The sequence below is a fragment of the Culex quinquefasciatus genome, chromosome 2 (genome assembly GCF_015732765.1).
Source record: "Culex quinquefasciatus strain JHB chromosome 2, VPISU_Cqui_1.0_pri_paternal, whole genome shotgun sequence".
In the NCBI taxonomy this organism is placed as follows: Eukaryota; Metazoa; Arthropoda; class Insecta; order Diptera; family Culicidae; genus Culex; species Culex quinquefasciatus.
This window is the reverse complement of record NC_051862.1, coordinates 114,526,548-114,597,918: the sequence shown is the minus strand read 5'-3', so window position 1 is coordinate 114,597,918 and position 71,371 is coordinate 114,526,548. Positions and strand designations below refer to the sequence as shown.

The following is a 71,371-nucleotide window of genomic DNA, read 5'->3' as shown; positions in this document are numbered from 1 at the left end:
TGTGAATTGGGCCAGGCAATCCACGACTCCCTCATCCAGTCCATAAAATATATGAAGGCCCTGTGATTTTATTTTTTTAGATGAGGTTAGTATTTTTTTGGGGGGTTGTTAGGCGTTCGATATATATAATAATATGAGTTAAACGAATATAGTGAAGCACAGTGGTCCAGATCGCAAACTTAAGTGGAAAATGGATTTTCCGAAAAATGATGAAGTTTTGGAGCTTTGGTGTCTTCAGAAGAGTTGTTGCAAATGGAAAGGGGCAACTTTTGGTTTGGTTGAAAATTAGGGTGGTTCACGATTAGAGTGATTTTGAAAATCTAACTTTACAGGAATATTTTTGGGAATTTGTCTCCATGTAAAATTATCATTCAAACCCAAATTATGACCAAAAATCGATTTTTCGATATTTTGGCTCAATTCTGAGGGCAGATTCAGATTCAGCGGACAAAATTACATGGAAAACATATATTTGAACAATTTTAGAATTTCGTTAGGGTGGTACCATATGATTTTCCATTGAAAATTAGACTTTTTGTTGTCAAACGAACGGTGTCACGTTTTAGTTTGACACCCCTTTTACACGGAGTTCACACACACTACTAAACGTTTGTTGTGATAGTGTGCGTGAGCGCCGTGTAAAAAGTGACAGTTCGTCACCTTTTAGTTTGACTTTGACCAACCAACGGGGTACAAACTAAAAAAGTGTCAAACGAAAAAGTGACCAACCACCGGGGGTTGAGTGTATCTCGAGTTTAAAGAAAAACACCCCTGAGATTGTTTCAGCGTTTGTAGTGCTGGATCTTCTCTTCCAAATGCAACCTGGTGCTTAAAATTTGGCTTGCGCCTTTTCGATATATTTAAGTTTTAAATTTGCATCTGTTTTACCTTAAAATGGCTGTAACATTTGATCCTTAAGTCCAAATTGACATGTCAAAAAATAAAAATGTTCGTTTTTGCGAATGAGCGAGCGCTCACGGAAGGAGTGCTCGCTCCAGCTGGAGCGTGAGTTTTTATCAGGTAGCTCGTGCTCGCTCACGCTCACCGGAGCGTTTTGCGCTCACATGATGGCCTATCTACAATCACTTAGCTTAGAACATCTAAGTAAAGTAGTTACTTAGGAAAGTCTGCAACTTACGTTCGTCATCCACAATCAACTTAGAAAACTTGCTGGGCTGATATACGTTGCTATGCAGTTGTTTGTTTACCTTTGATATGGAAACGTCAACTTACCGTAGATTTTGAAATTTTCCAAACCATACGTCAAGTTTCTAATTTTATTCCTTTTCATTGTAGAAGATCAGATTCATTTCCATTGATTCAAACTCTTAAGCTAAGTGAAATTTTCTAAGTTAAGTGATTGTAGATAGGCCATGAGCTGGTGAGCCAAAGTAGGTAGTTGTTTTCCCTGTTGAAGCATCTGCCTGTTTGAAACGAAGTTTGTAGAACTATCTCAGTACAGGCAGCAAAAAAAAAAAAACAAGAAAGTGGTCAAACAAACAAAAGTAAGCAATGAAATGGATTTAGTCAGCGAACCGAAATATACGCTCTATTTTAAATTAAAGATCAGCCAAATGGCAGAATGATTCACTCTTGAGTGAGCTAATAAAGAGCTTCATTCTTAATGTACTGATATATACAAAAAAAAATGAATTAATTTATAATTTTTTTTAATGTTTTTTGAATCCGGACCCAACGCGGTTTTAAAAACACTAAAAATAATGTGTTAATGGACCTTTTAAAAATACAACCAATAAGCTTTATCAAAGTTATAATCATCCCTTATATTCGGAACAATTTAGAGAATGTACATACTCAAAAATCATTTATTGAATCTGTAATCGAGGTATTTTCAAAGGCTTGGTAGTAAAAGTGTTAAAAATAATTTACTTGGGAGAAGAGGAGCCACTCTTTATGTGGTAAAACAAAACAATGACAATTCATATTATTTCATTCAAATGGGTTACTAGCAATTTGGAAGTTTTTTTTGTAAAAAAGGAAATGTTTCAACAATTTTACCCTATTTCCTGGAATGAGAAAGATAAAGATTAATTTTATAAAAAAAAATGATCAGTTGTTTCCAAGCACTGAGAAAATATTGGTCGCAGCAACCGGTGCGCGAGGTTGAACTTTTTTTCCGCTCCGCGTCATTTTCCCAATTTTGGAATAGTCTTAAAAAATGTGTTAAAGTCGTCGGGAAGTGAAGCAGTCTCACATTCGACATGGATGGATCGTGGTGCTGGAGGAGGACGGTTCAATCAGGACTGGTGCTTGTTCCAGGGTGTCCGTCGAAAATTCCCGAAAGACCAGGGTGGCGATGGTTCGACCGGGAAATAGACAACAACCGGAAGCATGCGGGCTCTGACCCGAATTGAGAAGGTGGCGAGCGCAGTTAGCGAGGCGGTCCTCGGTCACAGCGTGAACGGTCCCCGTCAAGGTAAAAATTCCGCGAGAGAATCGGAGCCGTGGAGCACGGATTAGTGCGCCGGCACCGTTTTACGTGGAACGCAGCCGCGTGGCAAGTTTCCTAAGAGGTGGAAAAGAAGGACGACGGAGCAGACTACGGTGATGGCGGTGGCAAGCGGAACAGCCAAGAATCTGGGGTCTGACGATCGGGACCCCACCTGGCTGTGTCTTTTGAAGATTTGCTGTTCATTGGTGAGAGCTTTCCATCATTATTTGTTATTTAACTATATTCCCCTTTATTATAATAAAATATTATAAATTCAATAACCCTCCTACCCCATTCTCACTTTCCCATTCTCCAATCCCAATTTCCCCAATCCCAATTTCCCCAATCCCAATTTCCTCAACCCCAATTTTCCAATTTCCACTTCTCCCCTAAAATATAAATAATTGCCAATTTACACTAACACACCACACCCAACTTATTCGGAGCGTTTGGTACGGTATGTCCACGCATCCTTCCTCCCCTGTTGACTCTGTGAAATGTGGTCCGTTCACAGAATCTGTCTCTGCGGTTAATGCAACGCAGTAGGCCTGGCCGCTTTAATTTTTGCTATACATTATCGAGGTAACTCGAATGTACTGCAATTATTAATATTGACAAGAAAGAACTTGGGGCGTAATCTAACCACAAGTTCTTCCAGGATGCTTTCTTCGGACTGGCTGCGTTTGTGTTCGATTAGATTAGATTAGATTAGATCAGTTGTTTCCAAGCACTGAATGATTTATCAAACGGAATCGCTTTTTTTAATTGTTGCTCATTTTGACCCGCACGCTGGAAAGTTAGTCAACAAAAAACATTAACTTTATCAAAAACGAAAAACGATTCAATTTGCGATACTTCCAAAGTGAGCGCTCCGTGAGCAAAAAATGAGCGCGAGCGCGAGCCTTGGGCAAGCGTGAGCTGAAAAAATCGGAGCAAACGTGAGCGCGGGCAAACGTGAGCTAGCTCGCGCAGCGCTCCTCCTCACAAATGAGCGAAAAGTGAGCGCTCACGTGGCAGAGCATACACTCAAGCTCAGAAACATTCTTTAAAGTAATAAAATTTTAATTATTGATGTTCCTGGATGAATTTCAACTATTCTATGATTCTATGATGATTTTATGTTGATAATGCAATCGATGCCTCTCCACGTGGTCGTCGTTTGATATGTGGCGTCGTGGTTTACACAAAGCCATCATAGCATACTAAGGAAATGCGATGCTTTTGAAGGGTGGAGACACCGGACGTCGATCCAATGCGCACCTTGGGGACAGAATGGACAACCCTAATTCCTTCTGGAATGTGTTCATTGGACCATCCCCTACACACCTGTCTTTATTCCGAGTGAATCCATGTTGTCCCCTGACCTGTAGGATCGATTGAACGAAAAGCACAAAAATCCCATAGTAAATTCCATGTAAATTTTAACTCGTTGGGGACAGGCCAATTCTCAACAAAATGGGCTAATATTTGGCATGAGAGTCCCTATGGGTATCCTCTACAAGGGGAACCTCGGTTTGCCGTGATCTGAGAACTTTTATTTTGGTTGAAACACCCTAGTATATATTATCGCGGGCGTCAATAATTAGAGTTCACGCGCGCTGAAATGGCCGCAGAAAAATCTCCGCATGACAGCCGCAGAACAAATTTTCGGTTGTTGTCAAAGGTTGCCTTGAGTTTTTGGCAGAGTTTCCGGGAAGTTTTCAAAACAAACCAAGTTGACAGCCAAATCAACGCTGAATTTTGGTTCAATTCTACTTTTTTTGCACTGCGGCTGTCAAGCGTCCATAAATTCTTGTCAGTCGGAAAAAAGGCCAAACTTGATTTTATCGTGAAATAAGCAATATACATATAATCCACAAAAAAATAACCCGGCCATTCGAACGGAAAGGTTACTAAGTTCGATCAATCTAATCTATATATTGTTTTCTATCTTACAATCTATTTCCGGGAAAATGAAAAAGAACACTCATAATCGATTTGAGATTTTTTTTTCGAAAGAATAAACGAAAAAATGTGGGAAAAAATTCGTTGGGGCTACAGGCCGGTAGCCTGATGGCCAGCTATAAGCTACCGAATAACATTGGCAATATGGCGTCGTTAGTTTACCAACATTAGATTGTTTTTAGACGAATCAGAAAAATCTTTTTTGTAAAATTTTCTATAACCGTTGTGCATTAATTTTAAAGTCATACATAATAAGCAAAATGTCGTTAAATTCTAGAACAGAAAAACATATTATTTTTTTCAATTTAAACCGCTTTCATCGCGATTCTAAGCAAGATTACGCAACAAATCATCGAGCCTTTAGTTTATCTTTAGTTTCTAAACCAGTTTGCTTTAGATTGTTGTTTAAATTATGAGATTTAACATAAATTAAGATAAGTTGCAAAATTTAGAACTTCAGCCATGTGCAACAATTTCCATTTCACCCGTGCGGGAAACCGATAATGGGGCAATTCATGTGTTGAAGACTGTCAAAATTCCAAAACGTCACGCTAATCTTCGGTTCACCGCTTTTGTTCCTGTTTGACGTTTCGAGGCGAGGCCCTGGGGTACACGTTAATAGGGAAAGCTTTTGTGTTCTTCTTATTTTTTTTCTTCATAAAATTATTTTTATTAGGTCCTTTTCGGTACTGGGACCTGGTTAGGACCGAGTCGGCTTTTGTAATTACATTTGACTTAATAATTACAGAGGATCTTGCGTGTAAATGTTAGTGGGAGGGGAGCCGATTACCCGCGGCCTACTCGGGGTTAGTAGGGAAGGGATTGATGTTAAAGACAAGGCGTGGGAAAGGAAGGGGGATTGTGTTGAGGCTCTGCTGGCCTTTGCTTTTGTCCTCAGCCGCAACTCGGTGTCCAGCTGCTGGGGCGTTCTTGCTTTGCTTCCGGTGCAAACCAGAAACGACGGCTTTGTGTGAAGGCGAGTTATACTAACTGAAGGAAAACTAACTGAAGGAAGGTGGTCTTCCTCGGGCCCTGAGGGTATCTTTCAACTTAATTCTGTGAACATGGTGAACTGGACACGCCCATACGAGATGGTCGATGTCCTGATAACCCTGCCCACAGTCGCAAAGGTTCGTATCACTCATGTTGATACGGTAAAGATGAGCCTTGGACGAGTCATGGTTCGACATAAAGCGGGATATCGTTCTGATGAATCCACGCGTCAAGTCCATTACCTTGAACCAGGCTTTTCTTTGCACCTTGGGTCGTATGGAATACATCCAACGTCCCTTGGTGTCGTCGTCCCATTGTTTTTGCCAAACCAGAAGCGCACGCTGCCTTGGAAAACCGTAGCATTCTTGTAGGCTAATTGGCCTTTCAAAAATGTCACCACTCTCAGCACCCTTCTTGGCTAGTAAGTCCGCTTTCTCATTACCCGGAATCGAGCAATGAGCGCGGACCCATACCACCGTGATGCTGAAGGACTGAGCCGCCAGGTTGTTTAAAGTCTTGCGTATTTCCGTGAGGAAAAACGTGGACTCCCTGGTCGGCTTCAGAGACCGGATAGCCTCAACAGAGCTAAAGCTATCGGTGAAGATGAAGTAGTGGTCAGGTGGCATGGTCTCGATAATTCGCAGTGCGCAGTAAACCGCTGCTAACTCTGCGACGTAAACCGAACTCGGGTCCTTCAGCTTGAAGAACAGCTGATAAGATTCATGATAAACACCGAAGCCCGTACAGCCGTCAAGCTTGGAGCCATCGGTGAAGAATCTGTTTAAAATTTCAGCGATGACCTATACATGTCTGGGTACCAAAAGTTGCGTCTTTTAATTACAAAAATTGGTAAATTACAAAATTACAAAATAATTACAAAAAAATGGTACCCAAACATGTATAGGTCATCGCTGAAATTTTAAAGTTATCGCAGTTTTAGTGAAAAAAAGTGATATTTTGCCGATTTCGTCATTTTCCGGAATCCGATAAAAATATTTCCAGACATAGGCTCTTTGGTCCAGACACCGTCAAAACGGCATTTTAAAGTTTCATATGCACTTTTCATATGTTAGGCTAGATTTTCCAAACTTTTTACTATTTTTCATTGAAAGGCCAACTTATCACCTTTCATCAGTTCCATATTAGCGTGTAAGACAGTTGAAATCGGTTGAAATGGCGAGGAGTTATGATTTTTCGAAAAAAGTGGTTTTTGCGAAAATCGACGAAAATGGCCATTTTTCAGACCACCCTAACATGGCATAGTTCACCCTGATGGCCAAACAAAAAAATACGGGTCTAATTATTTCGGCCAGGGAACCCCCAGAAAAATTTTGAACCCGATCCGAGCACTTTTGTTTTTTTTCCATGCTGTTTTCGTGGGGAATTGCTGTATACATGGATGAACTAAGGCGTGAGCCTTGTGCCAAACCCATGTAACTTATCCGGGTGATTGCCAGATCACCTTGCACAAAGTGCATGTGTTTTTCTGACAACAGGTTGATGAGGAAGTTGCACATCGTCGGATTGAGACCGCTCCGCCGCAGCTTTACTCCCAACACCTCAATGGAGACTGAATCGAATGCACCCTTGATGTCTAGAAAGACATAAGCCATTTGCTGTTTTTTACCACGGGCTATGTCGATTCCTGTGGCCAGCAAGGCTAAACAGTCGCTTGTTCCCTTGCCTCTCCGGAAGCCATACTGCGTGTATGACAGCAAGTGCTCTCGTTCCATCCATGGTTCGAGGCGGTCGAGGATCATCTTCTCTAGCAACTTGCGTAGACACGACAGCAAGCTGATTGGACGATACGAGTTGTGGTCGGACGTCGGCTTACCGGGCTTTTGAATGGCAACCACCCGGACCTGTCGCCATTCGTGTAGAATTATTTTCTGCTCCACCAACGTGTTGAACAGTTTCAACAGACGCTGCTTGGCGACGTCCGGAAGATTCTTCAGCAAGCTGAACTTGATCTTGTCCGGACCAGGAGCAGTGTTGTTGCCCGTCAATAGAGCTATGGAGAGCTCTACCATCGAGAAGGGAGGATTAGAATCGCTCCCATCAACAACGTCGAATGATGGTTGTGTCGGCACCGAGTCCGGACACACCTTCTTGGCGAAATCCAATATCCACTTGTCCGATTTTTCCACACTTTCGTTCGGAATGGAACCTCTACGCATGGCCCTCGCAACGCGCCACAGAGTGCTGTTGTGTTCTTCTTACAGACCTTGAGTTTACAGACCCATGTCTTAAAGAATTGATTTTAAAAATAATCAAACTGTGTTGTTAATCCTTTCGTGAACAATATTTAAGGTAATGAATCAAAAACTACAACGATAATTTTTGTGCACCCAATTTTACTTAACCGCTTAGTAAGTTTTTTTCAGCATGAAGTTTTCCTTACCTTATTTCGGTTCGTTAAAAGAAACTTGTGACGTTATCTCGGCAAAAGTGGAAAAATACAATATATTTGCAAATACAAGAGTATAAGCATCGAATTGACCTTGCATTTTGGATCATAAGACGTGTGAAAATTATTGAAAAAAATGTTATGTTAAATAAATTCATCAGAAAATAGAAGGTACGTGTTCTCGTTGCTAAATGTTTATAAACAATCCTAATCAGTTCCATATTAGCAACAAATTTCCCAATAAACGCTGAAAGGCTTTCCCAAAAATTGATCATATTACTTAAATTTGTGACGAAGGTTGTGTCTAGCTTCAACGAGGCAACCAAAACTACACCCAAAACTGGCAGCGCTAGTACGAGAGAATGATGGTCTCGAGTCGAGAGAATAGTGGTACCATTCACGGACGCAGAGAACACAGCTCGAGATGGGCGATAGAACTATTCTCTCGAGGTTCATTTGCAAAAAAAGTTCATCCGTCAAACAAAAAACCAAAAGTGTCGACTACGGGAATCGAACCAGAGACCTTTGATAAACCAATCCAATGACTAAGCTGCCTCGGCCACCACAGCTTGGTGACCAAGGAGAAGTCAGAAGTCGATGTATGACACTTGTTGGAGATTTATTGATTCAACTAACGAATGAACTCATTTGTTATGATGGTGTGAGTTGGTACCATTATTCTATCGATTTTGGCACTGAGCCCTCAATAAATTTTGAGAGAACGATTATCTCGACTCTGAATTTTGGATGTAGTTGTGCAACAAGATAGATTAGTAATAACTGCATGTGGGGCAAAAAAATGCTGTTCGATCGTTCGAAAGCAATTTCAGAAAAGGAACAGGTTTCTGTTTCACGCGACTTACCAATGCTAGGTCGCACGATGCAAACAGGCAGCTGGGGATAGCTATCTCTCACCAGGCACTCCGTTAGACGCTTCGAGTAGGTGTAGGTATTGGGATGCGGTTTCATCAAGTTCGGTGTTATCTGATTCAATGTTTCTTCGTCCATCCATTCTACGGTTCGCATCAAATCGTAGGGATTGTGGTGAAAATCGTATACTCGTTCGTTCAAAACTTCCTGCAATAAAAACAGCAAACATGTGAAGCCCAAATATTGCACAATTTCACGCTTCCATTTTTACCTTGTCGCAATAGCAAAACGCTGTTGACAAATGCAGTAATACTTGCAGTTTTTCCATTTGTTTGCACAAATCTAACATGCGCTTAGTGCCAACAGTATTCATTTCGATCGCATCCTTCAGCTTAGCCTCTAGCTTGAGTGTTGCGGCACAGTGGAATACAATCTCAGTCTCGTTAATAAGCTTGCTCAAATCTTCATTTGAAATTCCCAGCCCATCGAAAGTTACATCACCTTGAATAGGAACCAGTTTCTTGAACACTTCTGGCTTTTGATCTCGAATGCGTTGGAAGACCTACAATAACATTTGGGTCAATGATCTCGAAAGGGTGCATCGATTGTAAATGCATTGATGTATCAAATAATGTTATGCCTGATACATATCAGTACCATCATCAGGGTGACATTGTGTCTGGGAGTTGAGATTGGGTCATTTGCGTGTAATAACAACATCGTTTTTCCGACACAGAATGTTTTGATTCCTTTTTGATTTTGTATGGGAATAATTTATTTAATTTTGATATTAAAAAATCCACAAACTGGTCTAAAACGTGATTTTCAGGCAAAAACTCGTTTTAGACCAGTTTTGAACACGCTGTATCTTTTTTAAGGAACAAGTTAGCACCATACTCAGGGTTTGTTCGAATATTACTTGAATCACAACATTACTCACCGGCAGTTTGAACCATTCTTCAATTCTTGTTTGTGGAGTTTTACCGCGTTTTGGACGGATGAGAATGTATATCACGCGCACATCTGAGCACGCGAAAAGAATTTTTTCCAACAATACCTGTAAGAAAACATTGCATATTGTAAAATTACTGTACACATATCTGATATCTGGCATAATTTATTACCTTCCCCATAAATCCTGAACCACCTGTGACGAAGATGGACTTTCCGGAGTACCATTTTTGGATTGGCGTTTTGGACATTGTTGAGCTGAACAAATATAATTATATTAAAAAAATAAATGTAATAGCTTCAGTATAAATACAGTCCAGACTCGATTATCTGAAGTATCGATTATCCGACGCATATTTTTATTTCCTGTGCAGTGAACTATTACATCGTATTACCTGCTATTCGAGTTTAATTAAATAATGGTAAATAACAGAGACGATGGATAAACAACTGTTTAACGCAAGAGTGGTCACCGTACCGATGGGTATAATCGTTAGCATTAGCGTGCACAGGGTGGGGCAACATGGGGCAACTGCCCCACCATCCTCAGAAATTTGTTCTAAATTTGGTCAGGGGGTGTCCACAAATAACGTACTTTTCAAAACGTCCATATTATTGCCCCATCTTCCTCAAAGAGCTAGGCACGCTAGTGATCGTTAGTTATGGTCATTAGGGTGATACCAATTGGATCATATGTGTACTACATTGAGTGGTATTGAAATTTTAGTTGGTTAATTTCACCTGGCATGGAACTTTTTACTCAGAAACATCATTTAGCTGCTCAGAGCGAGTTGTAGCGCTATAACCACGGCAAATAGTATTCAGGGCATTAGTGGAAATACAATGTCCCATTCAATAGGTCCCGGAGTACCAAAACATCTTAGCATGGTGTTCCCAACGAAGAAGCAAATCACGGAGGGTATAATGGTGTGTCCCCACGCTTCTTCCTCCCCTGTCGATTCAGAATCGGGTTGTTGTATGAACACTTCGAGCTCAAACTCAACCCACTTCCAACGAATCATGTCTCTGCGATACGGCTTTACGCAGTAGGCCTGGCCGCTTTAACGTTTGTGATGTTTCAATGCATTTCGACACAATGGCGCACGACAAATGTTAATAAACGACAAAAAGTGTGCTAAGCGTAATCTAACCTAAGGCAATCTCCAGGATTCCCTTCGAAAGATTGGATGGATTAAATTAGGAACAATTTTCTGAACATTTTTGATTTTTTTTAAAGCAAAATAACATTAACTTTGTCAAACCCAAAATTTGCGGTGTAGGCTTGTTTTAAACGACTTTGTTTGGAGTCGTTTTTAGAGTCGAAGTTGTAGGCTTAAATTTGCAATTCGCAATTTTCAGTGTAAGATCGGGGCTTGACCGATCTTATGCACTAGGTTCCCGACGAACACGCACTGCCCTTACACCTACATCTCACTCTTGCTTTGAGTCAGTACGAGCAACACGCTAGAACACGCTTTGAGTGTTCGTCGAAGAGAGAGTGTTATAGGCTTAAAACCAAAATATTAATTTATTGAACACTATAAATTCACGAGTAGGATATTTGTCTCTGTTTTGGGCTTACTAAGCAGAGCGCACTTTTAATTTGATGTATTCTCAAAGGATGCTATTGGCAGCCTTGTTTGTTTTACATGAATAAGTTGTTTTTTAATGCTTATGCTCGTAAATTATCAACATTTTGATTAAAATACCTTATATCGCTGTAAAAGCACAACAAACTAAAAAACTTTTTGCCCCTATTTTGGGGATATTGCTCCTAGCATACGACCTTCTTTGTGCATATTTTCGGCCTACTTTCTAATTGGTTGAAATCTCGAAGCGCGTGGTGAACTTTTCTGACGAACGGTTCAGCCCCATCTCGTATAGTTCAGTCCCAAAAAGTGAGTTACCAAACAAGCTTAATCGTTGTGCGGTTTCAAGCCAAAAATCATCATTAGAATGATTGATTTAACGAGTTACAGTTAAATTACGTGCATAAATGGAATGAGCATAATTTATTTCATTAATAATCAAATTTTTGTTGCGCCGTACCCGTACTACGCGAGTAAGGACATTGAGATGTGAAAGCCACGCACACACTGTCACAGTTTGTAGAATTGCCAAATGGACTGTAAATACAGCCATCGTCTCCGAAATTAAGGGGTTACATACATGTATTTCTATACTGAGCAGTGCGTGGCCGAATGGCTAAGCTTTCCGCTTTGTAAGCGGATGATTCTGAGTTCGATTCCCATCTGCTCCAACCTTCCATCGGATGAGGATGTAAAATGTCGGTCCCGGCCTTGGTTGTTAGGCCGTTAAGTCATTCCAGGTGTAGGAGTCGTCTCCATGCCATAAGTACAAACAACACACCAAACCAAGCCTACTCCGGTGGAATCGCTGGCGGCGGTTGGACTCGCAATCCAAAGGTCGTCAGTTCAAACACTGGGGTGGAAGGTTCCTTGGAGTAGAAAGAGGTTTGGGTGCTCTCCTTATTCAAGCCTTCGGACTCCTAGTTTCGAGCAGAAACTTGCAATAGAGACCACAAAAGACACGGGGGTCGTAAATGTGGATGGTTTGATACATGTATATCGGCAAAAAGTCAGAGGTTAGTATGAGCACACACTTATTTTTTTTTATTTTTTTCTCAGGGCATTAAAAAACAGGTAGACAAAATATTTTAATCTAAACTATGATCGCGGAAATGGATTCTACGTCCAATTTCCTTCAAAATTGAGTCTAAGACCGACCCTCTAAGATTTGTGGTTCCTGAGTTATCGTCGTTTGAAGATAGAGGTTTCGCTCAAAAATCGCCAAAAAGTCAATTTTTTGGGAGGGTACAAAAATGGAGGGGATGGTCCGATTTGGATGAAATTCGGGATTTTTGCATGTTTTGATAGTCTCAACAGCTCTGCCAAATATGAGCAGAATCGGAAATGGTAATTTTCTAAGTTGCATTTTTTCTTGCACACCTCAGGTGGAATGACCCAGTAATATCAAAATCGATTTTCCAGCACAGCAATTTTTCAGTTACTTTTGGGGTCCTAAACAACTCCCCAAAGTTTGGGAACGATTGGTTTAGTCCTCGCTTTGCGCAAAGCGATTCAATTTTCACCTACTAACAAAACAAATTTGAAGATATTTGGTTGCATCATTGCCGATATATAGCAATTTCACGTTAGCAGTTTCAAAAAACGGGTGCCACGATATCTCAATACTGTCTTTTTTTAAATTAAATATGTCTTTATTGAACTTTCTTATAATAATTACATTTCATTTACATTCTAAGTGGTATGGCTAAATGCTCTTCATCTTTGTTGTATTTTTCGTTTTATTATTACTGTTCACATTCATTCATTTATTTCAAATTGTTTTACATTATTGCATTTAATCGAATACATTTGGGTAAAAAAAAGAAAAAAATCACTTTAACAACTAATCCTAACTTAAAACTAAAATAAAAATTCTTTGAATTATTAAAATCATTAGAACGAGTAAACTATGAACTGTATTTTAAGATGAATGCTCCAAGCGTTCTTACTTGTTCCTGGCGAGTTTTGCACCCACGCAGTGTTGTTGTCATCTCGATGAAAATGTTCAGAAGTTCTTGTGGTGAAAACAGGTTACTACTGTCTTCACCTGTTGATGCTGGTTGGTTTTCCCTCAGTTGCTGACTGAAGCCAGGAGGTGTTGTGTTCTCTGCAACTTTTTGCCGCTGAATCAACGGCAATGGCTGCAGATTTGGAACCACTCGAACAGATCCCGCTCCAGGTGACGCCAAAGCAGGAAAATCCACGTCCGTGAAAGTTGGTGGTGTTTTGCGACGATTTGGTTGGTGCCTCGTCGTCGCTTGCTGCCGAATTTTTACAAACTCAGCTCGTTTTGGGCAGCTTCGATTCTTAGTAGAATGGTCGCCGCCGCAATTGAAGCATTTAGCTTCGATGTTCTCGTTGATTGTTTCGCAAGCTTGAGTTTTGTGCTCACCTCCGCAGGTTGCACAACGACTCTTGATGAAACAGTTCCTTCCACCATGTCCAAACTGCAAACAGTTCGAACACTGTGTCACGTCACGGTGCACTGGACGATAACGTTCCCAAGATACGATGATTTTGAAAATTGCCCGAACTGCTTTCAGCTCAGACGGCGTTGTCGATCCTTTCTCGAAATGAACCAGGTACAGTTGATCACGATACTTGATGTCCTTGTTGTGTCTCGTCATCTTGAAGACTTCGATCACGTTTAACTTAAGAGTTTTGAACTCTTCTTTCAGCACACTCACATCCATGTCATACAGGCCTCCGAGGACCTGTATCATGGGGCGTTTACCTCGATCATCATGGCTGTAGTATTCACTCTTTGTGTTGTTCAGGAAATCCCGAACGTAGTTGTAATCCTTTCTGGTAGGTAGCAGAATTTTGAGTCCATCAGCACACAAGCGAATGGAAGCTCGTAAAGCACCAGATTTGATAAGCCACTTTCGCACCGAGTCCGATGACAATGTTTTCACAAAAATGGGTGGCAACTTTTCCCGTCGTTCAAATTCTTCCTTCTCGCTCACGTCCACAGGGAGGGTAGCGAACTGGTTTCCAGACGAATTTTGAGCGTCCTTGCCCAAACTGCCCGGCTTTGCAGGTAGCGCTTCGGCATTCTTTAGCTTCTTCAAATCTGCCGATCCTGCTGGTGAGGACCGCCTCTTTTTCTTGCCGTGAGGCATTTTTGCACTTTTCAGCACTTTTTTGGTGTGTGAGGGACGCACGTCTGACTCGCTGCTCTGTCAACCACAGACTCTCAATACTGTCTTGACCAAATCGGCTCAAAATTTTTGTGAAGACTCGTTTAACCGATTCCGAGTGCATGACGAAACCCGATTTTCAGGAAGTTTATTTAAAAAAAAGATAAACATATTTTTGTGTTATTCGTTAAAAAACCCCGTTAGTTTTTGATTTTTGTATTTTTTTAAAAAGCAAATTTTAAAAATTGGGCTTCGTCATGCACACCTCAATTTTCAGCCAATTTGGTCCATCCCATCTCGAGATATCGTGGCACCCGTAAATCAACTCGGGGTTTAGAGAAAAACGCCAACAAAATTTGACAGCCCGCTTCGCGCATAGCAAAATTTTTAAGCTTAAATTCGACGTCGTCGTGCTATCTTGTCGCACCCGCCATTTTGACGTTCCGAGAAAAACGCGTTTTAATGTTTGACCTTGAATATTCAAAAACGAGAGCACGCAATGTAAACAATAACAAACACTTTTTGTTTGGCTCACCATTCTGTGCATTGTCCCAAAGTTTGGTTGAAGTTGGTTGCTGGAGTTCCGAGTTATAATTACAAATGTTTACTGTAGTCTAGCTTGTACGTGCGACAAACGCATCCTGACTTTCCTGGCCTGAAATCCCTTTGGCCTTTTGTCGCACTTACATCAATTTTCATGGAGTGACAAGATAGCACGACAAGATTGAAACTACTTTCATATGTAAAGTGACAAAAATGCACGGAGTTTTTTCGGTTTTTGTTGAATATCTCAGGATTGAAATAGAATTTTGAGGATCTGTGAAGGTCAAAAGGTGAGGCATTGTGAGCTGCACAAAATGGCGTTCTTAACTCAATTTGGCCCAAAATGCACGTACGACAAGTTAGCACGATGGCGACGAAATGGTCTATTACTCAGTATAATCATGAAATATCTTCATGAAACTTTCAGGAGTGATTAATTATCATCTTTTAAGTGGATTTAACAAATATTCTGTAATATAAAATTTTGTGATTTTCTACAGGTATGTAACTTTGATCAATTATATAATTGTTCGATGGCATTTCAGTGATTGTTTTTTGAAACGGGATAATGCTAACCGCCAATAAAAACCTATTGCTGGTGGTTTGAGATTCGAGGGAAGGCTCTCATTCGTGTACCGAGTGATGAAAACCGTGACGCTGAGTGTCAAGAAGCGGTAAGCAAAAGTGGTGAAAATTTTGGACCACTCGTCAACTTCTTCGTGGAAAATTCTCGCTTACTTTTTCAAAAGGTCCTATATACATAGGTAACCCATGGCGCATTGGTTGTTTTGAAAAAGTAATCTAGAATTAATAGTTGCCCATTAACTAGTAATTTTCCACGAAAAAGTTGACGAGTGATATGTTTATTCCGTTTTTTCCTATTTAAAAGGAAATAGTGAATTAATTTGCCAATCAAACTGAAGCTAATAACAGCAAGTATCATTCCCAAGTGGCAGTTCCCTGCAAATTGGTGGAATGCAAAATTTCGTCAAATTAAGTTTGGTAGGCTGCAGTGACTTGCAATAGAGACCACAAAAGACCCGGGGTCGTTAATGTGGATGGTTTGATTTTGATTTTTGAGGCTCAATATAGGTACTAAGTCCAAAATAGGGACGAATACCCTAGTCCTTGCTTTTGAAATAAGCCGAGCAAAACCTTAAGATTTTAAGTGAATTGAAGATGTCCTAATAATTATTTATTTTCGGCGAATTTCGACAGGTATTGGTCATAATGGTAACCGCGCTCTTGCCTCATGAAACCACAATTGGCGCGTTTAAGTAGTTTGGCTATCCTCAATTACGTTCGTCATCTTTCATAACAAGCCAAACTTGTGCAACCACTTCAACTTATCCGAAAGGCAAAAGAAGAGAGTGCCCGCATGTGGAGCCACTGCATCTCGCCGTTACATTTGATAGTTTTTTTTGGCTCACTCTGTTCTTCTTATTGACCTTCTTCGCATAGACCGCGGTTGTTCATACGTTCAATTACTTTAGTTCAAGTTTGTTTGACTGGCCATGGCAAACCTTGTCAACCAATGGGTTGATTGGGTCCGTACTAAAGATTTAGTTAAGTTGTATTTTAAGAAATTTAGAAAAAATAGAAAGCCTAGCGGGCTTTCTATGTTTGGTAAGATCGTAACTGAGTCCGCTTAATGTTGAGCGAACTACAATTTGTCTCTTTGTGTAATGTGATTTTTGTGGTGTACAATGATGAAATGGTAAATTTTCAGCCTCAAAATCCTCTTAAAACGTCTTCTCCATTACTGTTCTTATGAAATCAGAAGTCAAGGTTGCTTTGCATTGAAATGAGAAAATAATGAATATGATGGGAGCTTTCGAATCGCTCCGCTGAAGCAAGAGTTTTTTTTTTCTTTTGTGTTTAACCTTGAACATGGCTGCATGCAAGCATTTAAACGAATGCTGGCGTGTTGTGCGTAAAGCAACCAACTCTCAGACCCCAGATCATAGATTCAATAAACTACGAAGCCTAACTTCTCCCCTGCCAGATGCGCACGTGGCTGTTGAATGTCCCCCAAACTATGTTTGTAAACCGTTATGAGTCAAATCCTAGATGGTTTTGGTACTTGTCCAGTCACCAACTTTTATTGCAACATTCGTTGCTTTTCATTGCAGTGCTTGGTTTTTAACGAGTTTTAACTACGAAAATAACGCTCAGCAATGCCTCGTTAATGTGTAGGTTACGGGTGAGTACGGAGATTTGATCAAATAGGGATCATCTGTATTATGCAATCTCAGTCAATTTAAAGATAGTTGAAGATCTTTCATACAACTACACAGTAAAAAATCCGATGGTAAAATCGCATGCAAAAGCATGCACATCACCTTCGTCAAAATAAACACTTAATATTACACATTGCATGTACAATTTTTGCAAACACAAAAAAAAAAGTTGCAACCGACGGGATTCAAATCCAGCACCAACAGTAAGGACTGGCGCCTTAGCCCACTCGGCCATCAGACCGATGAAAAGCTGGAAGGATAAACGCATATATGAGCTTCACATTTCGGTCAAGTAGGTTTCCCATACTGATGGGCTACATATTTCAGAGTGTAAAATCACATAAAATTTCATAAAATAATGCAATATTTATTTTACACCCAGGCCTTTTACACGCAGCTGAATTACTACTTTTTTAGCTGTGTACACCCAAAGGAAACATATATCTCAAAATCTGCAACATTGGATTTGCTGCAGATAATGTCATATTTTCTAACATTTTTTGCAGCAAGCTCGTAGATCATAGGGACGTGGCGTTACATCGTGCTGCCATTTGGTTTTTTTAAGCGCAAGAGTGGAAAAGTGCTGAATCATCGTTTAAAAATAGACAGCGTCCTATCTCACCCAGCAAAATAAAGTCGATAAAGTAGTCGACTCCAAAGAGAAGCATATGTTGGTGCTCTTTCACTCACTTTTCATCAAGCGTCCATGGCGCGGTGGTAGCGTGTCGGTCCAACAACCAAGAAGTTGAAGGTTCAATTCTCGTTCTGCTAAGTGTTTTTTTTTGTGAAATACAACCAAAAAGCCGTCGGTAATGTCGATAATTGTCGGTAACGGGCAAAAATGTCATACTCCTATATCGCAAAAAATGCATGAGGACAGATTTCATGCAGATTCTGATATACTTTCATGCCGCCATGCATCACAATCATGCGATTGCTAGTTGGGTGTAGTATATTTTTCGTGTAAAAATGACTGATAAATTAGTATATGGGTATATGGGTAATCTCCGCCGACTCACACGAAACCGGAAAAGTAGCCCGGATCCCTCTTCGATTTGCATGAAACTTTGTTCTAAGTCAAGGGTGCTCAACCTTTTGGCCCTGCGGGCCATATCTGTTTTTGTTGAAGCAGTTGTGGGCCGGAATTAATGTTTGATAAAAGTTGAAAAAATCATTTTTTTTCCTTTAAATTATTTTTATCGATTCTTTTAAAGTAACCAAATATAGATTATAAGATTGTATGAAAGACAAAAACAGAGATAACCGTCAAAAACAAATTTAGTTTTTTTACATTGTTTTTTTTTCAAAATTGTTTTTGTCGATTGCAATTAGATACTCAGATATTTAGAAAAACATCAAATATCATTGGTCGTTGCAAGTTTTTTGATTTCAATTTTTCAATACATCAATGTATTTTGAAAAAAAATCAATGAGGCATGATGAAATTTATTAAAACAAAATTTGGATCCAAATCTTGTTTAGAAAAACTACTTTTTGCGTTGTTGTGCACCTTCATTCAAATATTTTACAAAATATTTTAAAATGATATTATACGCACACAAATTTCAAAAATTGTGAAAAATACATATGATCAATTTTCTACCAAAACCGGAAATTATTTGTATTTTTTGATTTGGCTCAAACTTTGTGGGGGCCTTCCCTATGACCAAATATGCTATTTTGTGTCATTGGTTCACCCATACAAGTCTCCATACAATTTTGGCAGCTGTCCATACAAAAATGGTATGTAAATATTCAAACAGCTGTAACTTTTGAGTAAATTTTCTGATCAATTTGGTGTCTTCGGCAAAGTTGTAGGTATTGTTGAGGACTTTTGAGAAAAAAATATGTACACGGAAAAAAAATTGCAGATTTTTTTATCAATTTTTTTTTTCACTAAAACTCAATTTTCCAAAATAAGTTTTTTTTTATTTTCGAGATTTTTTTATATGTTTTTGGGGAAAAAATATGGAAAAAAAAATCCGCAACTTTTGAGCCATAGAGAAACATGGTCAAAAAATCTGCCGCCGAGTTATGAATTTTTGAAAAAATAGTGATTTTTGGAAAAAATGAAGTTTTATGCAAAAACAAGTTTGACATTGCTTTTTAATGCAAAATTGAATTTGCAATCGAAAAGTACTTTACAGATTTTTTTAAAGGGCTCCGTTTTCAAGATATAGCTACCGAAAGTTTGATTTTAGCGAAATATTTGCAGTTTTTCAATTTTTAAAAATAGTGACCATGAGTGACCATTTCTAAAAATATTTTTTTGAAAAGTTCAGAAAATTTGCTATAAAATTGTCTAAGAGACATTGAAGATTGGACCTCGGGCTGCTGAGATAGAGCCGCTTTAAGAAAAAGAAACACGAAAATTGAAGTTTTCTAAATCTCACTAAAACAACCCACCTTTTTCTAATGACGATATCTCAGCAATTAATGGTCCGATTTTCAATGATATCATATGAAACATTCGTAAAATTTTCCGATCTTTTCGAAAAAAATATTTTGAAATTTTTTAAATCAAGACTAACATTTTAGAAGGGCCGAATATTGAATATTACGCCCATTTAAAATGCAAGTCTTGATTTAAAAAATTTCAAAATAATTTTTTCGAAAAGATCGGAAAATTTCACGAATGTTTCATGCATTAACATTGAAAATCGGACCATTAATTTTCAGCAACCAGAGGTCCAATCTTCAATGTCTCTTAGACAATTTTATAGCAAATTTTCAGAACTTTTCAAAAAAAAATATTTTTAGAAATGGTCACTCATGGTCACTATTTTTAAAAATTGAAAAACTGCAAATATTTCGCTAAAATCAAACTTTCGGTGGCTATATCTTGAAAACGGAGCCCTTTATCAAAAAATCTGTAAAAAACTTTTCAATTGCAAATTCAATTTTGCATTAAAAAGTAATGTCAAACTTGTTCTTGCATAAAACTTAGATTTTTTCCAAAAATCACTATTTTTTCAAAAATTCATAACTCGGCGGCAGATTTTTTGGCCATGTTTCTCTATGGCTCAAAAGTTGCGGATTGTTTTTTCCATATTTTTTCCCCAAAAACATATAAAAAATACGTATTTTTGGAAATCGAGTTTTAGTGAAAAAAAAAATTGATTAAAAAATCTGCAAAAAATTTTTCCGTGTACATATTTTTTTCTCAAAAGTCCTCAACAATACCTACAACTTTGCCGAAGACACCAAATTGATCAGAAAATTTACTCAAAAGTTACAGCTGTTTGAATATTTACATACCATTTTTGTATGGACAGCTGCCAAAATTGTATGGAGACTTGTATGGGTGAACCAATGACACAAAATAGCATATTTGGTCATAGGGAAGGCCCCCACAAAGTTTGAGCCAAATCAAAAAATACAAATAAAATCCATTTTCGGGTTTGGTAGAGAATTGCTCAACTATTGAAGTTAATTTTTTTTTCTCCATAATTTCTTGACTCATTTTGAGACATTTTTAAATATTTCAAAAATATTTGCAGTGATCTTTATTTTCAGTATGGTTAATTCTCCTTTTCAAGATTTTTTTGAACAAATCTTTATCACTGAAAAGTTGTTCTTAACAAATTCATTATTTTTGGCTAACTCATTTGATAAAAAAAATCAATTTGAATTAATTTCCTCAGAAAAGAATAACTTGAGTAAACACAACACACACACAACTTCAATAAATTCAAATTAAGTGTCTGTTTGCTCATTTTTAGACAAGAATAAAATTCAAACATAAAAAATGTTTGAATTTCAAACAAAAAATGGAAAAAATTAAACATTAAATCCAAAATACGTCGATTTGGCAACATTTTATTGCAAAAGCAAAAAAAAACAAGTAAATGTTCGTAATTAGATGTTTGGAACAATATGCGCAATTTTGAAGTGAAACTTATGTATATGTATTTTTTATTTGAAATTCATTAATTTATTGAATATTTGCCTTAAGGGCCGGTCAAAGAAATATATTGAAAAGCCTTCGCGGGCCGGATGAAATGACTCTAGGGCCTGTTCTAAGTTGTAGCTTTTGTCCCTTATCACGAAATCGAGCTCCATTTTTCGATATCTCGTGACGAAGGAGCGACCCTCATTCGACATTCGAAAACAACGACCAACTTTTTCAAACTTTTTTTTCGTAAGTTCACGATAACTCGTGAACCATCACAAGCAAACCCCTTATGTTTACAAATCATTTTTTGTAATTGTCTGCTCTAAAGCTTTGTAGATCAATGTTACACTCTAAAAAAATATCCTGCCAAGTTAGAAAAAACACGAAATTGTATAATGATAATTTTTGTTTCATATGAAAAAAATACCCTTTTAAACATTAAATTTCCCATAAAATGACATGTTCCAATATTTTTTACAGTCGAGTAACGGACTATTTTTGTATTTTTTTACATTTTTTCGGAATTCTGAGTACGCTTTCGAAATGGGCGTCCAACTTTACATAAACTCCCTGTGGCACCAAATTCCCAAACTATCCATATTTCAGGCTGCAAATTATTGAAAAACACGCACTTTTTTCGAAAGATCAAAAATGGAAGGGGTTGTACCGCCTTGCCGTCACGAGATATCAAAAATATTAGCTCGCTTCGCTTTGTAAGCGAATGGTCCTGAGTTAGATTCCCATCTGCTCTCAACGAAAAAGTTTTAAGGGGCAGTATTTGTAGATGTTGCTCGGTTTATTCTAGAGGTCGTATCGAGGTGCTCCGATTTGGATGAAACTTTCAGAAAAGTGTCTAATTAAAAGTGGGGATAAGGCACTCAAAATGCAATTCCACTCACTAAAGTGCCTAATAGAAAGTGTGGACACGAGAATCTGAGAACCCAGCGATTTTTAAAGTGCCTAATAGAAAGTGTGGACACGAGAATCTGAGAACCCAGCGATTTTCTGTCAAAAAATTGATCACCTCCAAGATCTTACACATAAGGTGCTTACAATCTCTCCTTCGTCCATAGAATATAACAATAAACATAAAGAGTTCTGTGATTAAAATATCAATCAAAGTGGAACGAAAACCAAGATTTGACTGAAGTTACAAGCGACTTAAATTGCAGCTAAAACACGTAAATAACATTCCAAAAGGGCCAAGCTCAAAAACATCACTGTTTGCACTAAAGGTATATGCTTGCAACGTCGTGTAATTAGTAGGCCATGTTTGTAAATTCTGAGATATTTTAAAAACTAACACTTTTTTCTCACCAAAACTAAAATATCTCGGCTCCGGAGTGTCGAAATTGCATTTTCTCAGAGGGAAAAGTTTTCGCCATAAAATTGCCTACAAGCTGCTTGCATTGGTTATACTGGGAAAATGGGCCACCCCCCCAAATTAAATAAGAATTTCTGGAAGAAGCCAAAAACTTAAATTTTGTCACAAAATTGACCTATCGCATGAAGAAAATACACACCAAACAGTTTTTGTATTGATTACATGCGATTTTAGACAATTTGTTCAAAAAGTGACTTTTTTCAGTAAATCGAAGAGAGGGTGCGTGAAAGTATTTTATTATTTTTTCTTGTCTAAGAAAACATAGTTTTAAACATCATAATCTATCATTTAAGAAGTGAGTACCTAGAATTCTTCGACATGACTTCATAATGGGTCAAGCTAATATATATACAAAAATTCGCCGGTTTGGTTTGAACGCGAATCAGTTCAAAATGGTCGGCTCTTTGTTGCGTTGGGTTCATATACTGAAGGTTTATACACTTATAAGTTGGCTTTGGCCATTCTGGAACCGGTTTCTATTAGTTTAGGAATAGGTAAAAAAAATGTCATTATAATCATAGGAGGCACATTAGCAAAACGTCAAGTCTTGTAAAAAAATATATGTTTTTGCCGGATGACGAGATAGCGCTTCGAAGCTCAGCTCGCTACAACAAAAGCCTGAATTGATAAATGAAAAAAAAAATAAGTAAATATCACAATCACAACATTGCTCAAAAGCTAAAAAAATGAATGATAATAACATTAGATAAAAATATTGGGTAGTAGTAGACTGCCCATAATTGAAAATTCGGCTATTATGCCAAATCAAGTATTCCGAGAAAAACGCGTTTTAGTGTTTGTCACCAAATCTCCGTCAATGCAATTTCCCATAAGAGTCGTTTGGTTTTCGCATCGGCAGCCAAATCTAAACACTATTTTAATAAAATTCAAGTTTCAGAAGATGCGTTAGAACATCCTCTGCTAATAACTCATTTTTACCAAAAGAGGATATTATTTTTTCAATGGTGGGCAGTAGAGGATTAATGTAAAATTATTAATTAGACCGATTCTTAGCGAAGCTACACCAAAATTCACTTTCTTTAATTTTCAATGAGATTTTTGAATAAAAGATTTCATTTTTATTACTGAATCAATAATTGCAATGTGCTTTAAGGTGAAGCCGTCAATCATTTTCGAAGAAAATTGATCATCACTATAAAATATTTTGCATTAAATTCAATTTTACGAATTTCAGCACCAAAAGGAATCAGCATGTGCCGGTTGTTGCCTTCTTGAAGCCACTGAAAGAATTTTTGATCTAAATCCAGGGTTGCGAATGAGCGAGCGCTCACGGAAAGCGTGCTCGCTCCAGCTGGAGCGTGAGTTTTTATCAGGTAGCTCGCGCTCGCTCACGCTCACCGGAGTATTTTGCGCTCACGTGAACTGGTGAGCCAAAGTAGGTAGTTTTTTTTTCCTGTTGAAGCATCTGACTGTTTGAAACGAAGTTTCTAGAACTATCTCAGCACAGGTAACAAAAACAAAGAAAGAAAGTGGTCAAACAAACAAAAGTAAGCAATAAAATGGATTTAGTCGGCGAACCGAAATATACGTATTTAAATTCAGAATTAACCAAGGGGCAGAATGATTCACTCTTGAGTGTGCTAACAAAGAGCTAACTCATTATTAATGTAAAAAATCATTGACGTGACTGCTGATGCACTGATATGTACAAAAAATGAATTAATTGACAAATGGGTTACTTCAAACACTAGCAATTTGGAGGCATTTTTTGTAAAAAGAGAACTGTTTCAACAATTTTACCCTATTTTCTAGAATGAGAAAGATAAACTTAAACTTTATAAAAATGATCAGCCGTTTCCAAGCACTGCACGATTTATTAAATGGAATGACTTTTGTTTAATGATTGCTCATTCTAATCTGCACGCTGGAATGGTAGCCAACAAACTGTTTAGGTACATAAAACAGTTTAATTTTATATTTTAATCAACCAAGCATATAACATTGAATAAAACACACCCCAGCATAAATCTTCTTTAATTATTTCATTGTTTTGTAAATTTTTCTAAGGTTTACAGTCCTTTACGCTCACGCGCTCATACCCTTCCTTTGTTTCCACTGACATGCTGCGCCTTAAGTACAAAATCTAACTACACAGAAAAAAAATCATGGTAATATTACATCTGGGAAGGGGTACATCTTTTATGTCAGAAAAAAGGTGTAAGTTTACCTCTGGAAATGTGTAATTTTACCACTTTTCTGGTGTAATGTCACTTTTTCAGTCTAAATTGAAGTAAAATTACATCATAAAAGAGGTAATATTCAACCTTCAAAAATTACAGCTTCCAAATTTACATTATTTTTTTCTGTGTAGGATTGAAAAACAAAAAACTGACTCAAAGAGTTAAACGATCAGCGATACTTCCAAAGTGATCGCTCCGTGAACCAAAAATGAGCGCGAGCGCGAGCGTGGGGCAAACGCGAGCTGAAAAAAAACGGAGCAAACGTGAGCGTGGGCAAACGTGAGCTAGCTCGTGCAGCGCTCCTCCTCACGAATGAGCGAAAAGTGAGCGCTCACGAGTGCGTGAGGAACGCAACACTGTCCAAATCAAATGTGCTTCAAAATTTATATAATTTTGTGGCACAGTCATTGACGTCCTAGTCGGCAATCATTGATTAATGACGATTTCCATAGTTTAACATGGAATGAGATAATCGTTACCAAAAGGAATCAGCATGTTTAGGGCACTATTCTAAACAGCGACGCAAAATTTATATCTTTGAACGAAAAATCATGACAATGATTGAAGTCTTCACGTTAAATACGTTTTCTTATCTCAAAGGCCAAAATTATTGGCCAAATAAGGTCTGCAAGCCATTAATGAGAGAGGAGCTTTTTAATAAATCTGCTGGTTTCGTTGTCCCGTCACGAAAAGAAATGGCAGGCATCAAACACAAATCTCAACCAATTTGTTTAGTTCAAAGAGCAAAATATTCGTTTTTCAATTTGTATGTGTAGAAAAACAAAAATTTTAAAAAATCAAACTTGCATAACTGTAGCGATTGTTTTTAAAAATCCAGTTTTACAATGTTGTCCCGTCACATTTTCATCTCAGGGGAAGCACAGGAACAATACTATGTTTGCGATTGTCCGCGCCATACAAAAAAGTATGGACAACTGTCCACGAGGAGGGGGGAGGTTTAGATTTCCAAAAAAGTGTCTACGTGGCTTATGGATGGTCCTTAAGATCTAAGATTTAATCTAAGCAGACATCTAAGGATGGTAAGCGGGGTATTTTGACACGTCATACAAGTTGTTGGAAAATGCTGAAAAATATCTTAACATAGGGGAAATTCTCGTATGTTTGGCAGGTTAAGCACTCGCTCCTAACTCCATCCAATTGGCTGATTTTAACTATTTAAACAACTAATTTTGCAAAACTTTTGATAGAAACTTGCTTGCTCACTTCTTATTGAGCTATTTATCACTCGATTTCAGTTGAAAATGCTGTTAATTAGCTTTAATTGAATGTCAAAGTTCTGACCTGCCAACATTAGAGGCACGCTGGAATTAGATGCTGTTCCCCTACACAATTTTGAAAAGCAATTCCATCTTTTGTTTTTGAAAATATCCTGAACTTTTAATTTCAGCTCATTTTAGTTTGTATGGAAATTCTATAACACGATGTGCATTTTTCACTTTTAAGGCATACTTGTAACACGTGCTTTTCAGATTTGTGTTTACATTATTTACTGTATCATTAACTAATGTAACCAAATTAGTTCAAACTTGGAGCCATTGTTTAGCGATAGTATACAAATCAATTGCTTTAAAAAGTTTTACTCTATCAATCATAGTTCTGAAACCATTAACCATCAAACTTTAAAAATCGATTTTCTCAAAAATACTAAATGGTCGTTGTCACAAGATAGCTCACAATAGACGAAAACGAAAACGAAACTATTGGCACTACGCCCCCCGGGGCATGGCCTTCCTCTAACGTGGGATTTCTGCTCCAGCGCCTCTGACGAGACAGGAGAAACCGGGACCGACGTTTTACTTCACCATCCGATAGAAGCTCAGTGGATAAGGCGGGAATCGAACCCGCGTCTCATAGCATCATCGGGATCGGCAGCCGAAGCCGCTACCCCTGCGCCACGAGACCCAACTAATAGACGAAATACTTACGAAAATAATCCATTATAAATTTAGTCCTAAATGTAAAACCCTGAATAGCTTAGCCTAGGGTTGATAGCACAATCAATTTACGTGGGATAATAGATAAATATGTTTATGGAGAACATGATGTAAACGAATCGCCTTTATTTAAAAAAATTTAATGTTATGCCCCTTTGTGCGATGACGTTCTTCTATTCTAGGAGTAACGTCTTTTCTCAACCTTAGCTGTTCGAAGTTATTAAATGAGGATGTTATCGTTTGAAAGAGAATCACTGTTTTTGCTAAGCAGCGTGACCTGTTAAGTAACATAAAGGCAAGCAAAAAGGTTTCTTTAATGGAGTTGATGCCAATCTAATAAAAACCAGTTTCTTAGTATAGTACGCTGCATCGTAAGTATGGATACAGTTAGAAATATTGACTCGATTGTAAACATTCCTCTATGTTATCACTCTATGATTCTGTACCATTGGAGTGCACCTACTGTAGACATCTCTAATCGTATGCAATCGTTTAAATTGTGACAGAGAAAAAAATATGTTCTAAATTTAATATCACCACTTTATTTAATATTAAACTTTAGACTTAGCCATACATGCAAACCGACGTTACTATAACATTTGATTTCTACAAACCTTCACTCAAAAGCACAATACTCCAACGACTTAGAACACAACTATTCAAAAACGCTCTTGCGTGTTTCCCGCGCAGAGACTTGAACTGAACTGAACAACTCTGAATAGATGTAAAATGAGGTGAAAAACAACCACAACCTTGGATTGTTTGGAAAGGAAATACAAATGCTGGTGTGGTGGGGTCTGTAAATGCACAGACATACCTGTATGAAAGGGTAGCAAAAGGGACCAGGTAATAAAGACCAAAGCGTGAGAGAAGCAAACTAGAGTCTCGTGCTCGCTTTACCGCTAGATGGCATTGCTTTTTATAGCAACAGAAATATAATTTTACGTACCATAAAAATAATATAATATTACACCCTTACCAAAAATCATGATTTTTTGAGTTCGAAATCCCACTTTTCATACGATTTTTTCAGTTCAACCCATATAACCATTTTTATAGTTGTAGTACCTGGACTCAAAAAATCGTATGAAAAGTGGGATTTGGAACTCAAAATATCATGATTTTTGGTAAGGGTGTATAACAGAAACCCCGTTACGTTTTTTTTGTTTCGTAAGAAGCGTTTTGTACCTACATACCTACAAATTTCTTAGAAAAGTTTGCTATAATGTTGCATTGTTCCAGATAAAACAACATATTAGAAAAACGTACGCGTAAAAAGAGGTTTCACTGTACAGAGAAACCTCTTTTTACGCAGTGGCGTTACGCTTTTTGTTTCGTCGATTTCTCTAAAACAATATAATATTTTTGAAACCTTCAAAAAACGTTTTGTAGATCTGCACAAAACCTACAAATTCCTTTAAAAAGATTGCGAAAATGTTGCGTCGTTCCAGAGAAATCGACAAATTAGAAAAACGTAACGCACCGCGTAAAAAGAGGTTTCACTGTATTATATTTGCTGTGTACGCAACGTATTATGAGATAGCCTATCAAGTATATTTTTAATGCATCTTTCAATGAAATTTAGTATTTCTTTAAAAAAGAAAAAGCCAAAGAATTCGAAGTAGTGATATTTTGAGTGTTACGGTATAATATTTTTCTTTAAATGTCAAAATGATTACTCTGCAGTCCAAATGCATGCTTGGGTTATTTTAACAATGAGTCTGAGTTGGAATCGGTGTCGGAGACGAGTCCAATCTTACACTTGGATAATTTTGGGTGAGACCTCCGCCACCAGCTGCCAAAACCCTGAAGCGAAGTTTTTCTGCATACATTATCGCGATTTTCTCCATATAATCTTCAACGATAAAAAGCGACCCCTTAACCTTAACCGATTTGGCTCAAAATTGGCACAGTTACTTATTATTGCCTAAAGAGTCGAACCAGGGGGTATCTCTTCAGATTTTCCAAAGTTTTAAATTTTTCTTGTCATCCTACTCGTGAGTCACTTTTGGCCCGCGGGCCATACTTTGGTCACTCCTGATGCCCTAGAGGATATATTTCGTGCCTTCCATTTCAAAAGGGCACATAAGAGTATCGTATGAGCAGCAGTGCCGGGATGATGGATTTTTGTGGTGTTCTTTTTGTGCTGTATTCGTGATCGTGTTTATGTTCATGTCATGCATGCGGTGAGGGGGGTTATTTCGCTAATGAACTTTATTATCCGCGCACCACCAAGTGCGCATCTCGCATTTGAGTGAAAGAGATACACTATTGTTTGCAAAAGTGATGTGTCTTTTTGAAATGTTAGGCTCCATTTCTTCACTTTGTGGTATACAGAGACGGCTGAACAAAAAATAATTTATTGTGACTCTTATATCATTTTGTTACACTACTGAATCATCTTGACTTTTTTTCGACTTGTGACTTTATGCTCAATATATAATTTAAAATAAAGAAAACATTTTATAAAAAAATCTCAAAACATTGATTTTATTTCCAAGCTTAGCAAACGATGTTCCGTAACTTGCTCAAAATATGAAATTTATAATTTATTTCACTTTGTGGTATAAAGAGACGGCTGAACAAAAAATAATTTATTGTGACTCTTTTATCATTTTATTACACTACTGAATAATCTTGACCTTTTTTCGACTTGTGACTTCATGCTCAATATATAATTTAAAATAAAGAAAACATTTTATAAAAAAAACTCAAGACACTGATTTTATTTCCAAGCTTAGCAAACGATGTTCCATAACTTGCTAAAAATATGAAATTTAGTTTTTCTTTTTTTCCTATAACGTTAGTTTCTCTACAGCACATTTGACAGCAGCATCAATTTCCTCGAAAACAGGAATACCATGCCTTTTGGCAAGATCAACAAGGTATGCTCGACCCCGGTTGTAATCTTTCACGGCCGAGTCCGACAGCTGGAAAACAAATTAATTGTAAACATCTCAATATTACTATATTAGTTCCAAACAAATCATATACCTGTGAACCACGAATCGAGCAACTGTTGTTCATCATTTGTACGCACATGACAATGTTGTATCCCATTCCAATATAATGTGCTGACATAGTCATTGCACAAAGTGATCTTGTTTCATTTGTGATGACAAATAATAGTATCCGACTAGCATCTAGCTCAGAAGGGTTAAACATTAATTCATCTTCTGTATATACATCATTTACCAGTGCCGAATCATTCTGGTGGGATTTATCGAGCCCTTCACTTAACGTTGATGAGTAGAATGTGATATTTTGAGATTTTAAGTATGGTACAACATATTTTTGTTGCCATTTGGTTAGTTTACTGCAACTGCCACCAATATATAAATCCCTTGTTTCAAGTGTGTTGTAATCTGCTACATTTAAAGACTGAGAGTAGCTGTTTTCTCGCATAAACGGAGAACTGTTACTTATGGCTGATTCACCAGCATTGTTGGTAAAACTGTTTTTATCCGAGCAATTAGTATGCGTTGTATTTTTGAAAGAATTTGAAGAGGATGCGTTTGTAGTCATATCGAATGGATATTCTGGTTGTTTACTATTTTCCAATGCTTCAAACTGGGATCGACACACATCATTTGTTTTCCAAATTTTACATGTGTTTGGTGAAGGAGGTACAATTCTGTGGCTCCAATCTGTAAATAAATGCGTTTCATAAGCATCCATTATAAGCTATTATTGTTCAAAGGCCAACAGTTTGGACATTATTCCTACCAGAAGAATCCGTTAAGTAGATTAATGGTTGTTGTAAGTTTGTTCCTTTGATTGGTGACACACAGCTTGTCTCTAGAATATCTTGATGTAGGACGGATAAATATGAGTCCAAGACACAGAACTCATCAAATGTAATAAAATAGTTTTCTTCGCTCTTAATTTCAGCGCCGTTATTTTTGTCAGTTAATAATGTGGACAATGGTTTGAACCGCTTTTCACGATAGGTTTGCTGGCCAAAAGCTCTGAAATATGTCAATATTTGATTTATAACAGAGGTGGACGTGATTCCGGGTGGGTATCCAAGAGCAACCATCGCTTTCTGACATTGAACTGAATTGATCACACTTTTAGAGTTATCTGCCACTCTATCATACGTTCTACGTACGGATCTAAAAAGGGTCAAAAGGTAGATACTTCAATTTAAAGCAACTTTACATACAACAAATGTCGTATGTTCTTTCATACTTACATTAATCTCGTTGCAACATTTTGTGGATGTTCTCGGCAGGCTCCCCCAGAGAGAACATTCTTTATGTATTCTAATGCTAACGGAATATTGTCGAGAACTGGCAAACCCCTACGCTTCATTAATTGTCTTAATAATAGTTGATTTCGAGAAAGGTCCATGTACTCGCTGAAAATATTCGAATTGTAAAAACAAAATTAAAACCAATGATGCTTACTTACTCGGCCAATAAGGTTTCGTTTAAAATTTTCTGTTGGGGCTTATACGGAAGAAGGACTAGTACCAATCGTTTGGAATTTTTCCCGGCAATATGAGCCACTTCTATAGCACCTGCGGTTGACCTTGTTTGTGAATCCATTACGAAAAAAAGAACTCGTGCCTTTTCCTTTGCACGGTGCTCCAGTTCTAGTAGGTCCGGAGTCCATTCAGAAACTTGCTGCAAGATAAACCAGTTAAAATGTCATAAGAGAATCCCTAGAAATATTGATAGGACTAGTATACTTACTGGATTGTAAAACGATATTCCAAGCAGATTTAACGTCGGAATTGCTATATCTGCCCGCCAAGTGGTGGGGTTACACGAGCCTCCTAAAAAAACTTCCGGGCCACTTATGGGTTCGTTATGTTCGTCTGAAGAAATGCCAGCACTAGGCCGCGTTTCAGAAGTTCTTGAGTCTATTTGACTGATTTCAACCGTCTGAGAAGCGTCATGACAATTAAGTATAGATGTATATCTTTAAAAATATAGATTTATATAAATTAGCATATTAAAACATTTATTCCATCCATTCCCTCACCTTAGCTTACGTATATCAGATAACAACACTGAGAATTCTCCAAATGTTATACCGTTTTTGTGTTTGGATAAACAATCTTTGTCGATCAACTTGGCAGTTCGTATTATGTCATGTACTAAAAAAAATCAATTGAAATTAATTTCTTTTCATATTACCATTTAAAAAAAACGAAAATACCTTGATCCTCGTGAAGGAAAAGTTTCAGCTCACCAAAAAGCGTTTTAATTTTATGCTCTGGTACAATGTTGTTCTCGGAGCACTCGTTCCATGTAGTATAAGCCTCTCTGAGTGTAAACATCATTTTATTGTATTATTAACATAAACAAATAAATAGGAAATCAAACTTACCTTAAGAAAGAACGGGATACATCGTGGTTTTGCTGATGACGCAAGTTCAGCGTGCTTGGTCTCATCGCAGCGGAAAAATGAATGTTGTTCAAAAAGAAGAAGCTTTTTTTCGAAATTCCATATCCGAATGATTTTCTTAGAACATGCATCGAGAGTTGTGCAGAAGCAACGCATTTTCACAAATAGAAGAAGACATTTCGTACACTTATAAGTTTAGTCAGTTGTTTAGAAACATACAACCTGCAAATGAAAAAAATCCAATCGATAACCCTTGATGTAAAAAAGATTTCAACTAAAGGTACTGCTAATCTTTTTATACTTCATAGTCCAAACAGCTACCAGTACCTTAAGTTGTATGGATTGTATGGAACTAGATGATTTTATTTTTATGGTCTGTATCCAAATGGTCGATACAGGGAACTTATTTGATTGATACATTTTTATATGTTGTTATCAAGAAGGACACTCCTCATAACACTGAATATGGTTATATGACAGGTCACCAGTGTTGCAAAAGAGTGATAGAAAAGCTATCAATAGATTATCTCTGCACCAAAAATATCCGAGAGTATAGCGGCCGTCACTATAGCTTGTGAGATCTCTTTTTGTGTCTCGTGATTCCGAGCGATGTCATTCTCTTTCTATCACTCCTTCCCTTTTCCTCGACTATGCGCTCTCACCACTGAGTCTCTCAATCTCTCCGAAAACTGCAATGAGAGAACGCGAGATGGCGATTAGGAGCCGACCACGCTTAACGTCCCGTTAAACTGCGTTTGCAAAATTGGTTTTGTGGCGGCTTTTGTGGTTAAACGCTGTTGCGGTAGGATGATCGTGGAAGCGAGAATGAGAGAGAAAAGGAAAATGTCAATCGCGAGTGGTGAACACGAAAACGTGCTCGGCTATGTTCGGCGCTGAGAGTTTCAATGAGGAGAGAAGAGCAGTTGTATTTGAGGCATGAATATTCAGGCGGGATAATTGTAGTTGCTGAGAGCTGATATTTTGATATTTTATCAACCCTGCAGGTCACATGCTGGCTACAATGTATTTTGATCAAGGTAGAGTATAGCCTTCAGCACAGCTAATTGTACAGTTGAAAATGACCATAAAAGATAAGGGCAATTTTTTTATTTCGAAATAAAATGCTGGATAGTTGAAAATAAGACACCTTCTCCTGGTTCTCATCTAGATTGTTATTTAGATAATTTGTCAACTGTAATGAACGATACGAGGGTTTTCTATTTTCAAAGAATTCATCCATTACAGAACCTAGTTAGATAAGTAAACATCATAATATATTATATTTTGAAGATTCCCCTTTTTCCTTTTTCTTTTCAACAGTTTGTAGTACCCACTCGGAAAATAATCTGGTAAATTTGAGTGTCTGGCGCAGGCGGACGTTTGTCGTGCAGTTCAGACACACTTGGAACACTTATTCTGCCAAGTTTTGCGTAACGCCAGACGAATCTGGCGAAAATCGGGCATAATTTCTGCCAGCTGTCAGTCAATAAAATCAACAACCGGTTCAATCGGTTGAACCGTGCACGACCGGTTTGTGTCATATTCGCCAGAAATCATGGCAGAAATCAGGGGCAAATCTGGGTGAAATTCTGAACGCCAGAATTGCGCCCGCAATTTCCGACCGGGTATTACATGCTAAGGACCATCCATAAACCACGTGAACAATTTTTTACCCAACCTCCCATTTTGTTATGTTGGAGTGACATGATATTGTTGACTGTTGATTAATTATTATCCTTCGAAATCGGCAATTTACCAATCTTCCATTGGAAACAAATATCACAAGCCACTTTACAGATAAGTGGAAAGATTTGTAAGTTACATTGCTTCTAGGTACTCAATTTGGCGAAAAGCCAACCTAGAAAAATCCAAGAAAAAACTACAAGTAACCAAGGAAAAGCAAAGAAAAAGCCAGGACTATGACACTTGGAAAATCCAGCCAAGGAAAACACAAGAAAATATATTATTGGATTATGTTATTATAAATAGACTTGACATGACTTGTTCAAATGTCAACATCAACTGACATGGACTGAATGTTTACAGTGCTTCTTTGACCCGTCTACTTAATATTGTTAGCATTTATAAAAGTTTTTTTTTAAATACATTTTGACCACTCTTCACTCATAGTGCTCTCTAGGCAAGGGCGAATGACGTTTGAACGACAACAATTGAAATGTCTCAGCAAAGCTTTTGTTAGGGCTGTTTTAGGATTGCGTGATAAATTTATATTCGTTGGAGTTGAACAAAATCGATAAACTGCTTAACATTGAACATAACTCGAATGTTTCTTGTAAAATGGCGATTTTCATAGTATTCGGCTGTCAGAGCATGTCCGTAATACACTTTAAAAAAGTTGCATTTTCCTTATTTAACATTGTTTACACTCACAGATATCACTGCCTACTCAGCTCTTGAACCACTTTCACTTCTTGAAATTTCAGTCAAGAAAATTAAATATCTATTACTAGAGCAACATATGCAAATTGTGCTGTTTACAAAATTCATATCCGTCGTTTTCAATTCGTACGCGAGATTTGTCGTCATCGTCGTAAATAAACTCGCAGATATGTGATGTCAATTCAAAACATTTCCATCAAAGGGCTATTACTTACACTTGCACAGCTCCGTGTGCTTTGAGTTGAATATCATCGGATAGCGTTTAGTTTTAGTCTCAATCTGTTGTGAATATGATGTAAATTAAAATGAAAAAAATGATGCCTGCGAAATATTTTACCTTTTGAACCGGCAGCTACAAGTCACACAAGTATAAAACAAGCAGAAAATGTCCTTCCTTCTAGATTGTGATGGCTTAGAAGAAACTTTCTGCTGAACGTAGGAAGCAAGTCCTAAACGTAAAACATGATTGAACGGACAGAGCACAACAACTACTACGAAACGCTGCTCTCTACTTGGAATCCGTTCCACGTGCTGACTCACATTCATTGAAGACTCTGGAGTGAACCAGTGGCTTGTAATATACTAGAGCGCATATAAGCAATAAGCTCACCAACACACCTACAACAAACTTGTAGACGCATTGCACGTTTATGAGCACCGTACGATTTCTAAAACTACTATACTGAAAATAGATTCATTGCTTTTAACCATAGTAAAATAACGACAACGAAATCAAATTTAAAATCGTTGTTGCGCAGTTATTGAACATAGTCAGATTAAATTAATGTATACAACATTAAAATGGGGATCACGAGCCGCTATGTTGAATAGATGTCGATAGATCCGTGGTAGAATTTATTGAAATAGTTAGCATCGGATTGCCAAAAATTTACAAAACCATTTGACACATTGATCACACTAAAAAACTGTGGTCCCTATTTTGGGCCTAGTACGTATTTTGGGTCTACCAAACTTAATTCAACGAAATTGAGCATTTCACCAAATCTGAGAATGAAACATGCAGTCATTATCTTCATTTTGGTGGGCAAGGATCATTCACTTTTTCCTCCTAAATTAGAAATAAAGCAAAAAATATATCACTCTCCACATTTTTGTTGGCAAATCGCTAGGTGCCCATTTGGTCCAAAATATTCACCACTTTTGCTTACCGCTTGCTGACACTCAGCGTCACGGTTTTCATCGCTCAGCACATGAATGAGAGCCGTCTCCTGAATCTCCAACCACCGGCAATGTGTTTTTATTGGTGGGTTGCACAATCCCATTGCGAAAACAATCACTAAACTGCCACCAAATCAATAAAATAACTTATTAATGTTGCTTCGTCCATATCGGAGAGAAATGGATATATTTTCGGTACATTTGACAATTCTACAAACTGTGCCAGTGGGTGTGCGCTTCTCAAATTTTACAGTCTTTCTTGTATATTACAAGCTTGTTGTTTGGCTACGCAACAATTGTTTATTGTGATTTCGGAAATAAATCGAAATAACAGCACGAGTCATTTCCGTCTTGCGAAGCTATTTTATGTTGTTTCTTTTCTGAGTGTATCTCAAATGTCACTCTCGAAACCAAAACAAAATTTCGCCGCGGCACCAAACTGAATTGTCGCGAGTGGAGTAGCGAAGCGACTAGCGCCGCGACCAACAAGAATCACAGAACCGACCCCAAGTATTGCCGGAATTTGCTCTATGGATGTGGATTGGATGGACCATGGCATGAAATGCAGCCTGAGAAGGATGTGCAAGGTGCTTTTAGGATTAATAAGGGTGACTTGGCATCCGGATCAGCTCATTTCTGACGGGACGTAACGAACCAAATTGACGACGAATTTCGAGGCCAGATAGCACTCTTGGTATTCTGCCTCTCCTTCTGAATCTGGGAATCAATTGAAATTCATTATATAACCCCACTAAACGATTCGTGTGGTAGTTTAAGCTCCTAATTTATCGGAATTTTATTTTTTTGTTTTCATTTCTCCTTTATTTCGCTGATATCAGCGTAAAATCTCCAATTTATACTTCAATAATTCAAGCAATGCCAAGCAATCAAAACAAAACAACCTACCACACTGATTCAAAACCGCTTAAACGTGTATGACAGATATTTCGCGACAAAAAATCGTCGCGAGAGTTAAACTCGCTCAATTCGGTTTAGTGCTGCGGCGACAATAATTATGTTTAAATCTCGTAAAGAATCATGTCCAAGCTAATTATGCACGTAATGCAAGTGAAATCAATCATTCTAATGTTTATTTGTGGCTTAAAACATCACAATGATTTAGCATATTTTTCGACCGAATTGTACGCTGTATTGTACGAGCTGAGGCTGAACCGTGCGTCAAAAAAGTTCGCCACGTGCTTCGAGATTTCAACCAATCAGAAGGTAGGCCGAAAATTTGCACAAAGAAGGTCGTATGCTAGGAGCAATATCCCCAAAATAGGGGCAAAAAGTGTTTTAGTTTTTCGTGCTTTTACAGCGATATAAGGTCAAAAAAATCAAACCATCCACATTAACGAACCCCGGGTTTTTTTTGGTCTCTATTGCAAGTTTCTGCTCGAACCTAGGAGTCCGAAGGCTTGAAAGGGTAGAGCACCCAAACCTCTTTCTACTCCAAGGAACCTTCCACCCCAGTGTTTGAACTGACGACCTTTGGGTTGCGAGTCCAACCGTCGCCAACGATTCCACCGGAGTGGGCTTGGTTTGGTGTGTTGTTTGTACTTATGGCATGGAGACGACTCCTACACTTGGAATGACTTAATGGCCTACCAACCAAGGCCGGTACCAACATTTTACTTCCTCATCCGATGGAAGATTGGAGCAGATGGGAATCGAACCCAGAATCATCTACTTACAAAGCGGACAGCGTAACCATTCGGCCACGCACTGCTAGCGATATAAGGTATTTTTATCAAAATGTTGATACTGTACGAGCTTAAGCATTAAAAATCCAACTTATTCATGTATAACAAACTAGGATGCCAATAGCAGTCTTTGAGAATACATCAAATTAAAAGTGCGCTCTGCTTAGTAGGCCCAACATAATTTGTCCCTATCCCTAGGTGATAGGCGTTGTGTGTCAGCGATCAAATATCGTTTTGGTAAATGATCGCTGATAGAAAGTTCTTTCGAATATCGAGCAGTCCCGTTCAGTGATAGATCCCTTTTCAAGCATTGACCGAGGGGTTGGTAACCCTATTCTGACTAAAGCAAACTGTTCAGTCGAAAATAGAACGTTTTTTTATTTTTAACTTTTTTTTAATAGGTCCTTTTAGGTGCTGTGACCAGGTTCGGATCGGAATCGGCAAACAACTAATATATCTGAAGTTTTCTTTGAAAAGGTCCAATAAACCCAATTTTCAGTTTTTGCTTTTTGGGTGTTTTTTAATACCCCTGACTCAAGGCGGTAACAAAAACCACTCGAAATCCTCCGTACTTCGAGATCATGTAACTGACGAGGGTAACTTGATCCAAGCGCGTCCTGCAGGTCCGAGTACATCGCCAGTACTCGGAGAAAATGCGCCACAGCTCAGCCGAGCTGTAGAGCACCTCTTCGGCTTCCTCCTTCGTGATTCGTCTCGGGAGCCACTGCTTTATTTGTTACTCCTGCGGGTCGAGTGCGATCCTTTGATTTTCCATTCGGAACTGTGCCCGGCAACGGAGAGAGCTCTGCCGGCGAGAACACTGCTGGTCTGCTGGACTCAGCTTCTCCGCCTCCCGTACCGGCAGTTTTGGTTTCGTCGCCTGTTGCCGCCGCCGGATGAAATCCGCACGCTTGGGGCAGCTGGGGTCCGTAGCTTCGTGGGCTCCAGAGCAGTTGGCACACCGCTTCGGCTGGGCTTCCTGGACTTTGCACTCGTTAGTCTTGTGGGGACCCCCACAGTTGTTGCATCTTCCCTTGAGGTGACAGTTTTTTCTCTGACTCGAACACTCCCTTTCTCTTGATGGACGCGGAGTTGCCGCTCGCTTCGTTTCTCGGTATAGTACTCCACTTTGTTCGCAATCAAGTGAGCCCGCGCGGTTTCCAAACGCTCTTCGGAGATACACAGCATTTTGATTTCAAACTGTGTCAGCTTGTAAGTTGGTGGGATGCATCCTTTCCCGGCTGGGTTACCAATGTTATTGTTGTTGTTCTGCACCAGCGGGCTGAACTTGTTGTTGCTGAGAAGATGCTCCTCTTGGCCATTCCCGAAAACGGCTCCGTCGCTAGTCTTCTTCCGCTTCCGCGTTCCGTTTACGGAACGAATCTCGTCCTCATCGGAGGAACCTTACACCTCCATCCATAAGCCCTTTGCCGCGCAACGAAAACAGCAGAAAAAACAACCGCTGTCTTCGGATGTCAGACAAAAACATAAATTAGAACGGTTTGTCGAATGAAAACCCACAACAAAAGCACTGCCCACGCAGCGCGTTCCGTTTGGATTCCGTTCAGAATTCCGCTTGATCTAATCTCTAATCTAATCTACCACAAACGCAGCCAGTCCGATGAATGCATGCTGGAAAGTCTTGTGATAAGATAACGCCCCAAGCACTTTTCTTGTCATTATTAATAATTGTAGTACATCCGAGAACACCCGAAAATGCATTACAAAAATTAAAGCGGCCAGCCCTACTGTGTTGTATTTGCCGTAGAGAGGATTCTGTGAACGGATCACACTTCACAGAATCTACAGGGGAGGAGGGATGCAAAAATTAAAGCGGCCAGCCCTACTTCGTTGTATTTAACGTAGAGAGGATTCTGTGAACGGATTACATTGCACAGAATCTACAGGGGAGGAGGGATGCGTGGACATACCGTACCAAACGCTCCGGTTATTTTTGCATTATTATTGTGAAAGTTGTGTTTAGTGTAATAGTGTATAATAAAAATGTAATATTGTAAATAAACATAATCAATGCCATTATTATATATAGTAATTTACCTTCATTACCAGCTGAAAAATAATAAATTATTAATTGAAATAAGGCAGAGCATACAGCACATCACTTTCGGGACACGTTGCGGTATTCCTCCACCAGAGCAGCGTTCTTCCAGAACGCGTCCCGATCGACTTGACCATCACCCACGCGTTGTAGGTACACAAACCAGTCCCGACGAGGTCCAACCGAAGTGCCGGTTAATACCGACGACCTTCTTCACCTTGGTCGATTTAGTTGGCCGGGCTGGGTTGCATTCCTCAACAGTCATCAACACACGGGTAAGCTTTCCGATGGTTCCCGCTCGTCGTCGACCAGGAGAGCTCGTCAACGAAGTCTGAAAGAATAAGTTGACGTTAGGTTAGGTTAGGTTTAAATAATCTAGAGAGCATTTGTTTTTGGCTTGATCATCATAAAAAACATTTAACAATAAAATCCGGACCTGTTTCTTACCTCCTAGGAAGCAGCAGAGCGATTCTCTACCAACACCGGAAATGGATTTTATTTGTATTTTTTGATTTGGCTCAAACTTTGTGGGGGCCTTCCCTATGACCAAATAAGCTGTTTTGCGTCATTGGTTCACCTATACAAGTCTCCATACAATTTTGGCTGCTGTCCATACAAAAATGGTATGTAAATATTCAAACAGCTGTAACTTTTGAGTGAATTTTCTGATCAATTTGGTGTCTTCGGCAAAGTTGTAGGTATTGTTTAAAATGGCCAAATATTGAATATTATTATTATTGTTAGTCTTGATTTGAAAAATTTTTTTTCGAAAAGATCGGAAAATTTCACGAATGTTTCATGTATTAACATTGAAAATCGGGCCATCAGTTGCTGAGATATCGGCATTAGAAAATGGTGGGCTGTATGGGTAAGACTTAGGAAACTTCAATTTTCGTGTTTCTTTTTGTTTAAGCCGCTGTATCTCAGCAACCCGAGGTCCAATCTTCAATGTCTCAATGGGTGGATTTTCATGGATTTTTCGATGACCGACATCGAAAGCGGCTTTCGATGCTTGTGCTCATATTCTGCCGAAAACTCATTTTTATCAATCAGGTTAAATCGCAAAATGGTTTGGATTGATATTTTATGGTAGTATAAGCACAAACAAATACATACCCATCGCCGGAAAGTTGCGAAAATGCGATTTTCCGACTTTTCATTTTCGATGCACGAGCATCTTCAGACGACCGACATCGAAAGCATACTCACGACCATGCTTTGCTAAAATGTCCGTGCATTGAAACTCGATGCTCGTCCAGTGCCTTTTTGCTACCTCAGCGGCACCCTAGACACAAACCTAAATAACGCTTTGAAACGCTTGGTACGGGATGGGAATGAAACTTGACGAAACAAATTCTATCTGTCAAACCAGACTTTGTCAAAAATCAAAACAGCTGATTTTGCATGGTGAAATGGAGTTGATCTTCTGGCCATTGTTTTGCAGGCGGAATTCGCCACCGGTGGACGGATTGCTTGCCTAGATTAGCAAGAGGAACTGATCCACCGGTGGCCGGATTTCTGGACATTGTTTTGCAGGAGGATTCCGTCCACCGTTGGACGGATTGCCAAGTTGACAAGTCTTGTCCACCGGTGGATGGATTTCGGAGCATTGTTTTGCAGGAGGAATCGGTCCACCGGTGGCTGGATTTCTGGACATTGTTTTGCAGGAAGAATCCGTCCACCGGTGGCCGGATTTCTGGACATTGTTTTGCAGGAGGAATTCGTCCACCGGTGGCCGGATATCTGGACATTGTTTTGGCAGGAGGAATCGGTCCTCCGGTGGACGGATTTCAGGGCATTGTTTTGCAGGAGAAATCCGTCCACCGGTGGACGGATTGCCTGGCCAAGTTGACAAGAGGAACTTGTCCACCAGTAGATGGATTTCGGAGCATTGTTTTGCAGGAGGAATAGGTCCATCGGTGGCCGGACTTCTGGACATTGTTTTGCAGGAGGAATCGGTCCACCGGTGGACGGATTTCAGGGCATTGTTTTGCAGGAGAAATCCGTCCACCGGTGGACGGATTGCCTGGCCAAGTTGACAAGAGGAACTTGTCCACCAGTAGATGGATTTCGGAGCATTGTTTTGCAGGAGGAATAGGTCCATCGGTGGCCGGACTTCTGGACATTGTTTTGCAGGAGGAATCCGTCCACCGGTGGTTGGATTTCGGGGCATTGTTTTGCAGGAGGAATCGGTCTACCGATGGCCGGATTTCTGGACATTGTTTTGCAGGAGGATTCCATTCACCGGTGGACGGATTGCCTGGCCAAGTTGACAAGAGGAACTTGTCCAGCGGTGGATGGATTTCAGGGCATTGTTTTGCAGGAGGAATCGGTCCACCGTGCACCGATGGACGGATTGCCTGGCCAAGTTGACAAGAGGAACTGTTCCACCGGTGGATGGATTTCGGGGCATTGTTTTGCAGGAGGAATCCGTCCACCGGTGGACGGATTTCTGGGTATTGTTTTGCAGGAGGATTTCATGCACCGTTGGACGGATTGCTTGCCTTGATTTTGATTAAATTTCTTAAATTCCAAAATTTCTAAAATTTCAAAAAAAAATTATAATTATCTTAAACTTATAAATTTACTAAGTTTTTTTTTAAAAATCAATGTTTTCTAAAATTTCAAAGTTTTCTAAAATTTTATAATTTCTAAAATATGAAAAATATACTAAATGTCTTTACTTTCTTTTATTTCTTAAATTCCTTTAATTTCTTTATACTTCAATTTCTAAAATTTCAAAAATTTCTAAAATTTCTAAAATTTCTAAAATTTCTTAAATTTCTTAAATTTCTTAAATTTCTTAAATTTCTTAAATTTCTTAAATTTCTTAAATTTCTTAAATTTCTTAAATTTCTTAAATTTCTAAAATTTCTTAAATTTCTTAAATTTATTAAATTTCTTAAATTTCTTAAATTTCTTAAATTTCTTAAATTTCTTAAATTTCTTAAATTTCTTAAATTTCTTAAATTTGAGTGGTGCGGTGCCTGTGTGGACGCTCAGTCCTGTTTTTTCGTGTTATTTTCCGTCTCTTTTATGTCGCTGTTCGAGTGCATGGGGTGATTGGTCATTATAATTAAATAATGGCATCAGTAGTGCGGTGCCTGTGTGGACGCTCAGTCCTGTTTTTTCGTGTTATTTTCCGTCTCTTTTATGTCGCTGTTCGAGTGCATGGGGTGATTGGTCATTATAATTAAATAATGGCATCAGTAGTGCGGTGCCTGTGTGGACGCGCAGTCCTGTTTTTTCGTGTTATTTTCCATCTCTTTTGTGTCGCTATTTGTGTACATGGGGTGATTGGATTTCTTCTGATTCGTGTTGTTTTCATCTCTTTTGTGTCGCTGTTTGTGTGCATGGGGTGATTGGTCTTCTTCTTTTTCTTTATTTTTAGTTCGCGCGTTCGTTGGCCAATGAGTTTATTTTTGTTCTCTTTACATAGTTTTCGATAGAAACGATCCGAATTCTTTTTTCGAGACAAGCAAGTCGTATTGCTGGATTAAGTCCTTTCTATATCATCGATGATCGGAAGGCACGCCGACGAATATGTTTTAAGGCTTATGGTATAAAATCATTTTAATGAATAAAGCCCTTCTTACATCACCGTTGATCGGAAGGCACGCCGACGAAGAATTTCTGGAGGATCGCGGTCGAATTAATACTATATTTAAAATTCTAGATAGCTATCTTTCGGATTCGATTGTGAGTAGCGGGACTTCGCGGTTACTATGCAACGTATTTTTTGGAGTCTTTTTATATTTTAAATTTATAAGTCCTTCTTTTATCATCGTTGATAGGAAGACACGTCGCCGGTTAAGTTCGTTTAAGTTATTGTTTTAATTTCATTACAGTCGGTTACGTGGTGTCCTGTTTTCTTTTCGTTTATATTCGTTGATCGTAATAATTTATTCCAACTGGCAGCTTTATTATTAACTCATCTACTATTTTTGACATTTGCTCGCGTTATCTTAATTGTACCAACAGTAAAAATATACTGATAAGTCCAGCCCATAGCATTACCGCTCGGTTGGCACGCGTTCGATTAAAACAAACTTTTTAAATAATCAATTATTTATCTTTCCGCAGCCGGCTGCCTAAGATTTAAAATTTCAACCGATAAACAAAATGCTCATGGTCACATCACTGCCACTCGTGAATCCTGACCTCATACTCATCTACTAACCCCTCAAAACTCATGTGATACTTTGTCGGAGAAGCAGTCGATTGGGCGGTCTCTATCACTCAAGTATCGGACTAACATTCCCATCCACTTCCCCGTGACCCTACCACTGGTCGTGGCCGGCGCCGGTATTGATCAGCATGATAGGGGCCTTTGAGAAGTTGCGAAGCGAGGAAAGATAGCACCCACTTATCTTCCACGGCTCGTGGATGTAACTTCTGGAGGTCCTGGTCAATAACGGAGTAGCAACTGCGGGTGGGCACCTATGCTTATGCTTATGCTTAATTTCTTAAATTTCTTAAATTTCTTAAATTTCTTAAATTTCTTAAATTTCTTAAATTTCTTAAATTTCTTAAATTTCTTAAATTTCTTAAATTTCTTAAATTTCTTAAATTTCTTAAATTTCTTAAATTTCTTAAATTTCTTAAATTTCTTAAATTTCTTAAATTTCTTAAATTTCTTAAATTTCTTAAATTTCTTAAATTTCTTAAATTTCTTAAATTTCTTAAATTTCTTAAATTTCTTAAATTTCTTAAATTTCTTAAATTTCTTAAATTTCTTAAATTTCTTAAATTTCTTAAATTTCTTAAATTTCTTAAATTTCTTAAATTTCTTAAATTTCTTAAATTTCTTAAATTTCTTAAATTTCTTAAATTTCTTAAATTTCTTAAATTTCTTAAATTTCTTAAATTTCTTAAATTTCTTAAAATTCTTAAATTTCTTAAATTTCTTAAATTTCTTAAATTTCTTAAATTTCTTAAATTTCTTAAATTTCTTAAATTTCTTAAATTTCTTAAATTTCTTAAATTTCTTAAATTTCTTAAATTTCTTAAATTTCTTAAATTTCTTTAATTTCTTTAATTTCTTTAATTTCTTCAATTTCTAAAATTTCTAAAAATTCGAAAATTTTTAAAAATTTGAAAATTTTTAAAATTTTTAGATTTTTTAAAATTTTTAAAATTCTTAAAAATTTTAAAATTTCTAAAATTTAAATAATTTCTAAAAATTTTATAATTTTTTTATTATTTCTATAATTTCTTTAATTTTTTAAAATTTCTAAAATTTCTTTTATTCCTTTAATTCCTTAAATTACTTAATTTTTTTTAATTTCTTTAATTTTTTAAATTTCTTCAATTTTCTAAATTTCTTAAATTTCTCATATGTCTTGAATGATTTACTTTTTTTAATTTCTTAAATTTTTCAAATTACTTAAATTTTTTAAAATTCCTAAAATTTTTCCAATTTTTTGTCCACTCTATTATCTCTCATCTTTATTGCATGATTTTTCGCAACGAACATGAGGCAAAAGGTTTTATTTAATTAAATTATGCGCTAGTCGAATCATACGCCTTTTTGAAAAAGATTTATTGAACAACATCAGCTTATTTCAAAAGTTGTTCTGGAATTCCGATCGCCACCAATGCTGCTTTGTTTACGTTTGAATCTGTCATTTTCCATCTTTCGTTAACTTGCATGCAAGTGTTCCTTATTCCGGAAAGTCGATTTAGGGGTTGTGTCTAAGCTAAATGAAGAAACGCAAGCCACGAGCATCGAGTTGGTTCGATGCTCGTGCTCTTGATGTCGTTGCACAATCCATGAAAATCCAGCCTTAGACAATTTCATAGCAAATTTTCTGAACCTTTAAAAAAAAATATTTTTAGAGATTGTCACTCATGGTTACTATTTTTAAAAATCGAAAAACAGCAAATATTTCGCTAAAATGAAACTTTCGGTGGCTACATCTTGAAAACGGAGCCCTTTATCAAAAAATCTGTAAAGTACTTTTCGATTGCAAATTCAATTTCGCATTGATAAATAATGTCATATTTGTTTTTGCATAAAACTTCGATTTTTTTCCAAAAATCACTATTTTTTCAAAAATTTATAACTCGGCGGCAGATTTTTTGACCATGTTTCTCTATGGCTCGAAAGTTGCGGATTTTTGTCCCCTAAAACATATCAAAAAATCTCGAAAATCAAAAAATACGTATTTTGGGAAATTGAGTTTTAGTGAAAATAAAGTTGATTAAAAAATCTGCAAATTTTTTTTCCGTGTACCAATTTTTTTCTCAAAAGTCCTCAACAATACCTACAACTTTGCCGAAGACACCAAATTGATCAGAAAATTCGATCAAAAGTTACAGCTGTTTGAATATTTACATACCATTTTTGTATGGACAGCAGCCAAAATTGTATGGAGACTTGTATGGGTGAACCAATGACGCAAAATAGCTTATTTGGTCATAGGGAAGGCCCCCACAATGTTTTAGCCAAATAAAAAAACACAAAAAATAAAAATGGTCGAAATCGGCCGATTTCGTAGAGAGTTGCTCAGCAGCAACAATTCCTGCGAAGAAGAATCTGCTACGGCTCGGGAAGAGGATTTCGGGTGAAGCGGGTGAAGGACCAGTAAAACGGGAACCTGAAACAAAAGATGAATTACGCAATTGTATTAGATTAGAGAGCGTTATTTAATTACGTAACGCAGTTGGGGGGGAGGGGGGTGGTCGGACCATACATTTAAAAAAAAAATTGTATGGAAATTTTGTTACGTGGGGGGTGGTCTAAAAATCAGATTTTTTGCGTTACGTAATAAAAGAACGCTCCCTTAGCGATTTTCTACGCTCCATAATCACATTTTTTGCATTAACAATTGTCCGCAAGGGAGGTGGGTGGGTCTAGAATTTTCAAAAAAGTGTCTACGTGGATGTGGATTAGGTGTCATCCATTAAGTACGACACATTTAGTACGTCAGCCGAAATTTACTCCACCCCCCTTTGTCACGATTTCCCTATGCTTTTAACACGCAATGTCACGCTTGCTCAGAACGTGACGTACTTTATGGATGACGCCTAATGGACGTCCCCTTAAGAATTAAATCGAAATAATAAAATAAAATATTGCCCAGTCTTGATTTGGTCCCAAAACCTCAAATCAACTGTTTGAATGTATTGAATTTGACTTCTATCAATTCTCAATGTATACATCATGATGAGTGAAATTGGCTTATACATCATTGTTTGTTTGCTTAATAAAATGGGCCCCAGAGCAGTTTTTTGAATAATTCTTTCGTCAGGAGGTAGCTTTTAAGATTCTTTATCAGACTGTACAATAAAATTGAAAATGTCCAAATGGCGTATACATCATATCGCCATAAAACGGCAGTGTATTCTTCTTCTGTTTTTTGCAAGAAAATTCGTGTTCGAATACAAACATCAAGCAATCTGTGATTCAGATAGCTTGACAAATCAAATTTTCTTGATGATGTTTTTCAACTCAGTGCTCAAGCATGCGGATGATTTTTTCATTGGTTGAAATGTTGTTTAGTTTTTCCTCGCAGGTTTTTTTAATTTGGCTGTTAAAATTTGCGGTTGGACGTGGGTGGAGAATCCTGAGTTTATTGTCGCTCTGGCACTAAACCGGGGGGATGGCAACCCTATTCCGACCAAAGCAAACTGACAACAGTCGACATTAGTACGGTTGTCAAATGAGAGCCCACAACAAAAGCACTAGCTGTCAAATGGTAGCCCATAACAAGTCATTGTTTGGGTTTTGGATTTTCAAATTTCCCGCAATTCAAACGATAAATACCTGAAAAAACACGTGAATTGTGTTGCTGATGGCAAATTCTATCATATCCTTGGAGATTCCATCCCAATATTGGTTGAAAATTCATGTCGAAAAAAGTGATTTTTCTGTTTACCTTTTTTTGCTTTTTTTCTTTTGGTCGATCAAACAGTGCGCCCGTACACTGTGAATCGGCATTACACATTTTTTAGTTTGGTTTTACACATTTGCATGGGACTTTTGAGTTTAACCAGGATAACACACTTCGTGTTACCAAAGTAATATAAATAATACTGATTCTGAGTGTTTGTTATCTGAACTTCCAAGATGGCGGCTTCTTCGCTACCCCCTGCACTAAACCGAATCGAGCGATTTCTACTCTCGCACTTTTTCTCTCCGCCTTTTTCTGTCAAGTTTACTTTGGTATTACTCAATCAGTGTGTAAGCCAACATTGTTGTGATGCCTCCATACTGTTTTGATTGACGAAAATTCATGTCGGTGGATGGACCAACTTTTTTTGTTTATTTAATTAAAAACAAAATAAAATATTACTATTTTTACCTGCAGAAGTGGTCAATATCATCTTTCAAAATCTCCAACGGCATCACGCAAGCGCTGATGCTATTAAGCTTGACAGAAAAAAGGCGGAGAGAAAAAGTGCGGCGAGAGTGGAAATCGCTCGTTTCGATTTGGTGCCAGAGCGACAAAATATATTTTTCAGTGACGTTTATCCTCGCGTTCAACACAACTTGTTACACTCAGAATTAGAGTTGATAAGTTTGCGAAGCGTAGTGTCAGATAAGTCGCCGCGAAAATTCGATTTATTTCCGAAACCGCAATATATTCCATCGTTTTACGGTGGATCCGTTCATAAGGAGCTGCCGGATACAAATCACTAGAAATGGTTGGCAAATCAAAGATGACTCGAGGTCACGCTCGAGGTAAATGATACGATACGATCACGACGAGTCAAAAAATGTTCACTTCTTCAATTTTTATAGTGTTTTTTATATGAAAGATTTTTAATTTTCATTTGGATTTGAAAAATACAATATGATTTAAATGCGCTTTCTTACTTCAATCTAAAAAAATCCTAAAAAAGCCTGCAAGTCATTAAATGGGAGGTGAAGTTTTTTCTTATCTATAAATCTGCTACGGTCGTTGTCCCGCTACGCAAAGAAAGTAATTTTTTTTTAATCCGGTTCTACGATGTTGTTTCTTCACGCAAAATTTTAATTTCACGGGAAGCACAGGTTTAATATTGTTCAATCTAGATGACATTTCTATGTAACGCGCAAAAAATAACAATAGTAAAACTATTGGGCAAAAGAATCGTCAGTTCATGAAATGTATTTTTTTTAAATGAAAATGTTGATAAGTTGACATTCGGTGTACGATAGAACTAAATGCCTTTTAATTTAAAATATTTTAATCAATCTATTAATGCAATTTACAATTATTTGTGAAATTTTTTTAAAATTGTTTTTTTTTTCAACTCAAATTACAATACATCTCATTTTCTCTTCATAAGAAAGGACTGGTTTAGGTTGACAGAAGCGGCCATGTTGAAAGTGGTTTAGTTTGACAATAGGTTTTTTTCTCTTTTGTATCCCATCCCAGGATTAAACGATTTATTTATTTGTTTATTTGTTTATTTGAATCATCCGACAACTTATGGTCTTAATGATAAAACTTAAATTAACTAAAGACAAATGCTAACAACACGAAACACAAAAATTGACCGAGCCACGTAGTCTAGTGGTAACGCTTCCGCCTCGTAAGCGGTAGATCGGGGTTCAAATCCCGGCTCGGACCAACACAACTGGTGATCTTTTCCCTTCTGGATTCGATTGCTTAGTAAAGGGAAGGTCGTGTATCGTAACAAACTGGACCTTATCACAACACCTTAGGGAGGCGACCTATGGAATGTTAACATTAACCTAAACATGTTAACATTAGTTGAGTGAAAAACTGCCACTGAATCCGCTTTGTAAATGCCAGCCTCGATACTCTTCACGGGTGTTCCCCTCAGGAACTGAGAAAGATTTACTTACTTTTTTACATTTCGCTGCGATTAGATAATATTTTATGGTAAACGAAAACTGGTTCTAGATAAAATCTGATAACACAATACTAGATTTGAAATAACCATTGGTAAACTTTTTAAAAAGGTAAATCACTATATTTTCATGAAGTCTAGACATGCAGTCAAGCAATGAATTATTCAGATACATTATTTTCGGACAAAATGAGTTGTTTTTCCTCATTCACATTAATACCCGCTGTAGTCGAAATTGACAAAAATATGGCGGCTACAATAAGGCTTTTTTTGATATTCTTTTTTTAATATTTGATAGAACTGAATGAGTATGTAAACCTGCATAATAAATTAAACCAAAAAATGGTTTAAGTTAGCTAAATACAGATTAAATCCAGTAGGTGGGCGAAAACTGGAGCAGGGCGAAAAATGGGTCCTCTACCCTAATAAAGCTTTGAAACATTTCTGTGCTAAATGCTTCGAAGCTCTAAATGGCTGATCTATATGTTATTATAGAGTAAGCAATAATGTTTCATGCCATAAATGTTTCAAAGCATTTCAAAATACTATTTAAAGCTTCAAAGTACCGGGCATGCTATGTTAGAGTGAAGTTAGAGTTTTGATTTAATGTTTGTGGTTACTTGGGTACACTGGTTCGACTAGATCGGATTTGAGGCAGTGTTGAAAACCTGACGATTATGATTAGACCAGCGATTAATCGCTACCTATTAGGTTTTACGCGTCATTTGACAGCTCGTGTGCACTGGTTGGCGAACGACTGGACATGGCGTACCATAGGTACTTCGAGTACCGCAGGAATAAAATAGACCCACCAAGTGGTCCATTAGCCTCTTGTCCAGTAACTCCGATACCCTGGCCTCCCCGCGGCGCTAGCCGGGATACTAGTAACCATTGGAGAGATCGGGTAACCAACCCCGGTGGGAACTATGGTAGTATGCTGACAGGGAAGGGGGCTCCATCCTCTTCGGAGGGTGTAGCTATACCGTTAGGCCTCGAGAGAAAGGCCCCGTTACGGTGTCGAGAGAAAACCGGAGCTGGGTCTCGGTAGCTTCAAGGTGGCAGCCCCACCCCGAGACTAGGTATCGCAGCCCCAATCCGGCTGCATACCGAAATCAAAACCATTACGAACAATCAAGAAGGAATAAGGATCCGGAACAAACGGCATAGACCTAGGCATGAAAAGGACACCGATTGGAAACTCGGAACATGGAACTGCAGATCGCTACGTTTCGATGGGTATGAGTACGCTCTGTTGAACGAGCTCAAACCCCGCAACTTCGATGTTGTAGCGCTGCAAGAGATGTGCTGGAAGGGAGCGAAGATGTGGGAGGATGATGCTTTGGAGCTCACCATGTACCAGAGCGGCGGAGCCGAAAACAAGCTGGGAACCGGCTTCATAGTGTTGGGCAAGATGCGGAGTCGTGTGATAGATTGGGAGCCGATCGACGACCGGATGTGTAGATTGAGGATTAAAGGCCGTTTCTTCAACTATCACATCTTCAACGTACATTGCCCACACGAGGAATCATCCGATGCCGAGAAGGAAGCGTTCTACGCGAAGCTGGAGCAGAAGTTCGACAGCTGCCCGCAGAGGGACGTCAAGATCGTCATCGGAGATATGAACGCCCGCATAGGAAGGGAGGAGATGTACAAGCCGGTGATCGGGCCGAACAGCCTGCACACCGTCACGAACGACAACGGCCAGCGGTGCATCAACTTCGCAGCCTCCCGCGGTATGGTGGTACGGAGCACATTCTTCCCCCGGAAAGACATCCACAAAGTCACCTGGACATCGCCTAACCAACGAACAAAAACACAAATCGACCACGTCCTCATCGACGGCCGATTCTTCTCGGACATACGGAACATCCGCACGTACCGCGGTGCGGACATCCACTCGGATCACTACCTGGTGGGTGCAAGCATGCACTCAAAACTGTCGACGACGTATCACCGACGACGGAGCCGGCTCCCACCGCCGTTCAACACCGAGCGGCTGCAGGACACGGCTGCGGATCAGCACTACGTGCAGCAGCTGGAAGCGAGCCTGCCAACGGAGGAGGAACTCGGCGCTACCTCGCTCAACGATGGATGGAGCAGAATATGCTCGGCCATCGGCAGTGCCGCTGAAGCCGCGCTAGGTAGTACGGTCCGAGTTGGAAAGCAGCGCTGGTTCGACGAGGAGTGCCAGCGGCTACTTGACGAGAAGAAAGCAGCTTATGCGGTGAAGCTGAGAGCTGCAACTGATGAGAACGTGGCCAGATACAAACAAGCGCTGAAACAGCAGAGAACGGTCTTCAAGCTCAAGAAGCGCCAGCTGGAAGATCGCGATCGCGCCGAAATGGAGCAGCTGTTCCGGCAGAACGAGACGCGTAAGTTCTACGAGAAAGTTAACCGGTCCCGCAAAGGCTATGCGCCGCAAGCCAACACTTGTCGGGACGCCGAGGGAAACCTTCTTATGGACAAAGGCGAGGTGTTGAACAGGTGGCAGCAGTTCTTCAACGAGCACCTCAACGGCGATGTAGCGCATGGAGACGGCTTTGAAGCCCAACTTGGACCGCCCGCTGCCGACGAACAGTTCCCGGCACCTGATCTGGAGACGGTGAAGAAGGAGATCAGGCAGCTGAAGAACAACAGGGCCACCGGTAAACATCGGTTACCCGGTGAGCTCTTCAAATATGGAGGAGAGCAGTTGGCGAGGGCGATCCACTTGGTGATTTCTATGATATGGAGGGAGGAGAAACTACCAGCAGAATGGATGGATGGTGTCGTGTGCCCCATCTACAAAAAGGGCGATAAGCTGGACTGCGGCAACTACCGCGGTATCACGCTTATCAACGCGGCCTATAAAATCCTCTCCCAGATCCTCTGCCGTCTGCTGACACCGTACGCACGGAGGTTCGTGGGCCCCTATCAAGCGGGGTTTACTGGCGCTCGGGCCACCACGGACCAAATTTTCTCGCTCCGGCAGATCCTCGAGAAATGCCGTGAGTACAACGTGCCCACACATCACATCTTCATCGATTTCAAGGCAGCGTACGATACAGTCGACCGCGAACAGCTATGGCAGATCATGCACGAGAACGGATTTCCGGACAAACTGACTCGGCTGATCAAGGCTACCTTGGATCGTGTGATGTGTCACGTGCGAGTGGCAGGGGAGCTAGCGGACCCCTTCCAATCGCATCAAGGGTTACGACAAGGTGACGGCTTATCCAATGCGCTGTTCAACATCGGACTTGAGGGAGTTGTGCGAAGAGCGGGTATAGACGCGAGAGGCACGATTTGCAACAGGACAGTCCAACTTCTTGCTTATGCGGACGACATTGATATTATAGCGAGAGACCTAGAGACGGTGAAAAGGGTTTACACCGCCTTAAAGACGCAAGCAGGACGAATTGGATTGGCCATGAATACGACGAAAACAAAGTACATGAAAGGGGAGGGGCTCAAAGGACGTTGACCCCCCCAAGACTCACCCCTCTAGCTGTGGATGGCGATGTGCTAGAGGAGGTGAGCGAATTCGTGTACTTGGGATCGCTGGTAACGGCCGACAACGACACCAGCTTAGAGATCCGGACTCGTATCCACTCCGCGAATCGCGCCTACTTTGGATTACGGAAAACCTTGACATCTGATCGAGTGCAACGCGCCACGAAGCTGACCCTGTACAAGACACTGATTAGACCGGTTGCCCTCTATGGCCACGAGACCTGGACGCTGCGGCAAGAGGACGAACGAGCCCTTGGAGTTTTCGAACGGAAGGTGCTGCGAACGATCTACGGTGGAGTACGTACAGCTCAGAACGAGTGGCGAAGGCGCATGAACCACGAACTGCACGCGCTGCTGGGAGAACCGACCATCGTCACCCTGGCGAGAATCGGGAGGCTCAGGTGGGCCGGCCATGTCGCGAGGATGGATGAAGACCATCCTGTCAGGATGCTCTTTGACCGCGCGCGACCGGATGGCGGCACTGGCCGAAGAGCAGGAGCGCAGCGTGCACGATGGGGTAATCAGATCGAGGCGGACCTAAGAAAGATCTGCAACCTAGGAGACTGGCGAGCTGCAGCCCAGAACCGAGCAACATGGAACAACCTTCTTGATACAGCACGGGCACCGCGTATGGTGTTCTAAGCTGTTTGGTATGGTATGTATGTCCACTTTGTGCGGTTTGTTGCATATTCGCCAGAATTCTGGCAACAATCTTAGGCCAGTCGGCCAGACAAAACGCCCGCCAGGCGTCCCCTTTCCGTCTGGGAATTCCTGCTTCCCGCTAGTGAACCCGCTCTTTTAAGCGGATTGCTTTTTTATGCTCACCTTTAATTTGGAGGGAACGAAAATTTGGTGTTGATATGGATCAATCGGGTGACTAGTTTTGCAAAATGTTTCGGGATTAATTTGGACATTGGCTTTCTGATTTCATAGATACGTTAACATAATTAACTTGGAGTGACGCTTTCAGCCCAGTTGATTGATGTTTCATGTTCATTAGGAACACTTAAACCTGACTTTACGCTTGAACTTCCTCGATATCTTTTAAACATTTCAATTTTTCTTAAATCTTTGTAATACAATTTGCAGATTTTTTCATAAAAAAAACATACCAAAAATAATTCTATGTATAATTCACGCTATCGGGACCGTGGTGTACGGGTAAGCGTGATTGCCTCTCACGCAGTCGGCCTGGGTTCGATCCCAGACGGTCCCGGTGGCATTTTTCGAGACGAGATTTGTCTGATCACGCCTTCCGTCGGACGGGAAGTAAATGTTGGCCCCGGGCTAACCTAAAGGTTAGGTCGTTAGCTCAGTTCAGGTGTAAGAGTCGTTTCCATGGGTCCTGTCTCGGTGGAGTCGCTGGTAGGCAGTTGGACTAACAATCCAAAGGTCGTCAGTTCGAATCCCGCTGTATCTTTACAAGGATTGGACATAGGGCAATGGTCAATATGGAGACTTTTATGTAAAATTGTCTGGGGAATTGATTCCCACTATCGGTTTTTGGCCATTTTGACGTTTAGACCACTTTTCAAAAAAACAGTTTTAGTAAATGATTTTTTTATTTTTTTAGGAGAGATATACCATCCTGCATTTTTCATGAGCCTTTTTATCACATTTTAGGCTATTTTCACAAAAATTTTGAACGAAAAAAAATCGTGACATCAGCTTAAAATTTAACATTTAAACTTAAAAATTGAAAAATCTCATAGAATTGGCGTGCATTTTTCTTTCAGTGTATTTTTTTCAAAAAGCTCGTCTAATTTCCTACAAGTTTGTCTTTGACCACTTTTTTATACGGTGCAACCGCTTCGAGATACAGCAATTCTCCCTCCGTGTACGCACGAGAGCATGCAGCTAGTGCTCAGTGCTCCATCGTTTTTTCGATTTTTTTCGCCGTAATTGATTGTGGTTACCCGCGAGTTTGCTTCTCCAGCATGCCAAAGGCCGGCCGTGGCCGTGGCAGTTCGAGTGCGGCCTCGAAAAACCCGCGAAGTTCGTCTACCGGCCGTGTGCAAAAAGGTAAACAAACCAACGCCGTGTCGGCCGCCATCGCGCAGGGGAGCGTCAGCGCTGAAGGCATCGACAAAAAGTTACTACATCCTGGATATGTCCCAAGATCACCAGTGCGAACCCGTTCCGGTACTTCCGGTGCCACGACCAGTGGCACATCAACATCCGCCAATATCCCCATCAGGAACGAGTTCCAGATGCTGAGCGACGACGAAGAAAATAACAACTCTGACGGTAGCAGCACTACCGACGACGACGACGACGATGATGGTCGTGCACGGAAAAAAGTGCCGACGTCAAAAAAGAACAACTCTCCAGCGGAACGTAGACCACCTCCAATTTTTGTTTTGGACACGTTAGCGGATGATGTTGACGAGTTGCTGGAAGGCCTCGAATATTGTCTGAAAATCGGTAAGTCGGCAGTGCAAGTGATCACACTGACCAAAAAGAATTTCGACCTGGTGTTTGAAGAATTGAAGCGTAGCAACTTCAACTTCTACACATTCAACCCCGAGAAGCCCCCTGTTAAGGTCGTCTTGCAGGGTTATCAAGACCGTCCGATCTCCGACCTGAAGGGTCACCTTTCGGACGCCGGAATAAAACCGCGGGAGATTAAAGTGCTCTCGCGCAAGACAACGGTAACAGGTACACACACACTGTACCTGTTGTACTTCGACCGCGGCACTGTCAAGATCCAAGACCTGCGGCGGACTAAAACGTTGGACGGTTTTTGGGTAAACTGGCGGTTTTACACCAAGAACCCAACGGACGTAGCGCAATGCCACCGTTGCCAGAAATTCGGCCACGGCTCGCGGAACTGCAACCTCCGGCCCCGCTGCGTGAAGTGCGGTGAGTCACACCTCTCGGAGGCGTGCGCACTGCCACGAAAGGCGGACTTGGGGGACAAGGCAGAACAAACCAAGCCGCGCGTAAAGTGCGCGAACTGTGACGGCAACCATACCGGCAATTACCGCGGATGCGTCGCGCGCAAGGCCTACCTCGAGGAGCAGGAAAAGAGAAAAAAGAAAGCGTCCCACCCTCCTCAGCGAAGTACGAGCGCAGCCGTTCCTGCAACTGGACAGCGTACGGTTCCTGCGGAAAACTCAGCGTTCCCTCCTGGTTGGGGGCGTTCGTTCGCCAGCGTGGTCGCTGCCGGTAGCGGCAGTACGGCCCAGCAAGAAGTCACCGGGAAGATCTCTTCACCCTGCCGGAGTTCTTTGCTCTCGCGGGGGAGATGATGACGCGGTTTCGGAGCTGCCGGAACAAGGCAGAACAATTCCTGGCCCTTGGGGAACTGATGATCAAACACATCTACAAAGGATAAATTTTCTGTGATCTAGTATTAAGCTTTCTCTTCCTCTATCCCCTTTCCTTTGCAATTTCTGTAAGTTTTTTTATAGTTTTTTCTTACTCTTGCTAGTGCCTTAGTTAAAGAAATAATTGTTCCTAAATGGATTATGATGCAACACACAGCTGTAAGGAACTCCAAAACTCTGTTATGCACTTCAAAATAACTCATTGTATCTTGATTATTCACCAATAAAACCGAATTGAATTGAATTGAGATACAGCAATATTTAAATTACAAAATACAAAAAATATTGAAAACCCTTACGCCGTTCTCAAATGTCATTATCGAGTGCAACTAGCTTCATATACACAAAAATGGCTTTTATAGGCTTAGGATAACATGTCTAAAAAGTTTCAATGAAATCGGAGAGGGTCGGGAACAAAAGTACCAGAAAAATTCCTGATTTGAGCTGGAATTGCTCATAAACTTTTTGTTTTCTCTTCTCTAAACTAATGTGAAAATAATTTTTAACGACTATTGGACCAAACACATTAGGCAAATTGCATGTAGATGCTTCAACATGTAATAGAGTTATCTAAGCCCGCTCTCACGCACACTAGCACACCATTTGTTTTGCTAGTCGGTACAACATTTAACCTCAATCTTTTTCGTGTACGTATACGCAATACATGCACACGTAGATAACTCTATGTTGACATGAAATTATTTCTTTCGCATTATTGTGCACACAAACAATCGAGAAATTAAAAGTGAGAGTGTGTGCGTGCAACATGGAATTAAACTTTTCGAAGTGCCATGGAAAACTTCACAGCAACTTCACAGAAGTTTAACTCCATGTGCAGATTTGACAGCTCGATTGTACTACAAAAGTATTCATCGCGATATCGCGATAAATTATTGAAATTTCGAAGCCAACGAATTATATCAAGAAAATCTACACCGGTTGATCAAAATCAGTTTAACAATATGGCTCTAGTTTAATTCAACTACGGACATCACGCAGACATTTTGAAAATAATGTACAAACCAATAAAAAAATTAACTCTGGCATCCTTCATTAGTGGAATTCTTTTGAAAGTAGCCGTATGAGTAGCTGTGCGAGTTGCGTGATGTTTCGAGTTTAAAATTTGGTTTCATTTGAGTGCAATCGATGGATAAACATTGATAGCAACCAGGATAACAGAAGGAAATGAAATGAGCGGCATGATTCTGTTGTAATGGATACTAACTCAAACAGTAGGTACCCCAATTGTAAGCCAACACAAATCATTTAATAACTATCAGAACAAAGACATGGTTTATTAGTGGATGTCATATAATCATTTTACAAAATAATGTCAGCGAGCTTTGAAAATATAAAAAAGCCGATATTTGAGATATTTATGTAATTAGTTCCCCATTTAGGTGATAATTAATAATTTTCTCAATCCATTTTAAGTTGCATGGTAGGTTTTTGTTTGATTTAGTTGTAGGTTCATTTGTGATTTCGTCGACCTTTAGGTTAAACAAATGCGAAAAACATCGAGTTTTTGTTATTTACGGTGATCTTTTTGACCTAGTATAGGGATTGAGAACACAGTTAAACCGGATATTAAAATTCATTGGTTTAATTTCGGAACGGATTACGGACGGCCGTAATAGGTAGTTAGAAACTTCTTAGATATTTTAAAATTGCATCCAGGCAGTCATTTTTATTTACGTTAGACATAATTGTTTAGGTGGCATAGACCGTCTGCATTGGGAGCGTTCTTTTATTATTCATTATTTTATAAGTAACGCAGTTGGAAAAGAGAGGAGATTGTTTAATTGTTTATTTACATTCATCTGACAATGTTTGTCTTAATGAATAAAAGGTTGAGTACGGTTAATTTTATCACGAAAACGGACAGACGATTCACCTAATTCAAACAAATCTTTTACTGCTGTGAAGGCTCCGATCATGCTGGAAACTGGTTCGTTGAAACCATAGGCTGTACGGTGGAATCTGCGGGCTAGTAGCGTTGAGTCACGAAGCGTTCTTTGCGGTGTGCGGAAGTTGATAAGAGAGAGCAGATTCGGAGAGTCGACTTCACCGTTCAACAACTTAGCAACAAAAGTTGCCTGCTGCGTTGTACGCCTGGACTGAAGGGGTTGGATGTTCAGCAGCCGACATCGAGCTGGATACGGAGGCAAATTAACTGGATCCCTCCAGGGCAAGCTTCTCAGGGCCCTCCGGATGAACCGCTTCTGCACACGTTCGATTCGCAAAATCCACGTTAGCTGGTAGGGCAACCACACAATGGCAGCGTACTCTAGGATGGGCCGAACGAGGGAGCAGTACAGTGATTTCAAGCAGTACGGATCACGAAAGTCCTTCGAAATTTTGGAGATGAATCCAAGCTGCCGATTGGCCTTGGCAATCACCCAGAATCATCCGCTTACAAAGCGGACAGTGTAACCATTCGGCCACGCACTGCCACCCAAGGCTTTGTTACGCTCCATATAAAAAAAATCATGAAAATTCTGTTAAGGGGCCATCCATAAACACTTTAGGGGAAGAGGAAGGAGGGTTAGGGGTCATAGTGCTATTTTCGGGCATTTAGTTTTGACCGAGGCCGGGACCGTGGTGTAGGGGTAATCGTGGTTGCCTCTCATCCAGTCGGCCTGGGTTCGATCCCAGACGGTCCCGGTGTCATGTTTCAAGACGAGATTTGTCTGATCACGCCTTCCGTCGGACGGGAAAGTAAATGTTGGCCCGGTCTAACCTAGCGGTTAGTTCGTTAGTTCATTCCAGGTGTAGGAGTGGTATGCCTGGGTCCTGCTTCGTCCTGCTTTCAAGGATATCGTTTATTGAAAAAATAACTTATATTTAATTCTTTTTTCAATATTTTATGGCAATATCTCAGCAACCAGAAGTTGGATCAAAAATCATAAATCGTAGATTACTTCCTGATCTTTCAGATAGATATTTAAACAGTTGAAAAAAAAAATGATAGATCAATTCCAAATTTTAACTCAATTTTTTTTAATTAATCAAAACTACGTTTCGATAGCAAATTTAATTTAAAGTAAGAGTTTTGTGAAATTAAAAAAAATTTTTGCAAACAAACACTTAAACAATTTGGCCGTCCATGACCAAAAAAAAAAGATTTTTAGCGCGTTGTCTACAACTTTGACACAGATACGAAATCGGGTTTTCCGATTATTTTCACACAAGGCTGTATATCATAGGTACTCGCGATCTTCCTTTGCATTAGTGTGAGTGCATGACTCCGTGCCACTAAAACCAAAACAATAACAAACGAACAATGGACCGTGTCAGGAAAACCAAAACATAAACAATGTCAGTGTCAGTGGAGTGAGAGAGTCAGAGATAACGATTTTGACAACCGCACTACTACACACTCAATCGCGAGTACCTTAGGTAGAAAGCCATGATTTTCACATAACTTTTGTATGACACAACTCGACTTTTTTTGGACACACTGAATCAATGGAATCAATCATGCTTAATTAAAAAGAAAAATTGCCTTAGTTTGGATTTTCCTAAATCTTTGGAATAAAATAAATATTAACTAGGATGTTTTATAACTAGATATTGTCCTTAATATTGAGAAAAAATATTCCTGAAACAAAACATTTTAATTTTTATTCAATAATTTTGATTTTATGTCAATATTTAAAAGCGCATTTTAATTAAATCATGAATGCTGTTCAAATAACAAAGTAACTTGAATTCTTAAGCATATTTATTTTTCATTGCAATTTTATGATTTTGGCCTTCAGTTTATAACCAAGTTACTGTTTGGATACATATGCTTTGCTAAGTTTCTTGTTTTATTAAGAGATTTTTTTTTACTTTCTGTACCATTTCAAGAAATTATTATACTGAGCAATTCTCTCAGATTTCGGTCATTCGATTTTTTTGTATTTTTTAATCTCGCTGAAACTTTTTTGGTGCCTTCGGTATGTCCAAAGAAGCCATTTTGCATCATTAGTTTGTCCATATAATTTTCCATAAAAAATTGATGTATGAAAATTCAAAAATCTGTATCTTTTGAAGGAAGTTTTGGACTCTTTGGAAAGGCCTTTCAATTGCCTAACCAACGATGGGTCGGATGATGGATCCGGACATAGTTTACATACATTTAAGTGAGATCCGGCATCAAAAAAGTACATCAATATCACTTAAGTGGTCATAACTCGAGACAGGGTTGCCAGATCTTCAATGTTTTGGACTCTTTGAAAAGGCCTTTCAATTGCCTAACCAACGATGGGACGGATGATGGATCCGGACATAGTTTACATACATTTAAGTGAGATCCGGCTTTAAAAAAGTACATAAATATCACTTAAGTGGTCATAACTCGAGACAGGGTTGCCAGATCTTCAATGTTTTGGACTCATTGGATAGGTTACCTAACCAACGATGGGTCGGATGATGGGTCCGGACATATTTACATACATTTAAGTGAGATCCGGCTTTAAAAAAGTACATAAATATTACTTAAGTGGTCATAACTCGAGACAGGTTTACCAGATCTTCAATGTTTTGGACTCATTGGATAGGTTACCTAACCAACGATGGGTCGGATGATGGATCCGGACATCGTTTACATGCATATAATTGAGATCCACGTGTTTGTGAAAACAGATTTTTATACATAACTTTTAAACTACTTATCGAAACTTCAAACAATTCAATAGCGATGTATGGGACCCTAAACCAAGTCGAATGCAACTGGTTCGATCAAAATCGGTGCAGCCAGTGCTGAGAAAACTTAGTGAGAATTTTGGTCACATACATACATACACACACACATACACACACACATACACACACACATACACACACACAGACATTTGTTCAGTTTTCGATTCTGAGTCGATATGTATATATGAAGGTGGGTCTAGGAGCTTTAAATAAAAAGTTCATTTTCAGAGCAGGATTATAGCCTTACCTCAGTGAGGAAGGCAAAAAGACCGATTTAGTAGAGTATTGCTCTACTTGTTTTTTGTTTTGTTTTTATTATATTATAGAGGTTTTACACGATTTGTGCATTCGCCTCTTAGTTAAAAGAAAAATACATTTTTATTGCATGTACATCAACTCACACCACTTCATAAAATTGTCCGTTCTTAATTTCGCGCTTTCTTCTTTACTGATCAGCTTCAACGTGTCTTCGTCCATTTCAGTTTCGCTGTCGAAATTTATTTGGCTGCGCTTTTGTTGGGGCGTTGTTTTGGACTCGACAGAAAGTTGTCGTTTCACACACTTTCCTTTCTTATCAACAGTTCTAAACCCATCGCCGTCGGTGACCTTCGAGATGGGATTAGATACTGTTGTTGTTGTTGCTGCTGGCACAATAGTAGTATTCGTCGTTGTTGGTTTGTCGTTCTTCTGGTTCGCGATCATGGTCTTCTTTTTTGCTTTCGCAGATGAGCAGGTTTTTTCGGGGTGACTTTTCTGTCCACATCGTCGGCAAGTCGGGATCTGGCCAGCATGAGTGGCCAAGCTTAATTGGCCCTTGATGCTGACATACGACGGCACCGGCTTGGAGAGTTTCATCCTCAGGACCCGCACACCGTTTGGAATCCCGGGGAAGAAGTTCTTCCAAACGTCGTCCGTAATCGTCAGCACCTCTCCATACTGCGCCATTCCGTCAGCGATGTCGTCGTTGGGCATTCCCGGCGGAAGATCATGGACCCGGACGTCGACGGCGTTGTCGTCAACGTACACCGGAATCAGGAAATTCTTCTCACCCGAACGGAGCGCGTGCTTCATGTGGTTGTCTGCTGTTACTTTGGTGGCTGTTGCTAGATCAGCCATCTCGATGAGGATGCCGTTCCGGGTGTTATGCAGTTGAAGACACTTAAACCCGGCAGGATTAAGGCCCATGCTTTTTTCCACAAAGGTTTTTATGGAATCCAGCGGTGGGCGAGCTGGTAGGACTCCGAAGTCCACGAAGATCGTGTTTTTTCGAGTTGGGCTCATTTTGAGCCTGCACGAAAACAAAAGAATTTGTTGCGAGGAGGTAGCACGTCTGATTGGCACCGTGTATTGTAGCCGACTGTATTGCTCTACTGTTATTATATATTTGTTTTAAAATGCTATATTATATATTTGTTTTAAAATGCTATCTAAAATGCTTGGTTTACACAAATGATTTATGGACAGTTCTTGCACTTAAAAAACATGAAACATTTCAATTTACCAAAAAATTACCGCAAACTTTGTAATGTAAATATTCAAACAGTTTGAAGTGAATTTTTTTTAATGGTTTTACAGCACATATAAACATTTTCTTATAGCAATGTTTGATAATGCAATCATTCAAAAAGCGAAACAAAATCAATTAAGGGGTGAGATTGGGTCAATCTCAAAACGGATAACATTTATGAACGGTGTGATTATACTTAGCCATATTCTGGGAAAATGTTGGTAAATCATTTAAGAACATTCCCCAACATTGTTTATTTCGATATAATTTGGTTTGATTGTGATAAAATAACAACATGTTAATTTAATTTAATCGGTCTTTATCGGTGAAAGTTGACGCAAATTTTAGAAGAAAGATAATTAAATTTTTTAGGTGGATAGGTCGACTAAGAGTCATAGAAGAAGATATAAAGGACGGAAAACTAAGTCAGCGAAGGGCCACTGAGGAGGGAGGAAAAAAAGTTCTCGGTGACCAAAACAATATGGGATTAAAATAACAATAGTAATATCGTTTTTTGACCCAAAATACCCCCACTGACGGTATATCATTTGTGGATAAATATTTTTGAAATCTATACTAATTTTGTTTTTTTTAGATTTATCGCCTGGGAGGAAAAAGCCACGTGGCCATATAGGGGGGGGGATTTGGCGTGAAACCACGAAAAACCATGAGGGGGGAGGGGGGGGTCAACATTCTCAAAAAAAGGCCACGTGGTTTATGCACGACCCCTAAAAAAAGGTTTGTAATTGTATCAACAATAGGATGTAACAAAATTTACTTTTTGACGGGCATTCAAGGGTTTGTTTCGGTGGGCATTAGGGTGGTCCAAATCCGGACTTTTTTGGGGCTACCCCCTGAAATCACCCATCACTAGGCTAAATTCCAAATTTGAGCTCATTCTGACCACGGGAACCCCTCCCTCGAATCGCTTAAAGTTTGTATGGGAAAATTCGTCAAAATGTATGGAGAAAAGCTTTTTTATCTTGGAAAACGCCATAATTATCCGATTCTTACCATTTCATTAAATTTAGAACAACTTTCCCGAAGACACCATATTTTTAGGATTTTTTCCCGCGAAGTTATTGGCGCCCAAAACTGACCCTTTTTGCGCGGCCAGCTGTAAGGGGCTACCTAACAACGATGTTTATTTCCAATTCGTACACGCACGTGCTCTCTCTCAGGTTCAAACTCTCTCACGAGCTTGCTCGCCTGCCTGCCTACCTGCCTTGACTGCCTGTTTACCGACAAGCGCGCGCGCGCGCTGTTTCTCTGCTTAGACTTTTGTCGTCGTCGTCGTTTTCGTTTGCTATCCGCTGCGCTGCGTTTCTGGTATGTTTATTATAATTTTCAACTAAAATAGCAGGATTGTTTGATATATAAAAATTAATGTAATATGTGATCATCAATAGATATCATATATAAGACCGTGTGAATTAGTTCATCCATGAATCGTCATCTGTTCTGATCCAAACCAGATTTGGGCGCTAACAACTTCGCGGGAAAAAATCCTAAAAATATTGTGTCTTCGGGAAAGTTGTTCTAAATTTAATGAAGGTTCTACATTTGAGAAATGGTAAGAATCGGATAATTATGGCGCCTTTCACAGGTAAAAAAGTAAAACAGTTGCTTTTCTCTATACATTTTGACGAATTTTCCCATACAAACTTTAAGCGATTGGAGGGAGGGGTTCCCGTGGTCAGAATGAGCTCAAATTTGGAATTTAGCCTAGTGATGGGTCAATCTTCGATTTCAGGGGGTAGCCCCAAAAAAGTCCGAATTTGGACCACCCTAGTGGGCATATTGAGCCCAAATCCCAAATATGAGCTTGATTGGACGTAACAGGAACTGGCGCTCCGCCCTTCAATTTTATATGGGATTTAACCCGCAAAATACCTTTTTTCAAAAATGTCAATTTTTGAGGCACTTTGGCCACCAATGCGTTTACCAAAAACATCACTGGCGTGTAGGCCAGATCTTTGCGCATCTTTTGGTATAAATAACTGTTGGGACAACCTAATCAGCGATGGTCCCCACCAGTCCGCACGCCGCTGGACTCGAACTTGGCGTCTGGAACGCCCAGGTCACGACGTCACCACAGCGCATACGTAGAGGAGGTTCCTGTTGTCAAATGGATTCAATAAAGCCATTCCGTGTTTAATTACTTACAAGATAACATGTTGTTTTATTTGTTGGACATTAAGTCTTATTTTGTCCTTGCTTTTAATTTGTTAAATGTTAATTGTCTCTCACGTACGACATCGGCCACCGGGCGTACGTGGTGATACAAAAGTGGTGACTCGGGTTAGTTTTGGCCTAATCTTTACGGGTCCAAGACGTCGCCACGGAAACGTAGAAGACTACGGGGAAGTTCCGAGAGCTCGATGGACGGCGACGAATCCATGAATGGCCAGGTTCCGCCGAACGGACAGTTGCCGCCGAACGGGCAGTTGCCGCTGAACGGACAGTTGTCGCCGAACGGGCAGTTGCCGCTGAACGGACAGTTGCCGCCGAACGGGCAGTTGCCGCTGAACGGACAGTTGCCGCCGAACGGGCAGTTCGGGCAGCAACCACATGGATTCAGACCTGGGGCAGATCCGTACATGCAGTGGTTCTCGCAGCAGCAGCAAGTCTACGTGTCGGAGATGTTCCGCCAGCAGCAGGAGGTTCTCCAGCAGCAACAAGCGGCCATGCAGCAGCAACAGCGACCGTTCATGGAGCAGCAGGAGCAGCTTCTACGGAACGTCATGACTCGGATCAATGTAAGGTCCCGCCGAACCCGGAGGTCATCCTGGACTCGCTTGCCAACAACATCAAGGAGTTCAGGTGTGATCCGGAAAGCAACGTCACCTTCGCGGCCTGGTACAATCGTTATGACGAGCTCTTTGCGAACGACGCTAGTCGGCTGGACGATCCGGCCAAGGTGCGTTTGCTGCTCAGGAAGCTGGGGATGTCGGAAAACGAGCGGTACACGAGCTACATACTGCCGAAAACATCTAAGTTTTTCTCGTTCGCGGATACCGTGGCAAAGCTTACGTCACTGTTCGGTACGGCCGAATCGGTGATAAGTCGACGGTACCGCTGCTTGCAGATCATGAAGCAACCTTTGGAGGACTATGTCACCTATGCCTGCCGCATTAACAAAGCTTGCGTTGAATTCGAACTGCCCAAGCTATCGGAGGAGCAGTTCAAGTGTCTTGTTTTTGTGTGTGGTCTGAAGTCAGAGAAAGACGCAGAAATAAGAACGCGGTTGCTGTGCAGGATCGAGGAGCGAGCAGACATAACTCTGGAGCTGATTTCGGAAGAATGCCAACGCCTTCTCAACATTTGGCATGACGCGGCGATGATCGAGGAGCAGGTAGCCGCTGTGCAAGCGTTGGATTCGAAGCCGAAGTTCTCGAGGAAGCAGTTCAAGTCTGGTTCAGCTGGTGATCGCGTGAAGTCCGGTAGAAGTGGTCCAGACACGGCCTGCTGGTCGTGTGGTGAGATGCACTACGCACGGGACTGCTCGTTCAAGGCGCACGAGTGCACCGACTGTGGACTGGTTGGCCACAAAGAGGGCTACTGCCGGAGCGCTGAGAAAGTCCGGAAGAAGTACGTCTCGACGAAGGTGGTGAAAGTTAACACGTGCAGCGTGGAAGATCGTCGGAAGTACGTGCCAGTCGTGATGAATCGCACCTCTGTGCGGCTTCAACTCGACACCGGGTCCGACATCACCATCATCTCAACGGGAACGTGGCGCAGCATTGGAAGTCCACCGATGTCAACAACTTCCGTCGTGGCGAAAACTGCTACGGGCAAGCCTTTGGAGATCGACGGTGAGTTCTGGTGCGAAATGGTGGTCGGGGGACGAAAGTCTTCTGGTCTGGTTCGAGTGACAAGTCAACCACTGAATTTGCTGGTCTCTGACATAATTGACAGCTTTGGGCTGTGGTCAGTGCCACTTGACACAATCTGTCATCTGGTTGAAACGTCAACAACAACAACAACAAATGTTGATGTACTCAAGGCGGAGTTTCCACATCTGTTTTCTGGAGAGTTGGGCTTGTGCGTGAAGACGAAGGTGAAACTTGAGTTGAAGCCGGAAAAATCACCCGTTTTTCGGCCCAAGAGACCGGTTGCTTACGCGATGTACCAAGCTGTGGATGATGAGTTGGACCGACTCGAACGCTGCAACATAATTTCTCCTGTGGATTTTTCGGAGTGGGCAGCTCCGATCGTGGTGGTACGAAAGGCAAGCGGGGCAGTACGAATCTGTGGAGACTATTCCACGGGGTTGAACGACGCGTCGCAGCCCAACCAGTACCCGTTGCCTCTTCCCCAGGACATTTTTGCTAGTTGTACCGTCTTCAGTCAGATTGACTTGACCGATGCGTACCTGCAGGTGGAGATGGACGAAAGCTCGCGTGCTATGCTCATCGTCAACACGCACCGGGGACTATACCAGTACAACCGCCTGGCACCTGGAGTAAAGCCAGCACCGGGAGCTTTCCAGCAAGTCATCGACGAGATGCTGTCCGGGCTCGTGAGGACTTGTGGTTATCTCGACGACGTGGTCGTCGGGGGTTTGGACGAAGAGGACCATAAGAAAAACCTACGGGCGGTGTTGCAGCGCATTGAGGAGTTTGGTTTCACGATTCGTGCGGAAAAATGTTCGTTCGGTCAGCCGCAAATTCGCTACCTGGGTCATCTTCTTGATCGCCAGGGATTGCGGCCGGATCCAGCCAAGATCGAAGCAATCGCCAATCTCGCCGTTCCGACCGATGTCAGTGGGGTTCGGTCATTTCTGGGAGCCATTAACAACTACGGCAAGTTTGTGGCGAACATGCGCAATCTGCGGTATCCCCTCGACGAGCTGCTGAAGGATGGGAACAAATTTCGGTGGACGCCGGAAGCGTTCGACCGATTCAAGCAGATTCTCAGCTCCGTCTTGATGCTGGCCCACTACGATCCGACGCAGGAGATTATTGTCTCGGCCGAAGCGTCAACCGTTGGGCTAGGTGCAACCATCAGCCACAAGTACACCGACGGGTCGGTGAAAGTCGTTCAGCACGCAGCTCGGGCGCTGTCGAAGGCGGAACAGGGGTACAGCCAGCCGGACAGAGAGGGTCTAGCCATCATTTTTGCCAATATCAAGTTCCACAAGATAATCTTCGGTCGCTCGTTCCGGCTCCAGACCGATCACGCGCCGCTGTTGCGGATCTTCGGTTCGTGTAAGGGCATTCCCGTGTATACGGCGAACCGGCTGCAGCGTTACGCGTTGACCCTTTTGCTGTACGATTTCACCATCGAGCACGTCCCGACTGAGAAGTTTGGTCACACCGACGTGCTGTCACGGCTTATCAGCAACCACGCCAAACCCGACGAGGACTACGTTATTGCTAGCATCACCCTGGACAACGATTTGAGGTCAGTAGTAGTTGACGTAGCAAGTGCCCTTCCTCTAAGTTTTAGGGTTGTGGAGCGGGACACGCAAGTCGACCCGTTGCTAAAGAGATCTACCGTTACCTGCGCAATGGCTGGCCACAGAAGCACACGATCGTCGACTCGGAAATTTTGCGCTTCTTCGTTCGGCAGGACTCGCTGAGCACTGTGGACGGGTGCGTTTTGTTTGGAGAAAGGCTGGTCATCCCTGAACGGCCCCGGCAGCGGTGTCTGCGCCAGCTGCACCAAGGACACCCGGGAATCTCACGCATGAAGGCTATCGCCCGAAGCTATGTCTACTGGCCTTCGATTGACGACGATGTGGAGGCACTTGTGAAGGCGTGCAAGCATTGCGCATCAGCGGCACGATCCCCTCCGCACTCAGCACCAATTCCGTGGTCTAGACCGACGGGACCATGGAAACGTGTGCACGTGGACTTCGCTGGTCCGATGGAAGGTGCGTACTTTTTGCTGATTGTAGATGCCTACACCAAATGGTCGGAGGTGATTAAGACGAATCGCATAACTTCGGTGGCAACAATTGGCATGCTTCGCAGCGTTTTTTTTCGTCTGGGTATGCCAGAACTGCTGGTCAGCGATAACGGGACACAGTTAACGAGCGCCGAGTTCTTGGAGTTCTGTACAACTAACGGCATCCAGCACCTTACGACGGCCCCGTTTCATCCGCAGTCCAATGGCCAAGCGGAGCGGTTTGTGGATACGTTTAAACGAGCAGTAAAGAAGATTCAGGCGGGGAGGAGCTCAATCGACGAAGCGCTAGACGTCTTCCTGATGACGTATCGAACTACACCGAATCGTCAGGTCGAAGGCGGCGTGTCACCATCTGAAGCCATGTTTGGACGCCGCATCCGGACGAATCTGGAACTGCTCTTTCCACCACCACCAAAACCACCCAGCGAGGCAACGGAGTTGAAAGGTGGTTCCCGGAAGCGACGGTTTGAACCGCACGACCTGGTTTACGCGAAGCTGTACAGCGGAAACAAGTGGCACTGGGCGCCTGGCCTTGTTTGCGACCGGGTTGGCCAGGTGTATACCGTTTGGGTCGAGGACCGCCGTATGCTCCGATCGCACGCAAATCAGCTTCTCAGTCGTGCAGATTGGGATCCGAGGACAGATGGAGCAGAGAAGCCGAAGTTGCCCCTCGACATCCTGCTAGATTCCTGGAATCTGTCGAAACCAACACCGGCTGCGGACCCAACAACACCGACGGTCTTGGACGTGTCACTACAGTCAGCAAGTCCGGATCAACGCTCGTCACCTGGTGTCCCAGAATGCTCGCCATCCATACCAAGATCACCCGAGCAGGTTGCACCACCTGAAAGCGAGCCTGCGTCGCTGGTACCGGGGCTTCGTCGTTCTACACGAGTTCGAAAGAAGCCTCAGCGGTTCAACTCGTACCAGCTCAATTGAGAAAGGGGGATGTTGGGACAATCTAATCAACGACGGTCCCCACCAGTCCGCACGCCGCTGGACTCGAACTTGGCGTCTGGAACGCCCAGATCACGACGTCACCACAGCGCATACGTAGAGGAGGTTCCGGTTGTCAAATGGATTCAATAAAGCCATTCCGTGTTTAATTACTTACAAGATAACACGTTGTTTTATTTGTTGGACATTAGGTCTTTTTTTTTTTTTTTTTTGAATTAAATATACTTTATTGAATCTTTCTTATAATAATTACATTTGGTTTACATAATAAGTGGTCAGCTGTGGCTCTTCAGCTTTAGTTTGCTTTTCGTGATTTAAACACTGTTCATTTTTATAACTTTAAAAGTATATGATTTATCATTTTTGTAACACTAGGTACAATGAGGAAAAAAATGTTAAGAAAACATAACCTAACCTAAAACTAACTTAATCTTACCATAAACTAAACCAATCCTTGAATCAAGGGGTATTCAGATATAGCACATTTTTCCCTGAATTTCAAACATTTTTCTTGAATCTTCTGATCCAACATTTTAACTTCTGCTAATTCATGAACCTCACTTGATCTTGTCCAGCCAGGAACATTCAAAACCATTTTGAGTACCTTGTTTTGGACACGCTGGAGCTTCAATTTATGAGTTCTAGCGCAACACTCCCAAACAGGTACTGCATACTCAATAACGGGGTAAATTATTTGTTTGTAAACTGCTAACTTATTTTTCAAAGATAGCTTTGATTTTCTGTTAATTAAAGGATACAAACACCTGATGAGAATGCTGCACTTGTTCAATATTTTATCTACATGCTGCCGAAACAAAAGTTTCGAGTCAAGTATGAGACCTAAATAGACAACTTCCTTTGACCAGGGTATCGAAACATCATTCATTTTAATCAAAACATCATCCTTTGGGACAAATCTGGCCGATTTGGAAAGTGGAAAAATGATGGTTTGAGTTTTGGCTGCATTTATGCGAATTTTCCAGTCGCCAAAGTATTCGGAAAGAACGTCAAGACCCTTCTGAAGACGGCCAACTAAATATCTGGTTATTTTACCCTTATAAATAACGGCAGTGTCATCAGCAAAAAGTGACAACACACCATTACCAGGAAGAGTAGGCAAATCAGATGTAAAAATATTGTACAGAAGTGGGCCAAGAATACTTCCTTGGGAACCCCAGCATCAATGTTGAATAATCCAGAAGCAATCCCATTCAGAAAAACCCTGAACGATCTCTCCGAAAGATAGTGCTGGATAATTTTGATAAGATACATTGGAAAACCGTATAAATACAGTTTATGTATCAAACCATCATGCCAAACATTGTCAAAAGCCTTCTCAACATCCAACAAAGCCATAGCAGTTGATTTAGACTCAAGCTTGTTCTGCTTGATGATTTTAGTTACTCTCGTAAGCTGATGAGCAGTATTATGTCCCTTTCGGAAGCCAAACTGCTCGTTCAAAATTATATTATTATCGTTGGTAAAATCCAAAAGCCTTGAATAGATGACCTTCTCAAAGAGTTTGGACAGACTACTCAAAAGACTAATGGGACGATAACTTGTTGGCGATGTTGGATCTTTTGAGGCTTCAAAATTGGTATGACTTTGCCCAGCTTCCAATTGGTGGGGAAGTAACCAAGTTGCAAACATTTATTGAAAATATTGGCTAGATGTTGAAAGAACTGATCACTCTGTTTTTTCAACACCAGATTAAAATGTTATCAAAGCCTGGAGCTTTCATATTTTTCATTTGTTTAACTGCAACTTTGACTTCCTCACCAGAAACATGGGAATCTGCAGGAAATTCAAAGGTAGAGTCATTGATTGTTGAAATACTATTGGCAACTGATGTTTCTTTACGGCTGGTCATGGAAGCGCCAAGATTATGTGAACTAACAAAATGAAGCCCAAGTGCATTTGCCTTTTCCTCGGATGTAATCAAAGGAGAATCCTCAACAATAAGAGGAGGAATAGGCTTTGGTTTGTTTTTAAGAACTTTTGAAAGTTTCCAAAATGGTTTTGAATAATTCCCAAGCTGGCTTACATGTTTTGAAAATTCTTGATTTCTGATATTGTCAAGTCGGTCTTGTATGATTTTGTTCAAATTGTTCACTGAAATCTTTTGTCATAGTCCCCAGTCCGTTGATATTGTCTCCTATAAACATTCCTAAGTCTAATCAAGTGTTTAGTATCTACGTCAATATCAGTTACCTTAAAATTAACAGGAACCTCTCGAACGTTGGCAGCCTCTGCTTGGTTGATAGCCTGCTGGATCACCTCCAGCGAACGATCAATATCGGCAGAAGTTTCCGGGTGTTGATCATAGTCGATGTTGCTGTCGACCACTTGCTGAAACTGCTGCCAGTCAACGTTGTGGTAATCTTTCCGGGTTGGTTGCCGCTGCGGAGTAACGGAAGCTC

The 71,371-nt window shown here is 40.3% G+C and overlaps 4 protein-coding genes and 1 long non-coding RNA gene across 9 annotated transcripts in view; 2 read left to right on the top strand and 3 right to left on the bottom strand.

The window, feature by feature from the left end:
• The window catches only part of LOC6042605 (putative fatty acyl-CoA reductase CG5065), a 32,800-nt gene extending 5,517 nt beyond the window's left edge, over window positions 1–27,283 (bottom strand). Inside the window, exons 1-5 of the mRNA XM_038255749.1 lie at window positions 27,179–27,283; window positions 9,791–9,875; window positions 9,607–9,723; window positions 8,938–9,228; window positions 8,660–8,873 (exon numbers count right to left, since the gene is read on the bottom strand). Of these exons, the coding sequence (XP_038111677.1) occupies window positions 8,660–8,873; window positions 8,938–9,228; window positions 9,607–9,723; window positions 9,791–9,868 (700 nt within the window). The 5' untranslated portion in view covers window positions 9,869–9,875; window positions 27,179–27,283. The remainder of the gene's footprint in view (window positions 1–8,659; window positions 8,874–8,937; window positions 9,229–9,606; window positions 9,724–9,790; window positions 9,876–27,178) is intronic.
• A 1,742-nt stretch (window positions 27,284–29,025) lies between these two features.
• LOC6042607 lies at window positions 29,026–34,890 on the bottom strand. 5 transcript variants are annotated; one of them, XM_038257071.1, is made up of 11 exons: window positions 34,657–34,890; window positions 34,535–34,598; window positions 31,902–32,141; window positions 31,731–31,837; window positions 31,554–31,668; window positions 31,262–31,490; window positions 30,978–31,192; window positions 30,760–30,924; window positions 30,291–30,679; window positions 29,559–30,211; window positions 29,026–29,494 (listed from the first exon to the last, which is right to left on the bottom strand). In XM_038257071.1, exons 3-11 carry the CDS (start codon window positions 32,048–32,050, stop codon window positions 29,360–29,362), a joined length of 2,157 nt encoding a protein of 718 aa, XP_038112999.1. In that variant the 5' UTR covers window positions 32,051–32,141; window positions 34,535–34,598; window positions 34,657–34,890; the 3' UTR covers window positions 29,026–29,359. The 5 variants fall into 5 exon arrangements, with proteins under 5 accessions (XP_038112999.1, XP_038113000.1, XP_038113002.1 ...); XM_038257072.1 differs by lacking the exon at window positions 34,535–34,598; XM_038257074.1 differs by lacking the exons at window positions 34,535–34,598; window positions 34,657–34,890 and adding an exon at window positions 34,311–34,452.
• Window positions 34,891–56,795: 21,905 nt separating this feature from the next.
• LOC119767730 lies at window positions 56,796–62,720 on the top strand. The gene is made up of 3 exons (XR_005277682.1): window positions 56,796–57,117; window positions 62,454–62,620; window positions 62,677–62,720. It is a non-coding gene; the product is annotated as an uncharacterized LOC119767730 (long non-coding RNA).
• Window positions 60,966–62,031, bottom strand: LOC119767729. The gene is made up of 2 exons (XM_038257078.1): window positions 61,421–62,031; window positions 60,966–61,359 (listed from the first exon to the last, which is right to left on the bottom strand). The coding sequence occupies exons 1-2, from the start codon at window positions 61,853–61,855 to the stop codon at window positions 61,273–61,275; spliced, it is 522 nt and encodes a 173-aa protein (XP_038113006.1). The 5' UTR covers window positions 61,856–62,031; the 3' UTR covers window positions 60,966–61,272.
• Window positions 62,721–64,462: 1,742 nt separating the features above from the next.
• LOC119766269 (uncharacterized protein K02A2.6-like) lies at window positions 64,463–68,933 on the top strand. Its single transcript, XM_038250714.1, has 3 exons — window positions 64,463–64,822; window positions 64,864–67,491; window positions 67,533–68,933. The coding sequence occupies exons 1-3, from the start codon at window positions 64,463–64,465 to the stop codon at window positions 68,931–68,933; spliced, it is 4,389 nt and encodes a 1,462-aa protein (XP_038106642.1).
• Window positions 68,934–71,371: the final 2,438 nt, after the last annotated feature.

Excerpts from the sequence above, each read along its gene's own strand:
- LOC6042607 (XM_038257071.1), bottom strand. The coding sequence starts at position 32,050 with ATGCATGTTCTAAGAAAATCATTCGGATATGGAATTTCGAAAAAAAGC. Across the intron at positions 31,838-31,901 it reads GTATCCCGTTCTTTCTTAAG|AGAGGCTTATACTACATGGA; the intron begins GTAAGTTTGATT and ends GTTTACACTCAG. Across the intron at positions 30,212-30,290 it reads CTACTTAACGGATTCTTCTG|ATTGGAGCCACAGAATTGTA; the intron begins GTAGGAATAATG and ends ATTTATTTACAG.
- LOC119767729 (XM_038257078.1), bottom strand. The coding sequence starts at position 61,855 with ATGAGCCCAACTCGAAAAAACACGATCTTCGTGGACTTCGGAGTCCTA. Across the intron at positions 61,360-61,420 it reads GGGTCCTGAGGATGAAACTC|GCCAGATCCCGACTTGCCGA; the intron begins TCCAAGCCGGTG and ends CCACTCATGCTG.
- LOC119766269 (XM_038250714.1), top strand. The coding sequence starts at position 64,463 with ATGGACGGCGACGAATCCATGAATGGCCAGGTTCCGCCGAACGGACAG. Across the intron at positions 64,823-64,863 it reads AGGAGCAGCTTCTACGGAAC|GTCATCCTGGACTCGCTTGC; the intron begins GTCATGACTCGG and ends CCGAACCCGGAG. Across the intron at positions 67,492-67,532 it reads TGGACAACGATTTGAGGTCA|GGTTGTGGAGCGGGACACGC; the intron begins GTAGTAGTTGAC and ends TCTAAGTTTTAG.